Source organism: Quercus robur, chromosome 4, assembly GCF_932294415.1.
Source record: "Quercus robur chromosome 4, dhQueRobu3.1, whole genome shotgun sequence".
Taxonomy (NCBI): domain Eukaryota; kingdom Viridiplantae; phylum Streptophyta; class Magnoliopsida; order Fagales; family Fagaceae; genus Quercus; species Quercus robur.
In genome coordinates, this window is record NC_065537.1 from 54,587,775 (window position 1) to 54,659,863 (window position 72,089).

The following is a 72,089-nucleotide window of genomic DNA, read 5'->3' on the forward strand; positions in this document are numbered from 1 at the left end:
CCATTGCTGTATCGATATTACTTATTATTGCAATACCCTAGCAGTTCACATCTTGCAATGAACTTTGAAATTAATATGTATTATTTTTTTTAATGTAAATAATATGATGTATTATTATTTTTTTACGTAAATGATAAGTATAATTTGAAATGATTAACAAACCTATTCGTAGGATCTCATTTAATGGATTTTATCTTTACTATTTTCTTCGTATTCTTTAAAGATAAATCCTCCTATGAAAATTGTTTTGCATGTATTTTTGGTATTTCTTGTATGGGATCATGTTTTTTACCATTTCTATCATTGAATTTTTTAAAAGAAAATATTAAGTTAATGGCATTTTGTGAGATAGTATATGCTATTTATTAGACTTTTTTGTTGTTATAAATTTTAGAAATATGCACTTGTCAATTATTTCAGCAACCTCAGTGATCTCAAGATTTATAAATATTTTTGTTGCACTGGTCATTGATAGAGAATTTGTCTGCAGAAATTGCATAGAACATTATTAATAGACAAAAGCATATTGAATTGAAATTGGGGGAAAATGAAGACATGATTTCATGAGAATAAGATTTTGTAGAATTATCATCTATACGTGGGGAGGAAGAAGAGAGTTTGTAAGAGGGTAAGAGTTTTTATTTTGATTTACACATTGGAAGGGTCAAACTTGGGTCATAATATGTAGGGTAAGAACTGGGCTTGAGTTTTTCATAAGGTTTGGTCTACTTTTAAAAGGTAGTCTATTTTATAGTGAATAACTTTTGGTCTAATTGGTCTAATTTTCAAGAACAACCCATATTTTATATAATAGTAAAAAGAAGTTACTATGATCTATTGGATAACAATAAAAAAAAAATAATAATAATAAAATGAGGTAAAAAATGCTAAATTTATATAATAGTAAAAATAAGTTACTATGATCTATTGGATAACAGTAAAAAGAATTATCATCTATACGTGGGGAGGAAGAAGAGAGTTTGTTAGAGGGTAAGAGTTTTTGCTTTGATTTACACATTGGAAGGGTCAAACTTGGGTCATAATATGTAGGGTAAGAACTGGGCTTGAGTTTTTCATAAGGTTTGGTCTACTTTTAAAAGGTAGTCTATTTTATAGTGAATAACTTTTGGTCTAATTGGTCTAATTTTTAAGAACAACCCATATTTTATATAATAGTAAAAAGAAGTTACTATGATCTATTGGATAACAATAAAATAATAATAATAAAAAGAGGTAAAAAATGCTAAATTTATATAATAGTAAAAATAAGTTACTATGATCTATTGGGTAACAGTAAAAAAAACTTAATGAAGAAAGGTAAAAAAGCTAAATGTAATATTAGAGTACCACGTGGCAAGACCTCATGCACTCTCACATGAGGTCTCTACTTTTATATATATATTGATGATTTTGGTTATAGTAATTATTACTTGCTGAAATTATGTCTTTCCATGATTTCAGTTTCAATTAGAACTTATAGATTATTTATTCTATTGCAGCTAAGCTATTATGCTATTAGAACTTAGAATTTAGGTTTAAGGTGCCTGAGTTGTGCCCCTTTTTGTTTTTATTTCTATTTTCTTAAAGCAATTCGCTAAGTGCTTGGGATAGATCCCACTTAGGAGAACCCTCACTAAAAAATGGCTAGAAGGTACGAAGTGGAAGTTAATCGAACAGACATGGGTGCATAATAGATTTCCAAGTATATTTTCTTACTGTCGATTAATATTATATGGTAATGCTAGACTTGTGTATAGGGATCAAGAGCAAATTCTAAACTTAAACTAGGTAACGACTCTCATTCTCTACCCTAATCAATAGCATATTTCTTCTCCCATATCTAGGATAGATCCACACCAGGCAATACCCAAGCCTAGCCAGTACTCATGGGGCAAGACCTTAACAACAATACAAGGAACCACGTTGGTTTGGGGGCGCTCAACTATGCACTACACAAGTTTGCTTGATATGGATTTATTCGCCCAAGTGAGGTGTATATTTACCGCCCCTATGCTAATAACAACGTTGTCAATAAAATTTCATTCTAGCTAGAACGGTAAATCTCTACTTCTGTTCAAATTCCAGTCCATTTCATTATATTTCATCTTAAAAGATGATTTTGGCCTGACTTTTGGTCAGAATGTAAACAAAACTTCCCCCTCGATCTCATAATTTTTATTTTTCATCACTTAAACTTACATTAGACATGTTTCTTTTTTTATTTATTTCAATAAGAATGTTTTTTTTTTTTCATTTACTTTATCACATTTGACATGTTATATAATTATAAGAATATGCAACATTTGATTTTGAACTGGTAAATTAACTATGTAATTAAGAATTAGTTAATATATATTTGAAATAAAATTTGTGATGATTCATAATTCTGACACGATACCCAAAATAGACTCCAGTATCAATATATTGGGTTTAAGTGTAAAAACTAGTTCTAACACCCTTATTCAAACTCGCACATAAATCGTGACTTGACAGTTAAATGTAATGAACACCAACCTTGAGTTTATGTAGTCTAATTGGAACAGCCACCATAACTGAATTCATAACTTTGACTGAGTGTTTGTTTGGTTCCGCGTTGCGTTGCTGCGTCTGTGTTTTCACACTTTTTTTTTTTTTTACATTTCACGCGTTTTGCAGAAAAGGGAGACAAACGGCACTGTATTGATACTGTAGCAGTATTGTAACGGTACTGTAGCAATGCTATAGCAATACTGTTTATGGGACCCACAGCCACTTTATTCATTAAAAAATATTAAAAATATGTCCCACGATACTATTTACACATTTAAAAATTATTTTGCTACCGTGTTTTCAGTTTTCAGTTTTCAGTTTCAGCAATAATAAATTCAATCCAAACACACCCTGAAGGTCATACCTGGCTACTTACTCTATTAAAATATAAAATAAAATAAATCTCATGCAGGTACTGACAGCTTCATGTTTTTTTTTTTCCTTTCTTTCCGCGTTTTTCTCTTATTATACGTATTTCAATTTCCATCATTGTAAAGGTACTTTACTTGGTACGTTAAGGTGGTAGTTCATTAGATGTTATTAGGTGGTAGGTGTCACTGTATGCATAATGCATTGCATATTCTGTAATATTGATATAGACCCAAATGATCCAAATGCATGAGGACTGTATACAGTGTCTTAGCTAGGGGGACAAAAACAAAAGTTCCAACATAATTAGTCATGCACTAATGCTATTCCCTTCCACACGGCTCTCCCAGTCTTGGACAGCAGGCCATATTAGAAATTTAGAAGAACGGTTGAAAGAAACCCACATATTACGTCAGAAAAGAAAGGATAGTTAGTCCTTTGATTTATACGTACGGTCAAAGTAGAATTTCTTTTTCAGGAGAGAGAGAGTGTGTGTGTTTAGAAATTTAGAAAAGCGGTTGAAAGAAACCCACATATTACGTCAGAAAAGAAAGGGTAGTTAGTCCTTTGATTTATACATACGGTCAAAGTAGAATTTCTTTTTCAGGAGAGAGAGAGAGTGTGTGGAACATATAGAGAGATTCTTTTACCAACAAAAAAGAATCACTTTTTGTGGATGACTTTCTGGAAAGAGAAGAAAACTCATCCATACATGTATAGAACCACATTTTCATATAGGGTGGAAGAAGTGTACATCCCACGCCATATCTTGTCCTTTGACTGCTCTGTGAAACCAGTTCAGCTCTCTACAGCCAGTGAACCAATGACAATTGCCCCTCCTACACAAAGAATAGTTTTTGCACGCTTTGAATGAGGTCACATGTAAAAAAATAGAAAGTTTTAGGTCATGTGCTTCATAAGTATGGATAGGCACAAGGCAATTTGTTTTCTAGTGAACAAGTATTAGATTCACATTATTAGGTCCAGGTGCAATGGTGCTGGCAAACTATGTCAAAGTGTAAGTCTTGTTGTGCCTTGGAATTGTAATTTCAAGATCAAGACAAAGATACAAGATCAGCTCAAGGAAAGAAGTATATTCCAATTGCAACCTCAATAACTCTCAATAGCAACCTCGATCTATCGAGCTATGGAACTTGATTTTCTTTAAGTTGGCTAAACACTTGGATTTTTAGCCCTACTTGTCAGGGCTTAAAAATGGCATTATAAGTTGACCTAACAAAGGTTTTCAAAGGAAAGAGAGTTGCTGCTATTTAGATATCCAACCAGACACTTGCTGCAACAAAGAAAATCTTTAAGAGATTCTTGGAATTAGACGTAAGTTTTAGTCATGGAAGGGATCTATAGTGGAAGAGTTCAACTAGGTTGAAGCTTTCTGGAGTCACAGTTGTAACCTCATCTACTAGAGGTAGCAAATTAGAATAAGGATTAATTCAACTTGTAAACTTCAATTTCACTAGTGAATTCTTTCGTTAAGGGTAAGCATTACATTCTCGAAGGGTTTTCCCATTAAGGTTTCCCTTCAAAACCATATTGTTGTCTTATTTACTATTCCTTCAGTTACCGCAATATTGGTTTGGTGAAATTTTTGATCGAGATTGAATCTAGATAATATAATAGATTAATTAACTAGATTGGCATTAATTTGGTAAAAATATTGTTAGCTTAAGATAGCTTAATCCCGATTAATTAAATACGGCAAAAATTAAATTGACATGATGATTTGTTGACAAATGGAGAAAACCTTTCGCAAGGCAAAAACCCCACTGGGTGAATTCAAGATCATCACTCTCAAAAATCCACTAATCAATAATCAAGCAATTACAAGTATAGAGAATCTTACCACAACCCTGGCCTATCCCAAAATACCAACCTACAGTTGAACTTTTACTCCAATACCCAATTAGACTTGATCTTGTAGTAGTTTTCTTTCCTTTGATGCACAAATCTCCAATCTGTGACTAACTCGTTTGCACAGATCCTAGTACATGACTAATTATAGGAACTTGAATGATTGTTGTTGATTGCAAAGTTTTTCACTTCATTTACAATGAAAATCAGGAAGCACTTGGTTTCAAAATCCTATGGCGTACAAATGTAGTAGCACCTCACCGAGAAAATTAAACTCTTAATCTCTGTATCCATGTATGATGGTTCTTAAAAATAAGTTTTATATATGTCTAGGGTTGTGAGAAAAGAAACCATAAACAAATAACACAAAATGGGCCAAATTTAATATTTGGAAATCATGAAATCGTAAATCTCGATAGATCGAGCTTGTGTCGAGATATGTGTCGAGCTTCCCATTTAGTCTCAATAGTAGCTATCTGTCGAGCTATGTGTCAAGCTTTAATAAAACGGTTTTTCTTCACTTGTTGCTTAGATCAATCTTCATGTCATTAAAACTAACACTTGATATGTTTGAACAACATATTTCTTGATGTATTAACCCAATTTAAATCTACACAAATTCATGTAAAGTGTGTTTTGTTAAAGGATTGGCCAATTACATATAAAATATAACCCTAACAAATATATCAACCAAGTTGTAAACATTCTAACAAAAACTAGTGGCCTAGCCAAAGGGAAAAACATTGTGATCAAGGGTTCACCACCAACCCCAAGGAAAAATTTACTATTAAATTCGAAGTTCTTACAAAAATAAATGAACCCTAACTTCTAGTTGCTACCTCTAATAGTGATTTACTCACTTGACAACACGTAAGACCAACCCAGTTAAACTCTTATGGATTCCTCCAATAGGAATTTCTCACTTGTGACTTCAAGGACCACCTATAAGATTTCGTAGTAACATGACTATGTTAATGTATTGTGGTTTTAACTTGATCATAAGTCGACAGCATATTGATCTTTATATTCACTGTGGAGTTTGGAGTCTCTAGTATGTTGGTGAATTGAGAGAAGTTTGATATAAAAACTTTTTAGTTAACTCATATGATTCCTTATATACTTTGTAGTCTAGGTTCGAATTCCAAAACATGAGCCAATTTAGGAGGCTTGATTAAAATTCAGAACTCACAAAACTTGATCGATTGAGACTCAATCAAGAATTTTTCCAAGCACAACTTGGTCAATTATCATGAAGACATAAACTCAGGGAAGTCAATATCGTTTCGTACTGGCCGGTATTTTCTATTCCGAAACTCACTTCGGTACAAAAACACCCCCTGTTTCGTCTCGCTGTAAATATGGACCATTTTGGAAGGTACCAGTCATTTCGGCCATTCCGAATGAAAAATGTATTTCTGTTCAAAATGGTTTCTTCTGCAATTTTTTCATTTGAAAAAAAAAAAAAAAAAAAAAAAAAAAAAAAAAAAAACCATGAGCCAAAGATTAATAGAGGCATGGTGGTGGACCTAGTGGCATAGCTTTAGTTGGACTGAGCAGAACTGAAGCTTGATTGGACAGATTGTTATTTTATGGAAGAAATAAAGAGAGAAAAGTTGAATAAGAGTCTATTTGGATACTATGAGGGCGTTTGGATTCCAAGGAATCCTGCGTCCACGTTTTAGTGTTGCGTTTTCCTTTGTTGTTGTTGTTTTTTTTTTTTTTTTTCTTTTGCCCGCATTTGTTGACTTCGGGAGACAAAATATACTGTTATGAATAGTGTTATAATGTTCATGCACTGTACATACACTGTTCACATATTAAAAAATATTAAAAATATATCCCACAATACTATTTACACATTTAAAAATTATTTTGCTACAGTATTTTCAGTTTTCAATTTCAGCAACAATAAGTTCAATCCAAATGGACCCTATTTATTGCTGAAAACTGAAAATACTGTAATAAAATGATTTTTAAATGTGTGAATAGTACTATGGGACCCAATTTTACAGTTTTTTTTTGCTAAATAAAATATTTATGGGTCCCATAAATAGTGCACGGAACACACTAAAAAAACGCTTTTGTTGGAAAACGTGCAAAACACGCTTCCCAAACGGAGGCTAAATGGAGAAGGAGATCAGGAGAAAAAGTAACAAAAAGAAAAAACAATAAAAAATAAGAAATTGTTGAAACTTAAAAGGTGTGGCTGAGGGATAAGGAGTAGAGTTATTGTCCACACCAACTCTCTTCTATTTCCAAGGCAATCACGTGGGTCTTACAACTTTCAATTTTGAAATTTTAGGGCCCGTTTGGTAGAAGAGTTTGAGTAATGTTGTTTGTAGTTTTTTAAAATGTGTGTGGATGAAAAAGTGTGTGGAAATGTGTGTAATGTTGTTTAAAAATTGAAAATGAGTTGTTAAACAACTCTACTGAAAATGAGTTGAAACTTTCTACTTTTTCCGTCTTATATTTATTTTATTTTATTTTTTAAGTCTTAGATAATGTTAGACTGATATGATATGTTGGACTTGGGCCATTTTTATTGGGTATGTTGAAAGTAATAAACATATAGGTTGGATATAAATTTAATAGTTGATTGGGCCATTTTTATCAAACTGAAACGTCTTCCAGTACGGTATTGACTTCTTTGCATAAACTTCTCTTTTCTTGAGCTGATTTTAGAATTTGTCCTAATCTTGAATATACAACTATTTGACACATACAATTATTTGTTTAAAGAGTTTCAATCTGTAGCGTCCATATCTAATGATAATTTTTTATTATCAAATCAAGATATTAATTAATTTTTAGTGTAGGCAAAAACTGAACTCTAGATCTCTTATATAATCATTAGAAATTTTACCAGTTGAACTAACTAAAACCCAAAATGTCTCACAAACTAAGAAAGTATTTTTAATTAAGTACTCTTATTTAGCCTCTTTGAACCGCTTGAAGTTTTATAAAGGTAAAATTTAAAGATTTCTTATTAATTTTTCTGAATTTAGGAAAAAAGAAGAGAGCGGCGTTGGGTCAAGGAGGGCCATCCATGGTCCCAACGTGGGTCCATCCCTTACCATGGACTAAATTGTTGTCGTCAACACTAATAAAGTCCAGAATTTAGTACAGTGACAAGAAATTTCCACATTGATGGATCACCATGGCCTATATAGATAGGGGTTTTCAGTGATGGCTTATTCCTTTAATGCTAACAAATGCTAAGCAAATTCTATCCAAAAGAAAAAAATGCTAAGGAAATTTACACTATACAGCAACAGTTAAGTTGTAAGAGAAATGAGAGGGTCAGGGAGAGGCGATGAGGTAAGAGACGCTCGGAAAGTCCCAGTACGCAAGTTTAGAGTACGAAGAGTTGTTGTACCGAGGGTTTATACCTATAAATCAAAGACACGTAACTTTCAGCCTCATCACCATAACCAAGCAAGGTTAGGGTAAAACATTCTCTCACTTCTTTTGTTAGTTTATAGTTTATACAAACAATCTACGCATTGTGTGTTGTTATATCAAAACACCCCAAGAAAAAGAAGGCTGAATAATAATATAATAATAGGCCAGGGATGATTGCATGGTTTTCTAAGGCAAAAAATACAACTTTTTTATGTGAACATGTAACAATTATTTTCTCCAAACTATCTATGATAGAAATATTGGAACTTTCTTTTGACTTTTCTGTTATATTTATAATTGTGACAATTAGATATGCTTACTGTGGTTTTTGTTCATTTTTAAGTAGTTTTACCTATCATTTTTTATCATGTTCTTTGTTTATATTGTGGGAAAGTGAGCAAGACTTCATATCCTCTGCCCCAAGCCACGTGGTCTTCAATTTCATTATACGATCACTGATTGGCCTCATCCAAGTGGAGTATCAAAGCAAAAGTCTGTCACCATTTCACACACACCCCATTAGCATGAGGACTTTCTTTGCGGCAATCAGCATCTACAGCATGGGACTTGCAACTAAAATGGAACTCCAAACTCGTAGCCCATGCTACTCTAAAATTCTCAGCAATGTCATTCTCATTTCTGGAGTTCTTTCTTCAGCCTCCCTAGCAACAATTTTACTTCCTCACTTACTTACCATATCCGTTATCTTACCTATAATGTTAACATATATACTATACATACCGTATAAACATATGTATAGATGGATTGTGAGAGCAAATTCTCAAGTATGTAAAATCTTTAATAGGTTTCTGGGTTGCTATATGATGCAGCAACAAGATTTGCCCATGTAACTTTCTCTTATTTTGCATGCAAAGATGGCCTTTTGGCGGCGACAGAATTTCCTCTACTATTACCAGAATAAAAGAATCCAATCAAGTTGTAGCAAGGATGTCACCAAGCTAATCCTTTTTGTTTATCTTCTTAAAGATTGTTATATGAAAAGAGCTCTTGTGCTGAAAGACTTTGCTTAAGATTCTATTGATCAATAAGACCTTTTCGTTCATATAAAATCTTGATTGAGCTTCTACCTTTTGTTCCTTTCTCCTCTTCTTGTCTTGTATTCTTGATTGAGCTTCTACGTTTATATATTATATATGATTCCATATAATTTAAAAATTTTCCTTCAAAATACTTCAACTCAGAAAGTACTAAAACTCTACTGCTTTTAAAACAATGAAAAGACTACCCTCAACATTTGACCTAAAAGTTCCAAGAATATCTGTGTGAAGTTGCTTTGAAGTTTCAAATATTTGTAAAACTACGTGTTCTAGGATAAATTTTAGCCCAAGGAGAGTCCACTAGTCTTTTCTAGGTAAGCGGGCTATAAGGTCTTTTGCTGTACCTAATCAGGCCAAGGGGTGAGCCACGAGCCACGCTCCACATTTTTGTTTGGAACCCTTAAATCCATATATATATTCTAATTTCCTATATTTTTCTTTCTAGTTTTTTCTTTTTTCTTTTTTTTCTTTTTGATACCACTTCTTTTTACAAATTATATTAATTTCCCACTTAATTTTCTAAATAAAATCCAAATATGCAGCTATTTTTATGAAATTATAATGTTAGAATCACATTTAAGTTAATAACATCCTAGGCCAGTTGGGTCAAATCTTAACAGTTAAAAAAACACTCAACTTGACTTGCCATTTTAATAGTTGAAACTGCTCAGCTCACTCAGAAATCAATTCATATTCATGCAAGGTAGAGCGGACTGGGTCGAACTGTTTAGACAGTTGAGCGAGTTGTCACATGGGCCTACCACACCACTGCTACATTCCAGCAATAGCACCACCATCATCTTGTCAATGGGTTGCTCCACCATCTCATCCAAGAAAAGCCCTCAACAGCCTCATCACCAGGCCACCTTATATCCCTACAAACAAGGGTGGCTTCACTTGAAGCTCAAGGGTTCAAATGAACCCCCTAAACTAGCCAAAAAAAGAAATTTATATAATATATTTTACTTTTGTTTTTAGGTTTTGATCCCCTAAAATAAAAATTTAAACACTCTGACCCTAGCTTTTTTTTCTAAGCCCAGTTGAAATAAGTTTGAATATAATACTCTTAACAATATTTTGTTTTTTTAAAAAAAAAAAAAAAAAAAAAAAAAAAAAAAAAAAAAGCTCAATAACAAACCAATTTAATAAAAAAATCTGATAATAATAATAATTATTATAATTATTATAATTATTATTATTATTATTATTATTATTATAAAAGTAGAAGTTTATTAATCTTAAAACTTAGAAAAAAGATTAATGAAATAATTCATTGGCTATGTGCATTGAAAAAGAAGTAACTTGTTGGATTGATAATGAAAATATAATGAAACGATTTCAAAATATGAAATATCCTAGAAAGCAATTGTAAAACTTTATGTATTTCAAATTATTATTATTATTATTTTTTTTTGTAATGTCAATATATTCAAGTTCTCTTTTGTTCTAAATTTTGTATAATTTATGTTTCTTATCGTCCTTAAAAAATTCTGGAGTTGCCATTGCCTACAAATCTTCACCAGATCTAACACCTGCAATTGAAGGTCCTACACATGCTTGACGGAACCTGTCCTAGCCACTAGGCTTGAATCTCTCTTGACCCAAACATGCAGTAAACAGTTCCATACTAGGTCAGGTTTTACCGGTTTCTCCAGTGCACAAGTTCTTCTGGCTATTTCAGGAAAAAAAAAAAAAAAAGAAGCTCTTTTGACTATTAGTTTTAGGAGAATAACACCAAATGAAAAGACTTCACAAATTGTTTTCCAATCACCTCCTATCTGCCTGTCATGTACATTATTCCATTCTTGTTTGAGTTTAAGGGTATGAGAAATAATAATTGGCAATGGTTTGCTATCGAAGACATTAGCCTTTTGGATACCTTGATAAAGTACTTGTCGACTCAGAAACATAAATTGTTAAGAAATTAGTCAACAATGTACAACAAGAAGATATCAAAGTCAAGTCAAATCGTGTTTGACATGTGAGGAAGTGAGAGCGTTTGTACGCTGCTTCGCTGTAACTTTGTTCAGTGTAATTTACTAATGCTGAGGTTATTAAGATCTTATATGAAGCGAGTTAAGTCAATGAACGAAACTTCATAGTTAGGTGTTAGTAACGAAAAACAGAGTTGCATGGTATGGTGGTTTTTTAATATCTGTGAATAATCATTAACTTTTAGAATCCAACTGAACTCAACAAAGCCTCATGTAAATATGAAAGGACTCAATCGATAATTATTTATTTATTTATTTAATTTTTATTGATAAATTATGCATTCAATAACTTTTAAACTCATAATCTCACCCTTTATTTTATTCAATTACTATAGGAGATGAAGGTAGTAGTTGGGGTATAGCTCATTGACCAATCAATAATATTAATTTTAGCCATATTAACTATTACTTGCTGAGATCATATCTTTCTCCATGATTTTAATTTCTATTAATTTCGCGGCCTCCAAATAGCTGAGCTATTAATTTCAAATAGCTCATATTAAAGAAAAAAGGATTAAGACCAACCCAGCCGAGCACTACATGCACGATCAGATGCATTGATATTTCAGACCATTATTCAAAGCAACTTTACCAAAATTTCATAGAAATATATCAAGAAATGGTATTGACAATTATCCAACATATATATAATTTTACCCCGAAAAAGAGAAAAAGGAAAAGAAAAATTATCAACCATGTATTTTTATTATTTTACTGAAGTGTACGTACAATTCCAGTTTTGGAATGTACATAAAAGTGCAGTTAACATAATCTCATCTATGATGGTGAATTTTATGTTGATGTTACTGAGCACATGCAAATCCATCATCTCATGATAATGTCACACTCAACAAGTTGCTTCTACATGATAAATTGAATTTGAAAGACACCAAGCTTTCAAGATTTTACAAACTTTTCCAATTTTTTATAAAAAAATTATATAATTAACAGAATATTCCGCAATTTAAAAAAAAAATGATATAATTAACTCTTGATCAACTCTACTTGATTGATCAAGATTTAATGATCCTCAAGTCCTAACTCAATTCTTCTTGACCAATCGATCGAGTTGTAGGAATTTTGAAGCTAGCCTTTCAATTTCGGCTCATGATGACCTGGCTTACTTGGGATTTGTGCAATAAGGCTTCCAAAGGTGTGTTTATATATATATATATATATATATATATATATAGCATGTTTTTAGAGCTGTTATCAAAGGAAGAACACATGCATATTTTGAGAAGTTGCGACCTTGTGCACCTTGGGTTTCTTGTATTGAGCTACTTCCAGTTCATTGTTAGAGTGTTTTTGCAGCAAAGATATCTGCACCAACAACTTTTATAGTCAAGAATGTTGATTGTGAAGTTAGTCACAAATTGGATATTTGTGCACACTAAAAAAGGTCACTAAGAAGAGAAGTCCAACTAGGTTGAAGTTGCGCTTGAATAGCTTAGGAGGTTCTATTGTAGGTACGTATTTCGGGATCAAGTATATTCCTTGTTAGGTAATTCTTGAAGAAGTGTTGACCTATATATCACCTATTGGAAATTCTCCCAACATGGCCATATCACTGTGTCTTGAAACTAACTTTTCTGCTAGATGAAATCTAGCTAGTTTTGGTGATATGGTTGTGCACTATACATTGTAATATAGTCGTCGCTAATACTTTAAATATCGTCGCTAATTATATTGGTGACGAAAAATGTCGTCGCTAACTTTCGTTAAATGAAAATGGTAACAAAAAAGTTTTTTTGTGATGATATTAATGTCATCGCAAATACAATACTATTAACGACAACAAAGTCATCGCTAATAGTGACAATTGTCATCATAAATAATTCGAGAACCCGAGACGAAATGTCGTCACTACTAGCTCATCAGTAGTGACGAATTTTTTTGTCATCACTAGTAGATTATTATTAACGATGACATTTTTGTTGTCGCTAATATGTCATTACTAGTGACGATGCTTCCTGTCGTCACAAATAATGATATATTAGTGACCACAAACATGTCATCATTAAAAATTGCATATTAGCGATGATATTGTTTGTCGTCACTAATGATATGATAAAATATTAGCGACGACAATGTCATCGCTAATAACGTTTTACATTTTTTTGGATTTTTCTATAAAATTTACATTTTGAATTTTACATAGGTACCTGATGGAAAATAATAAACCACAATCCCACACATCACAAGTTTTCAATCACAAATACACATATAAGCATAATAACTGCTCAATCAATAACTACTAATAAGGAAAAACAATACCCAAGTTCAATATCATATAACATAATTTAAGTTCCAATCTATTCTCTCAAATACCAATCAAATAATAACATATTCCTCATGAAGATATGTTGCCAAGCTAAAACTTGTTGCAATAAAATATATCTCCCCTCAACATCATCTATAAAACTGTAACCCAAGGCATGCGACATTTTAACCTGAAACAAAGAGTATAAACCAATGTAAAGGTCACTAAAATAGATGACAAAAATACTTACTAAATAGTTTTAATATTCAAGTAAAATTTTAACATTTATATTTTTCAAAAAAACCATAGATGTGGATATAAGTTAGTAAACTTCTTGCTTTATAGATGCTTATAAGTTAATAAGTAGTGTATTATGCATTAATTATTATAAAAAAGTAGCTAGTGAAGCATGAAATGAAAACAATGGGACAAAATAACAAAACTTCTATCATCACTCATTTTTAACAAGACTAACACAAAATCTAAACCTTTACTTATTTTATTATCTCCATACATATAACTCAAGCATAATTATACAACCATTAACATTTTCATCACTTGCACTTCACTAATGAAGTTGGAAGGCTCACACAAATATTTTGGAAGTTTTAAATTCATGGATAGCTAAATCAAGACGAATTGATGAACACAGAAAGAGAATTGAAAGTCTAGACGAAACATAAATAAGTTTTTCTATGAAAAAAATTGTAAAATTGTCTTTTCCAAATTTTTTTTTTTTTTTTGATAAATTGTCTTTTCCAAACCTACATTTTAAACATGCTTGGTGAATTCAATGAATTATATAATCAGCATGACATGTTTTCATTCAATTTCAATTATCTATGTTGAATTAATTCACAATGAGAACTTAATTAAGTGTTATTTTTTTTAAGACAAAGGTAGAAATAAGCTATAGAGTACAAAATTCCTTAGAAGATAGAAGACAAAGAAATGAGGTGTTTGTGTGTCCATGGTTACCCTGACAAAACAACTTTGCAACTACATAAAGAAACTATATAGCTGAGGACCAGAAAATACAATCCAACTCCAAAAGTTAGGACTAACCATCACTGCAAATCAAATATTCAAATAATAATTTGATAAGTCAATCATTCAAAACAGTATTATAATATCATCCATTTTCAGCCCAGCCCCATGAGCCCTGTTTCAACTTCTTGAGTTTGGATGAGACATGATGTGGATACTTATTTTCTGAAGTGCACGAAGTATCGTGTTTAGTACATGGTAAGACATACATGTAAGACAATTGTAAAATTTTAAGAATTCATACAAAGGGGGAAAATAATCATGAAGTTAAAAATAAAAAAATAAAAAGAAAAGAAAAAAGAAGAAGAGAGAATGTAAATTAATTCACCCCGTTATTATTTGTCTTATGTTTTAATATTTTTCTCCATATGTGACATTTATTACTCAATACTCAAATAAGTAATAACAACACATAAGAAGAAAACATGGAGCTGTGATGATCTAAATTCTAGAATGTAGCCTAGCTAGCCAAGGTAATGATATTATAAAAAAAAAAAAAATCTTTGTGTTGTTCATCTAAAAATAAAACAAACATATTTGTAAGAACATAAAATAGTTTTTATTTTATAACTTAGTTATTTCTTCTCAATTAAAAAAAAAAAAAAAAAACTAATTTTTTCTTCAGCTCCCCCTAAAACAGAAAGACAATAACCTATCTAGGAGAAAATTTCGTTTTACTAGTAACAAAAAGAAAATAGTAATATTAAAAGTCCCAGGATCCAAAAAAAAAATCAATCTATAAAAAAAAAAGGTATAGGACCACATTCTCAGTAAATAAAAATTAAATTTTTTTTATAAAAAAGCATCCATATAAAATCTAGTGCTACTGCTATACGAACAAAAGTACTTTCTTAGAGGGTTTGACAACAATATCCTTACAAACTAAGATTAAATAATCATTTAAACAATAAGCTAAACTAAGATTAAATTAATTAATTAAACAAGTAAGGCCACCATTGCCGAATCTTAATGCCAATGGCGAAGCCAAGAATTTATTTTTGAAGGGGCCAAACAAAAAATAAAATTATATATATATATATATATATATATCAATTATATTCCTATTATATATAATAGTTTCAAATGGTAATGTAAATGTAATTCAATATATAAGTTAAATATTTTATAATTCAATGTGTGCTAAAAATATGTATTTATTAAATTAAACAATCAAGAGAAGACAAATTTGAGAAAAAGAATGAGTCAATAGTTTTAAATTTGCCTATAGACCTAAAATTTCAAAATAAATTAGACAAACAGTCACTCAAATTTCAATAAGGATCTAATAAGAAACAACCAATTTGCACTACAAAAAGGAAAATGTTAGAGTCGCATAAAATGGCACAATTTTGTGTTAAAACTTGTCACGTGGTGAGTTATGATTGGTGAAGGTGTGTCTCTACATGATCCACAGATACTCTTTCACTAGTCACAACTCGTCATGTGGTGAATTGTGGTATAAAATTGTGCAATATTTGATGACCCTAACACAACTCATACAAAAATCTAAATATAGTACTAGTAATAGTATATTTTAATAACAAATAAATATATGAGAAGAAAAGTCAAATCAGTACAAAGATGAGAAGAAAATGTACATGGAAACTCTACACCAATACACTTGCTTTGCTTTTAACCATACACGTGGAGCATTGGAGCCTTGAAGGTAACCTAACACAACTGATACAAAAATCTAAATATAGCATAGTTTTACAAACCGGACCGGACCGGCCGGTCCGACCGGTTCAACCGGGAACCGGCCTTCAATCCGGTCCGGTTATGTTAAAAAACCGAAAATAATGAAAAAACCGTGAAACAGTAAAAACCGGCCGGTTCAACCGGAAAACCGGGAACCGGCACGGTTAAACTGGTTACTGACCGGTTATTTATTTTTTAATTTTTTTTTGTCCTTTCCCAGCCTAAAACGACGTAGTTTTGTTGTTTTAGGCCTAAAACAACAAAACTACGTCGTTTTAGGCTGGGATCCTAACCCTAAAGCTCACTCAGTCACTCTCATTTTGTGTTTGTCATTTGCATTTTTCACTATCTCAAACTCAGACTCTCCAATCTCAATATCTCCGCCTCACCCAAGCTCACAGCCTCTCTTCCTCACCGCTCACAGCCTCTCTGCCTCGCCGCTCAGAGCTCGCCCTCTCCGCCTCACTCTCTCCGCCTCACTGCCTCGCCAGTCGCCGCTCGCCCTCTCCGCCTCACTGCCTCTGTACCTTGCCTCACACTCTGCCTCGCCTTCTCTGCCTCGCCCTCTCTGCCTCACTCTCTCTACCTCTGTAACTCGCCGCTCACACTCTCTAGTCTCTTCCTCTCTGCCTCGCCCTCTCCGCCTCAAACATTTTTCTTCCTCTCTGCCTCACTCAAGCTCACGGGTTTGAAGTACTGGGTTTTTTTTTTTCTTCTTGGGTTTTTTCCTTCTCATCCTTACGGGTTCTCGGTCTCGCCCTCAAAAGTGCTCTGCTTTCTACTTCTCGGCTTCATCAGGTAAGGTAACATTCTTTTCTTTTGATTTTATTACTTGATTTTGATTACTTGATTTTGATTTTGATAATTTTCTTTTCTCGGTTCTGTTTTTTTTTTTTTTTTTCATTTCTCTCGGTCATCTCAGGTTCTCCATTCCTTCACTTCACTGGACTTCACTGGGTAACTTCTATTTCTATCTTTCAATTATTACTTGATTTTTTGATTACTTGATTTTGATTTTGATTTTGATAATTTTCTTTTCTCGGTTCTTTTTTTTTTTTTTTTTTTTTTCATTTCTCTCAGCTTCATCTCAGATTCTCCATTCATGTTCTCGGCTTCATCTTAGGTTCTCCGTTCTGTGACTTCACTGGTAAGTGGTTACTTCTATCTTTCAATTATTAGTTTACAGAGTATGTTGTGGATTTGATTTACAAAGTATTACTATTTGTGAAATATAAATTACAGAGTATTTTACAGAGTGTGTTATGGATTTTGTGTATGATCAATGATGTGGATTTGATTTACAGAGAATTATTGTTTGTGAAATATTGTTTATTGTGTATTTGTATTTTACTGAGTATGTTGTGGATTGTATGTTGTGGATTTGATTTACAGCATATTATTGTTTGTGAAATATTGTTTACAGTCTGAAATTGTTGAGTGAAATGGAATCTGCCTCTGTGCCATCTAATGAATGTGCTTCTACAACCGGGTCTAATGCTAATTCATCATCTGTGAGGGCAAAATGTGATCCTGCATGGGATCATGTAACTGAAGAGTTGAAAGACGGAAGAAGTAGTTATAGATGTATACATTGTGGGAAAACTTATAAAGGAGGGGGCATTAATTGGATGAAAAGACATCTAGCTGGAATTAAAGGTGATGTGGCTGCATGTATGGGTGTACCTTATGATGTTAGGTTCCAAATGGTTGAGAATTTGAAGGAAATTTCAAAATCTAAAGAACAAACCAAAAAGGATCAAGAAGCATCTAATTATTCGCCATTAGAGGATTCACCAGAATTTGAAGATGTCCAAGAAATTACTCCTAGAGGTAGGGGGTTAGGTAGGGGAAATAGAAGTAGTCCTAGTAATTTTCCACCAAGATCCAATCTTGGCAAGAGAAAGGTTGGTGACATTGATAATTACTTCGCTCCTAGGACAACACCGGGAGCTCAACTTTCTATTAAAAGTGTGCTTGCTGGCAAAGAAAAGAAGCGGAGGGTTGATATGGCTGTAGCTAGATGGATGTATGATGCTTGCATTCCAATTAATGCTGTGAATTCTAGTTATTATCAACCTATGCTCAATGCTGTAGCTTCTTATGGTCCTGGATATAGAGGTCCAAATTATCATGCCCTTCGAGTGCCTTTGTTGAGAGAAGCAAAAAGAGAAGTTCAATTGATTGTTGATTCTCATCGTTCATATTGGGCTGATACTGGTTGTACAATAATGGCTGATGGGTGGACTGATACTAGGCATAGAACATTGATTAATTTTCTTGTCTATTGTCCTAAAGGTATTATTTTTATACGTTCTATTGATGCTTCTGACTTGGTTAAGGATGCTATTACTTTAAGTAACTTGTTTGATGAAATTGTTAATTGGGTTGGTCCTACAAATATAGTACATTTGGTCATTGACAATGCTGCAAATTATGTAGCTGCTGGAAGAATTTTGTGTGGAAAATATAGGAACATTAGTTGGTTACCTTGTGCAGCACATTGCCTAAACCTAATTTTTAAAGAGATTGGGAAGATGGATCATGTAGCTAAACTTGCAAAGCGTGCATCCAAGATCACTGTGTTCATCTATAATCATGTGGCTTTGCAAGCTTGGTTAAGGACTAGAAAAAATTGGATGGAAATTGTGCGTCCAGGGCCAACTAGGTTTGCTACTACTTTCATTGCCTTAGGGAGTCTTAAGGAACATAAGCATGACTTACAAGCATTGGTGACTAGCAAATTTTATGTTGAATCAAAATATGCAAAAGATAAGAAAGCAAAGGCAGTGGTGAAAATCATTCTTGATAATCAATTTTGGAATGATTGTCATGTAATTGTGCATATTATGTCACCATTGATTCGTTTATTACGCATTGTTGATTCTGATGAAAAACCTGCTATGGGTTATGTATATGATGGCATGTATAGAGTAATTGATGGAATTAAAAAAAAATTCAAGGACAAGAAGAGACTATGGGAGTCTTATGTTAATATTATTAAGGATCGTTGGGATAATCAATTCTATAGAGATATTCATGCTGCTGCTTATTGGTTGAATCCTGCATTCCAATATGACACTTCCACTCTTAATAAGAGGCTAGAGACACAATCTGCTGTGACAGATGTTATTGAATCAAAAGTTTCAGTTGGTCGGTTGAAGTTGGTGGAGGAATTAAGGCTATTTCGAGAGCGTGAACAAACTTTTGGAAGCCAACTTGCTCAAGAATCAGCCAAGACATCTCAGCCGAGTAAGATAATGTTTACTTTAACTAATAATAAAATAAAAATATGTTTTAAAGATCATAGCTCTTTTTTATATTTTTGGGATAAGTATAGTTGTGTTTATTGATTCATTGTATTATTGTTTTGTGTTTTATATGGAACTTAGATGAGTGGTGGAAGTTGTTTGGATCTTGTGCTCCAACCTTACAAAAGTTTGCAATTCGGATCCTTAGCCAAACAGCTGCCTCTTCGGGATGTGAGCGGAATTGGAGTGCTTTTGAACAAATACATACCAAAAGAAGAAATAGATTGGAGCATCAACGACTTAATGATCTTGTGTTTGTTCATTATAACTACCGATTGAAAGAAAGGTATATATTATATAGTTTCTTTGTTTCAATGTTTTTGTGGGGAAATATGAGTGATTCATTGATTTGGTCAAGTGGGTTCTTTGTGATTGTTAAATATAAATGATTTGGTTACTAAATAAATTATTAATTATGTTCATCTCATGATATAGAGTCAAAAGGAAGAAGTTCAATTTTGATCCTATTGACTATGCAAGTATCGATAAAACTGAATTTTGGGTAGTGGAAGATGAGGAACCTCCATTTCTTGATCATGAGGAGATAGAAAATGCATTATATGAAGAGGGAGCCTATCCAATTGAAGAAGGGTCTTCTAGCCATGTACAAAGAGGTTAGTTTATAACAATTCTTTGCTTAGATGCATATTTTAATTAGACTATTTATTATTTATGAGAAATGATATTGTTCTTTGGTTTTGGAATTTGTATAGATATGGACAATGAAGTGATTGAGGATGACGATGATGACATTAATTTGGAATCATTTGGTGATGAAGATGATGCTCCTCCCGGATTTAGAGATAAAAATCATCCTATTCATGTTGAAGATGAAGAAGAGGATGATGATGATGATGCTAGTGGTGGAGCATTTGGTTCACATGATGATATTGATTTCAATTTTCTTCATAACGAATGAAGCTTGGGTCTTAAAAGTTAAAACTTAGTAGTTTTTTTGAAACTTTATAACTTATTTGCTATTTGGATGTAATGAACTTATTTGTTATTTGTCATTTGTCATTTGGATGTAAATGTAATGACTAATGAACTTATTGTTGTGGTATGTGTATTTTTTTATTAGAAGACAAAACTATAGATGAGTTGAGTTTGTTTGGATGTCCTACATTTTTTGTGTTTGGGGTTGGATGGTAACTTGGGTGGATTTGAAGCAAAGCAGGGAGAATGATAAGCCAAGTCACCATTTTGTATAAATTGTTGAGTCTATTGAATAGAATATGAATGTGTATCTATTGAATAGAATAGAATATGAATGATAAGCCAAGTCACCATTTTGTACAAATTGTTAACTATTTTTCCCTGTAATTGCCTAATTGGAGGAGGATTTTTTGATGGGCTTTCAATGACTTGTTGATAAATGTTGTAAATCAGTAAATGTGTGGTAGTGAACTCTTTGTAATGTGCTAGTCATGAGCCTAATTATGTTTTTAGTATATTAAAAAATTATTAATTATTTATATAATTTAAATAAATATTAATTAAATTATTTATGACGTCACCGGTTCGACCATCGGTCGGACCTCGGTCCGACCATAAAACCGGTAATTAGCTCATTTTCCGGTTCTTTCACCGTACCGGTTTTTAAAACCATGAAATATAGTACTAGTAATAGTATATTTTAATAACAAATAAATATATAAGAAGAAAAGTCAAATCAGTAAAAAGATGAGAAGAGAATGTACCTGGAAACTCTACACCAGTACACTTGCTTTGCTTTTAACCATACACGTGTGAAGCATTGGAGCCTTGGAGATAATACTATATCTATTTGGACGGTTGGATCAAAACTTTAAATGTTACACAGAAAATAGCTTCGTAAATAATGCAAGAAGTAAAGAAGTAAAGGAAAGAAGAACACAGGAACTAATGGTGTTTGCAACTGCTTAATGCAATGAGTTGTTTTTATTGTTCTTGGAACTTGAGAAGGAAACAAAAAATGTTCTTCTCAAGCGAAAAATTGTGGGATCAAAGGTGTCAAGTACAGCTCCAGCCTTTTTTAGATGTTTTTTGTTTTTACTTTCTCATTTTAACTTTATGAAAGAACAAACAAAATATGAATCAGAGAGCAATTGAGAGAAAAAAAATACTTGGCCAGTGGTAGAGGAGAGACGATCAGTGGCAAACTTGCAGTGGGCTAGCAATGGGTCCAAACTCTGTATAGTGTATAGGTTCAACCGTTCAGCAAGAGATAGAGCGTGTTAGTGATAAGTACTAGACTGAGAAAAAAATGGGATCATGGGATTTCAATTCAATTTGTAGACCACCACAATTGCAATATTGGAGCGGGAAACTCTCCCTCCAATACTGAAAAAGAGACTCTTTTTCAAAAAAATGAAAAGGGATTTCTTTTTTTTTCCTTTTTATTTTAATGACCAATTTTTATATAAAAAATCTATATATATATATATATATATATATATATATATATATATAAAGAGGTGCTACGCTCACAATATTTTTACAATATTTTTACAATATTTTAAAACAAATCATAAGTGGTTAGTTGTTATTGGTTCAAATTTGAACCTAACACTAAGATTACTTTTTTACTCTAGTAATAACCAACCACTTAAGATTTGTTATAAAAATATTGTGAAAATATTGTGGACATATCATTTCTCTAAAAAAAATGTTAATTTTCTTTTATCACTTAAAGATAGGTATGTGGTTCGAGTTGAGGAATTTTTTCAATCTGACCCATTATGGTTGGGTTAAAAAAAAATGCAACCTAACTCAATCCATCACAGGGGTTCAACCCAATCCACCTGGATCAAGTTGGACAATTTTTTTATTTTATTTTATTTTTAGCATTAATCACTAGAATGACCAAAACATCTCTAAACCTAAAAATTTACTAAAATAACTCCAAAATCTCTAAAATGATCAAAATATGCCCAAAACCTCTTAAATGAGTACAAATACCATAAAACCTCTAAAATAACAAAAAATATCTTGAAACCTCAAGATGACTAAAATACACCCGAAACCATTTGAATGACCATAATACCCTCAAAACTTATAAAATAACCAAAACACACAGAAACCTCTAAAATGACCAAAAACACCCCTTAACTTGTAGAATGACCAATATACTTCCTAAGCTTCTAAAATGACCAAAATACATATAGAATGTGCAAAAATGCCATGAAAACTACTTACATGACCAAAAATCTCTAAAATGATTATTAATATACTCCCAAAATCACAAAAATGCCCTCAAATCCTCTAGAATGAGAAAAAAGATACACTAGAGCCTCTAAAATGACAAAAATACTTTGAAATTGGTAAAATGACCAAAATAACTCTAAATCCTCTACAATAAAATTTTTGGTCATTTTAGAGGTTAAAGAGTATCTTGGCCATTTTAGAAATTTCAGATATTTTGGTCATTTTAGATATTTTAAGGGTTATTTGGTCATTTTAGAGGTTTCAAAGGGTATTTTGGTCATTCTAGTTATTTTGGGAGTATTTTCGTCATTTTAGAATATACTTGCCTAGTCTTGGGTGCATATGTCCCATGATATCTTACATGCATCAAGAATAATATATGTGTTTAGATATTAATGATTTTGATTTTAAGGCTTCACTTGGGAGGAGGGAATGGAATGGAATGGAAAGGAATGAAAATAATCATTTTAGAATATTCTTCCATTCCCATGTTTGGGAGTTTTAATGGAGGGAATGGAAAGCTCATTCCCTTGTTTGGGAGTTTAAGTAGGAGGGAATGGAATGGGTAAAAGGGAACACTCATTCCTTTCTATTCCCTTAAAATCTCGAATTTTCATTCCCTCTGAAATTGGGAGGAATTGGAGGGAATGAAATTAAATTTAACGATTTTTTTACTAAAACTCCCAAAATACCCCTGTGTATTCAACTCTTTATTTTAAAATAGGGATCTAATAGTAATATTGTCATAAAATGATTCTATTCTATTCCCTTCATGTTACTTCCAAACAAGATTACTTACATTCCATTCATTTCCATTTCTTTATTTTAAAACATCCAATCAAGGTTACTTAATTCCATTTCATTCAATTCTTTTCCATTCGTTTCCCTTACTTAAATACATTTCATTCCATTCCATTCCCTTCCTTTATGAACTCCCAAGCGAAGCCTAAAGGAAACAAAATAGCTTTAGTTTGAAAACCATTTGAAAAACCCATGATTAGCAAGAGTTAATGTGAAGATAAATTGAAAATCTCATGTTTGATCCAGGGGAGCACCTACTAATCTTGCATTTAAAAATGAATTTTTGAAAATTGGTAATTTTTTGTGGAAAATATTATTTTAAAGGAATTACGTTTAACTAACCCTCCTTTCACACCCATGTGTGATCCAGGGGAAAACATACATTTAAAGGAATTACATTGAACTAACCCTCCTTTCACACCCATCTGTGATCCAGGGGAAAAGATACCTTTAAAGGAAGTACATTGGGGAACATAATTTTAATCGAATGGAAGCATTATCAGAATGGAGCTAATGAAATCTTCATGGGGCCACATGGCATGTGACCATCAAGTGCCAATTCATATTCAAATCTTGGTCATTGGATTAAAGAGTATGGCGACGTATTGATGTTAGTGAAATTTAAGACCAATTAAATGGCCAGATTGAGAAAACATAGCTATATAGGTACACAACACATGTCCATCACACGCTATACTTAGATTTGAAATCTATCTATTGGATTTGAAGAGTGTAATGAATGGTTAATTCTGGTAAATTATGGTCACAATAAAATGGTTGGATTTAGAAAAAGGTGCGATCAAAGTTTAGTTAAAGTTGGTCAAACTAGGTCAAACTTAATAAACGGTCCCGAGACCATTGGACTTGGTGAAATTCATACTCAAACCGGGATCGTTTGATCATTGGTATTGAAGAATACAGTGACCTATTAGTGTTGGTGAAATTTGAGACCAATTGGATGGTCAAATTGAGAGAACATAGCCATACAAGTACACAACACATGTTCATCACGCACCATACTTAGATTTGAAATCTAACTGTTAAATTTGAAGAGTGTAATGAATGATTAATTTTAGTAAATTATGGTCACAATCAGACAGTTAGATTTAGAGAGAGGCGCGGTCAAAGTTTAGTTAAAATTAGTCAAACTTGGTCAAACTTAATAGATAGTCCCGAGACCACTAGACTTGGTGAAATACATATTAAACCTTGATCATTGGTATTGAAGAGTATGGTGACGTATTGGTGTTGCTGAAATTTGAGACCAATTGGATTGTTAGATTGAGAAAACATAGCCATACAAGTACACAACACATGTCCATCACGCGCCATACTTAGATTTGAAATCTAATTGTTGGATTTGAAGAGTGCAATGAAAAGTTAATTTTGATAAATTATGGTCATAATCAGACGGTTGGATTTAAAGAAAGATGCGGTCAAAGTTTACTTAAAGTTGGTCAAATGTGATCAAACTTAATAGATAGTCCCGAGACCACTGGACTTGGTGAAATACATATTCAAACCTTGATCATTGGTATTGAAGAATATGGTGACGTAATGGTGTTGGTGAAATTTGAGACCAATTGGATTGTTAAATTGAGAAAACATAGCCATACAGGTACACAACACATGTGCATCACGCGCCATATTTAGATTTGAAATCTAACTGTTGGATTTGAAGAGTGTAATGAAAGGTTAATTTTGGTATATTATGGTCATAATCAACGGTTGGATTTAAAGAAAGATGCGGTCAAAGTTTACTTAAAGTTGGTCAAACATGGTCAAACTTAATAGATAGTCCCAAGGCCACTGGACTTGGTGAAATTCATATCCAAACTTTGATCATTGGTTTTGAAGAGTACAATGACATATTAGTGTTGGTGAAATTTGAGACCAATTGAATGGTCAAATTGAGAGAACATAGCCATACAAGTACACAACACATGTCCATTACGCACCATACTTAGATTTAAAATCTAACCGTTAGATTTGAAGAGTGTATTGAATGGTTAATTTTAGTAAATTATGGTCACAATCAGACGGTTGAATTTAGAGAAATACACGGTCAAAGTTTAGTTAAAGTGGGTCAAACTTAGTCAAACTTAACAGATAGTCCCGAGACCACTAGACTTGGTAAAATACATATTCAAACCTTGATCATTGGTATTGAAGAGTATGGTGACATACTAGTGCTGGTGAAATTTGAGACCAATTGGATTGTCAAATTGAGAAAACATAGCCATACAGGTATACAACACATGTCCATCACGCGCCATACTTAGATTTGTAATCTGATTGTTGCATTTGAAGAGAGTAATGAAAGGTTAATTTTGGTAAATTATGGTCAAAATCAGACGGTTAGATTTAAGGAAAGATGCAGTCAAAGTTTACTAAAAGTTGGTCAAACATGGTCAAACTTAATAGATAGTCCCAAGGCCACTGGACTTGGTGAAATTCACATTCAAACTTTGATCATTGGTATTGAAGAGTACAGTGACATATTAGTTTTGGTAAATTTGAGACCAATTGAATGGTCAAATTAGGAGAACATAGCCATACAAGTACACAACACATGTCCATTACGCACCATACTTAGATTTAAAATCTAACCGTTAGATTTGAAGAGTGTATTGAATGGTTAATTTTAGTAAATTATGGTCACAATCAGACGGTTGAATTTAGAGAAATACACGGTCAAAGTTTAGTTAAAGTGGGTCAAACTTAGTCAAACTTAATAGATAGTCCCGACACCACTAGACTTGGTAAAATACATATTCAAACCTTGATCATTAGTATTGAAGAGTATGGTGACATATTAGTGCTGGTGAAATTTGAGACCAATTGGATTATCAAATTGAGAAAACATAGCCAAACAGGTATACAACACATGTCCATCACGCGCCATATTTAGATTTGAAATCTAATTGTTGGATTTCAAGAGTGTAATGAAAGGTTAATTTTGGTAAATTATGGTCACAATCAGACGGTTAGATTTAAGGAAAGATGCGGTCAAAGTTTACTTAAAGTTGGTCAAACTTAATAGATAGTCCCACGGCCACTGGACTTGGTGAAATTCACATTCAAACTTTGATCATTGGTATTGAAGAGTACAGTGACATATTATTTTTGATAAATTTGAGACCAATTGAATGGTCAAATTAGGAGAACATAGCCATACAAGTACACAACACATGTCCATTACGCACCATACTTAGATTTAAAATCTAACCGTTAGATTTGAAGAGTGTATTGAATGGTTAATTTTAGTAAATTATGGTCACAATCAGACGGTTGAATTTAGAGAAATACACGATCAAAGTTTAGTTAAAGTGGGTCAAACTTATTTAAACTTAATAGATAGTCCCGAGACCACTAGACTTGGTAAAATACATATTCAAACCTTGATCATTGATATTGAAGAGTATGGTGACATATTAGTGCTGGTGAAATTTGAGACCAATTGGATTGTTAAATTGAGAAAACATAGCCATACAGGTATACAACACATGTCCATCACGCGCCATACTTAGATTTGAAATCTAATTGTTGGATTTCAAGAGTGTAATGAAAGGTTAATTTTGGTAAATTATGGTCACAATCAGACGGTTAGATTTAAAGAAAGATGCGGTCAAAGTTTACTTAAAGTTGGTCAAATATGGTCAAACTTAATAGATAGTCCCAAGGCCACTGGACTTGGTGAAATTAACATTCAAACTTTGATCATTCGTATTGAAGAGTACAGTGACATATTAGTTTTGGTAAATTTGAGACCAATTGAATGGTCAAATTAGGAGAACATAGCCATACAAGTACACAACACATGTCCATTACGCACCATACTTAGATTTAAAATCTAACCGTTAGATTTGAAGAGTGTATTGAATGGTTAATTTTAGTAAATTATGGTCACAATCAGATGGTTGAATTTAGAGAAATACACGGTCAAAGTTTAGTTAAAGTGGGTCAAACTTAATAGATAGTCCCAAGACCACTAGACTTGGTAAAATACATATTCAAACCTTGATCAGTGGTATTGAAGAGTATGGTGACATATTAGTGCTGGTGAAATTTGAGACCAATTGGATTGTCAAATTGAGAAAACTTAGCCATACAGGTATACAACACACGTCCATCACGCGCTATACTTAGATTTGAAATCTAATTGTTGGATTTCAAGAGTGTAATGAAAGGTTAATTTTGGTAAATTATGGTCACAATCAGACGGTTAGATTTAAAGAAAGATGCGGTCAAAGTTTACTTAAAGTTGGTCAAACATGGTCAAACTTAATAGATAGTCCCAAGGCCACTGGACTTGGTGAAATTCACATTCAAACTTTGATCATTGGTATTGAAAAGTACAGTGACATATTAGTGTTGGTAAATTTGAGACCAATTGAATGGTCAAATTAGGAGAACATAGCCATACAAGTACACAACACATATCCATTACGCACCATGCTTAGATTTGAAATCTAACCATTAGATTTGAAGAGTGTATTGAATTATTAATTTTAGTAAATCATGGTCACAATCAGACGGTTGGATTTTAAGAAATGCGCGGTCAAAGTTTAGTTAAAATTGGTCAAATCTAGTCAAACTTAATAGATGGTCCCGAGATTACTGGACTTGGTGAAATTCATATTCAAACCTTGATCATTGGTATTGAAGAGTACGGTGACGTGTTGGTGTTGGTGAAATTTGAGACCAATTGGATGGACAAATTGAGAAAACATAGCAATACAAGTACACAACTCATGTCCATCATGCGCCACACATATATTTGAAATATAACCGTTAGATTTGAAGAGTGTAATAAATGGTTAATTTTGGTAAATTATGGTCAAAATCAAACGGTTGGATTTATAGAAAGGCGTAGTCAAAGTTTGCTTAAAGTTGGTCAAACGTTGTCAAACTTAATAGATAGTCCCAAGACCACTGGACTTGGTGAAAATCATATTCAAACCTTCATAACTGGTATTGAAGAGTATGGTGATGTATTGGTGTTGATGAAATTTGAGACCAATTGGATGGTCATATTAAGATAACATAGCCATACAGGTACACAACACATGTCCATCATGCACCACGCTTAGATTTGAAATCGAACCGTTAGATTTGAAGAGTGTAATGAATAATTAATTTTAGTAAATTATGGTCACAGTCAGACGATTGGATTTAGAGAAAGGCACAGTCAAAGTTTAGTTAAAGTTGGTCAAATCAGCTCAAACTTAATAGATGGTCCCGAAACCATTGGCTTGTTGAAATTCATATTCAAACCTTGATCATTGGTATTGAGGAGTACAGTGAAATATTGGTGTTGGTGAAATTTGTGACCAATTGGATGGTCAAATTGAGAGAACATAGCAATATAAGTACACAACACATTTCCATCACGTGCCATACTTAGATTTGAAATCTAACTATTAGATTTGAAGAGTGTAATGAATGGTTAATTTTAGAAAATTATGGTCACAATCACACGGTTGAATTTAGAGAAATGCACGATCAAAGTTTAGTTAAAGTTGGTCAAACTTAGTCAAACTTAATAGATGGTCCCAAAACCATTGGCTTGTTGAAATTCATATTCAAACCTTGATCATTAGTATTGAGGAGTACAGTGAAATATTGGTGTTGGTGAAATTTGAGACCAATTGGATGGTCAAATTGAGAGAACATAGCAATATAAGTACACAACACATTTCCATCACGTGCCATACTTAGATTTGAAATCTAACTATTAGATTTGAAGAGTGTAATGAATGGTTAATTTTAGTAAATTATGGTCACAATGAGACGGTTGAATTTAGAGAAATGCACGGTCAAAATTTAGTTAAAGTTGGTCAAACTTAATAGATAGTCCCGAGACCACTGGACTTGGTGAAATACATATTCAAGCCTTGATCATTGGTATTGAAGAGTATGGTGACATATTGGTGCTGGTGAAATTTGAGACCAATTGGATTGTCAAATTGAAAAAACATAGCCATACAGGTATACAAGACATGTCCATCATGCGCCATACTTAGATTTGAAATCTAATTATTGAATTTGAAGAGTGTAATGAAAGGTTAATTTTGGTAAATTATGGTCACAATCAGACGATTAGATTTAAAGAAAGATGCGGTCAAAGTTTACTTAAAGTTGGTCAAACGTAGTCAAATTTAATAGATAGTCCCAAGGCCACCGGACTTGGTGAAATTGATATTCAAACTTTGATCATTGGAATTGAAGTGTACAGTGACATATTAGTGTCGGTGAAATTTGAAGCCAATTGAATGGTCAAATTGAGAGAACATAGCCATACAAGTACACAACACATGTCCATTACGCACCATACTTAGATTTAAAATCTAACCGTTAGATTTGAAGAGTGTATTGAATGGTTAATTTTAGTAAATTATGGTCACAATCAGACGGTTGAATTTAGAGAAATACACGGTCAAAGTTTAGTTAAAGTGGGTCAAACTTAGTCAAACTTAATAGATAGTCCCGAGACCACTAGACTTGGTAAAATACATATTCAAACCTTGATCATTGGTATTGAAGAGTATGGTGACATATTAGTGCTGGTGAAATTTGAGACCAATTGGATTGTTAAATTGAGAAAACATAGCCATACAGGTATACAACACATGTCCATCACGCGCCATACTTAGATTTGAAATCTAACCCTTAGAATTGAAGAGTGTAATAAATTGTTAATTTTGGTAAATTATGGTCAAAATCAAACGTTTGGATTTATAGAAAGGCGTAGTCAAAGTTTACTTAAAGTTGGTCTAACGTTGTCAAACTTAATAGATAGTCTCAAGACCACTGGACTTGGAGAAAATCATATTCAAACCTTCATAACTGGTATTGAAGAGTATGGTGATGTATTGGTGTTGATGAAATTTGAGACCAATTGGATGGTCAGATTAAGATAACATAGCCATACAGGTACACAACACATGTCCATCACGCACCATGCTTAGATTTGAAATCTAACTGTTAGATTTGAAGAGTGTAATGAATAATTAATTTTAGTAAATTATGGTCACAATCAGATTATTGGATTTAGAGCAAGGCACGGTCAAAATTTAGTTAAAGTTGGTCAAATCTGCTTAAACTTAATAGATGGTCCCGAAACCATTGGCTTGGTAAAATTCATATTCAAACCTTGATCATTGGTATTGAGGAGTACAGTGACATATTAGTGTTGGTGAAATTAGAGACCAATAGGATGGTCAAATTGAGAGAACATAGCAATATAAGTACACAACACATTTCCATCACGTGCCATACTTAGATTTGAAATCTAACTATTAGATTTGAAGAGTGTAATGAACGGTTAATTTTAATAAATTATGGTCACAATCAGACGATTGGATCTAGAGAAAGGCACGGTCAAAGTTTAGTTAAAGTTGGTCAAATCAGCTCAAACTTAATAGATGGTCCCGAAACCATTGGCTTGTTGAAATTCATATTCAAACCTTGATCATTGGTATTGAGGAGTACAGTGACATATTAGTATTGGTGAAATTTGAGACCAATTGGATTGTCAAATTGAGAGAACATAGCAATATAAGTACACAACACATTTCCATCACGTGCCATACTTAGATTTGAAATCTAACTATTAGATTTGAAGAGTGTAATGAATGGTTAATTTTAGTAAATTATGGTCACAATCAGACGGTTGAATTTAAAGAAATGCACGGTCAAAATTTAGTTAAAGTTGGTCAAACTTAGTCAAACTTAATAGATGGTCCCGAGACCACTGGACTTGGTGAAATACATATTCGAACCTTGATCATTGGTATTGAAGAGTATGGTGACATATTGGTGCTGGTGAAATTTGAGACCAATTGGATTGTCTGATTGAGAAAACATAGCCATACAGGTATATAACACATGTCCATCACGCACCATACTTAGATTTGAAATCTAATTGTTGGATTTCAAGAGTGTAATGAATGGTTAGTTTTGGTAAATTATGGTCACAATCAGACGGTTAGATTTAAAGAAAGATGCGGTCAAAGTTTACTTAAAATTGGTCAAACGTGGTTAAACTTAATAGATAGTCTCAAAACCACTAGACTTGGTGAAATTCATATTCAAACTTTGATCATTGGTATTGAAGAGTACAGTGACATATTAGTATTGGTGAAATTTGAGATCAATTGAATGGTCAAATTGAGATAACATAGGCATACAAGTACACAACACATGTCCATTATGCACCATGCTTAGATTTGAAATCTAACTGTTAGATTTGAAGAGGGTAATGAATGGTTAATTTTAGTAAATTATGGTCACAATCAGAGGTTGGATTTAGAGAAAGGCGTGGTCAAAATTTAGTTAAAATTGGTCAAATCTGGTCAAACTTAATAGATGTTCCCGAGACCACTGGACTTGGTGAAATTCATATTCAAACCTTGATCATTGGTATTGAAGAGTACGGTGATGTACTGGTGTTGGTGAACTTTGAGGCCAATTGGATTGTCAAATTGAGAAAACGTAGCCATACAAGTACACAACTCGTGTCCATTATGCGCCATACATAGATTTGAAATCTAACCGTTAGATTTGAAGAGTGTAATGAATAATTAATTTTAGTAAATTATGGTCACAATCAAACGATTGGATTTAGAGAAAGGAACGGTCAAAGTTTAGTTAAAGTTGGTCAAATCAGCTCAAACTTAATTGGTGGTCCTGAAACCATTGGCTTGGTGAAATTCATATTTAAACCTTGATCATCGGTATTGAGGAGTACAGTGACATATTAATGTTGGTGAAATTTGAGACCAATTGGATGATCAAATTGAGAGAACATAGCAATATAAGTACACAACACATTTCCATCACGTGCCATACCTAGATTTGAAATCGGACTATTAGATTTGAAGAGTGTAATGAATGGTTAATTTTAGTAAATTATGGTCATAATCAGACGATTGGATTTAGAGAAAGGCACGGTCAAAGTTTATTTAAAGTTGGTCAAATCAGCTCAAACTTAATAGATGGTCCCAAAACCATTGGCTTGTTGAAATTCATATTCAAACCTTGATCATTGGTATTGAGGAGTACAGTAACATATTAGTGTTGGTGAAATTTGAGACCAATTGGATGGTCAAATTGAGAGAACATAGCAATATAAGTACACAACACATTTCCATCACATGCCATACTTAGATTTGAAATCTAACTATTATATTTGAAGAGTGTAATGAATGGTTAATTTTGGTAAATTATGGTCACAATCAGACGGTTAGATTTAAAGAAAGATGCGGTCAAAGTTTACTTAAAATTGGTTAAGCGTGGTTAAACTTAATAGATAGTCCCAAGACCACTAGACTTGGTGAAATTCATATTCAAACTTTAATCATTGGTATTGAAGAGTACCGTGACATATTAGTATTGGTGTAATTTGAGATGAATTGAATGGTCAAATTGAGATAACATAGCCATACAAGTACACAACACATGTCCATTACGCACCATGCTTAGATTTGAAATCTAACTGTTAGATTTGAAGAGGGTAATAAATGGTTAATTTTAGTAAATTATGGTCACAATCAGAGGTTGGATTTAGAGAAAGGCGTGGTCAAAGTTTAGTTAAAATTGGTCAAATTTGGTCAAATTTAATAGATGGTCCCGAGACCACTGGACTTGGTGAAATTCATATTCAAACCTTGATCATTGGTATTGAAGAGTACGGTGATGTACTGGTGTTGGTGAACTTTGAGGCCAATTGGATTGTCCAATTGAGAAAACGTTGCCATATAAGTACACAACTCATGTCTATCACGCGCTATACATAGATTTGAAATCTAACCGTTAGATTTGAAGAGTGTAATGAATGGTTAATTTTGGTAAATTATGGTCAAAATCAAACGGTTGGATTTATACTTGGTGAAAATCATATTCAAACCTTCATAACTGGTATTGAAGAGTATTGTGACGTATTGGTGTTGATGAAATTTGAGATAACATAGTTATACAAGTACACAACACATGTCCATCATGTGCCATGCTTAGATTTGAAATCTAACCATTAGTTTTGAAGAGTGTAATGAAAGTTTAATTGTGGTAAATTATTGTCACAATCAGACGGTTGGATTTAGAGAAATGCGCAGTCAAAGTTTAGTTAAATTTGGTCAAACCCAATCAAACTTAATAGATGGTTCCAAGACCACTAGACTTGGTGAAACTAGGTTTACTGGGAAAGTTTTTAGTGGATTATTGGGTATTGGAATAGTTGTTAGAAAATGTCAATGAATAAATAATTTTGAAAGATGATGAACATCATGTTAACAATGACTTAGGTAAAGTTGATTCAGCAAAATGATAAAAAAATTTATTATTTTGGCTCATATATCATGTAATATCATTTTTTATTTTAATCAATTTGAATATGTATGTTGTAAATATATTTTCATTTGATTTATTTAGTTACTTTTGGTAAATATTAAATTGATGATTGAATTGGTTATTAGTTGAATATATTATGAATTTATAATGAATATACCTTTCATTTATTTATAATGAATTTATTAATTTGGTAAATATTGACTAATGCCTTTCTTATGACACATGATACAGAAAAAACCAAAATTGATTTATGATACGATTCATATTTTAATAACTATGGGTATTAGTTAATATTTTGAGTTGAATCAGAACTTTCTCGATTTTTGTTATTTTATCGATTTCGAGTTTCAAATGGGTAACATTATGATTTAGGAGTATTTTGAAGCAACAAGCCCTCCCTTGTCTCATTCTTTCTTTTTTCTTTTTAGTGCATTTGAGAGTTTTAAATTACTTTAGAGGTTTCAATGTTATTTTGGTCATTATATAAGTTTAGGGGTATTTTGGTCATTTTGACATGATTAATGGAATTTTAATAATTTCATATATTTTAAAGGAATTTATGTCATTTTAAATAGTTTAAGAGGCATTTGGAGGATTTGATAAAAAAAATCATATTATATCAAAATTATTTTGGTCACGTATTAGTGACGACAATCTTTGTCTTCATTAAAACTCCCTTATAGTGACAACCTAATTCGTTATTAATATATAATCTGCTTTCCTCCAATAATTCCCACCACTTTGTGAGAGTGAAATTTTTTTCCCTCCATTATATTTTGGTAGATATATTTCTGACTACATTTTGTGTCGTTGCTAAAAGGTGACTATCAGAGACGACAAATTATATCGTCGCTAATTGCCTTCTAATAGCTACGACCAATGTGTCGTCGCTGATAAATAAATCGTATATATAATATATCTACTATATATTTTTGGCCACATATCTACAACGAATCACAAGGTCGTCACTAAAGATGATTATTAGCGACGGTAGATGTCGTTGTTAAAATAAACCTTATTTTAGTGACATAAATGTCGTCACTACAAAATTTATTATCGTTGCTGTAAGAACCAAGTGCAAGACTTCTGGACCTTAGGTCACTTGGGCTCACAATTTATTTGTAGTGGGCTTAAGTATTTCCTACAATGGGTCGTTCTCGGCAAAGAGATTCAAAGTAACACTCAGTTGGTACCCTCTCCTTCACTGTTTTCTCTCAATTTTTCTGAACCCCTTCTTCTCCCAACTTTTTTCTATTTATAGCCAAGGTTAGTGGGGAGATCATGATTACAGTCACCGTTAGTGCTACTGAAGGTCCAGTATTATCTGGTTAAAGTGGTTGTTTAGGTGAAAGGGCGGTGCAGCATTTATGATCTTGGAACTTGGTTCCATTTTCACCGATTATGTTCGGCAACTCACGTTCCCGTGCATATCATGACCTTCCCGGATATGACTCATACGCTCTACCGGGAAAGATTAACTGGTCAACTCTGGGAACTCAATACCCAAAACTTGTTTTTACTCTAAGGCAGTTTCAAGAAGGGCATAAGGTAACTGGAACTTTCTGCTGGGCCTGCGCCCAAGGCCGGTATGGGCTTGGGCCTGGGGCCTAGATGGGTCTGGGCCCAAGGCCAGTATGGGCTTTGGAAGCTCGGTGCCGTACAATAACCCCCCCTTGATTCATACTCGGTCGCCGAGAAGAATCAAGGAGCTGCCTGGGCCTTTTGACCTCGGGAATCTTCTAGCGTGGGACTTCTGGCTGTCACTTCTTATTAATATTCATCTCAAAAGACGCGCCGTTTCGCGGCGCCAGGCGCAGTCGTCATTATTGCCTGACGGTTCGTGAACCGAAGCGGCGCTCAAATCGGTTACGCTTGGCATTCGTTGGGTCGCTCGTAGGCTGTGCCCATTTATTGCTTGATTAAGCGTTTCTTCTTCCCCCATTTCTTTTGGCTCTATAAATAGTCCTTCTCCAAACACCATTCCATTTTTCCTTCGCCTCTGATCTTTAGTGCTTACTCTCTGCCGATCACCTTTCTGTGCGCTTGCTTGCTCAGCGTTCTTTTCCTCCTTAGAACCCAAAGTAAGTCTTTCTTCCCCTTCCTGTTCCTTCAGCTTTGTTTCTTTGAATTCACTCTTGTAGTTTTAGGCTTTATAGATGGGTTATTCTTACCTTCTAGAAACCCCGGCTGCTTTGGCCACCTTTAGGAGTAAATTTAGTATTCCCAATGACGTGGACGTGGCTTACTGCCATGAGAGTGATATGGAACTCCACCGAGGGCAGGGTACAGCCTTCTTTCCTTTGATGTCCATTTTAGAAGGTGGGGTTAGGTTCCCCGTAGATCCCCTCTTAATAAGCACACTCACTTACTACGGGCTGTGCCCCGACCAGCTTCCCCCCAATTTTTACCGGGTAGTTAGTTGTGTCAGCAAGTTGAACCATACCTTTGACTTACAATTAGACCACCATGATATTAACCAAATGTACAGCCTCTGTGGGAGCAAATCCACCAATTATTACTTAAAGACAAGGGATGCTCGGGTACGGCTGATATCGTGCCTACCCGATTCGAACAGGAACTCCGCCGGGGAGTTCGTCAGGGTGCGCGGCAATTGGTTTGCCGGGGAGATCCCTTGCCCCCTCACACGGCGTGAAGTGGGTTCGTACCATCCCCTTCTTATAATTGTTTGAGCAAAAAATTTTTTATTGTTAAAGGCTAATGCGTCACCTGTTCTTTTGCAGACGGCAAAGTGTTTGTTCAGGACCTCAGAGCCGTCCACACCAGGGACTTAAACTTCGTCCTCCGTTCCGAGATCTACGTGCATTGGGACGGGCAACTCCGGGCCTCACACCTGATCCTCGGAGTGGAACCGGTCTACTCTACTTGGCAGCCTTTCAAGCAGGCGCTGATAGTTGACAGCCCCCTGCTATCGTACATAGACGTCCGGTACGTGAATTTTTTGCCGCCGAAGCTTACAACCGGGGAAGCGAGGGAATTTGGTCGGCGGTTCACTGCCGCGGACGAACTAGTTCCCCTGCGAGACGATTCCGCTGAACGGGTATCTCAGCGCCTTAGAGAGAGAGCTCACGAAGCCATACAACAAGGGGACCAAGCCCAAGAGCAGCCCCATCCCGAGGATCCACCCGCCGAGCCTCAACAGCAAGTGATAGAAGCGGCTAACTTGCTAGCTGAAGCGATCCAGCCCGGGGCAAGAATGGTGGCAAGGAGAGTCATGACCCTTGACCGGTTCGTGCCTGGTGCCCGGTCGATCAACCAGCCCCCGCCTACTCAGGGTCGGGGTCCAGTTTCTCAGCCTCCTCCCCCCTCGCAGTCCGGACGGGCCCGGAAGAAACAGAAAGTAACCGAGCAACCTTCCACGGGCCCGGGGGATGCCGCAGTCCAGACTCCTCCCCGACCAACAAGGGGAATTGTCATCCGCGAGCCGCCAACCGAAGCTGGCGCGGGGGGCGCGTCCTCCTCCCAAGTGGCTCCAGCGTGGGAGCCAAAGTTCCTTCTGGACGGCAAGCCATTGCCCTCAACCGCCTCTGTTCGGATGTGGGATAAGGGTGAGGGCGGCCGTATTGCCCAAACCTTGGCTGAAGCTCTCCAACTTCCCGAGGACGTGCACGCCTTTGATGATGGGTCCGAGGAGTCTGTGGGGCGCCGGTTAGAGTGGCACGCCATTGCGGTAATTCTTTTGTCTATTTACTCCATATAGATTTCCTTTTGTTTCTTTGCTAACCTTCGTGCTTGCTAGGCCGCTCAACTGGCTCACATTGTGGCTGCCCGGGCATGGAAGCTTGATGAGGAAAATGAGCGCAAGAAGGGGGCGCGGGAGTCAGCAGTAAAAACGGCTAAGGAAAAGCTGAAGATTGCTGAGGCTGCTGAGAAGAAGGCTGCTGTTGCGGAGAAGTTCCGGGCATTGGCCGAAAAAAGGAATGCAGAGCTCCTGGCCAAGCAAAATGAGATGGAACTCAAACTAGCCGAAGCCCTCAGCCTCAACACTTCCAATGCCGAGGAGATAGCCGATCTCCGGGCAGGCTTGGCGGCCGCGGAGCAAAAGTGGTACGACGTAGGCTTTGCCGACGCCGAGAATTCCGCAGAGCCGGTGGTGGCTCGGGCTCGGCATATGGGCTTCGAGGCCGGGTGGTTTGCCGCTCTTCAGGCAATGGGAGTTCCTGAAGATTCGTCGTTGAGAGACCCCGGCCAGATTCCATTTCCGAACCCTGTACCTGCCGTCCAGAACGCCCCGGCTGCTTTTGACGAGGAGGAGACGGCCAGTATGAGGGAGTTGGTTGAGCAAATCGTTTCTCACGTCGAGCCCGAGGAAATGGAAGCCACGAGCATACCTACCGTGCAGGAGCTTCTTGGTGAGGGCCAGCCTTTTCTCCTGACCGTCCAGCAAGAAGTGCCACCACCGACCCAACCTCCCAGCTGATTTTACTTTTAATTATTAGCTTATTTTTATTTTATTTTTATTTGCCTATGTCACCGGGATGTGGTGATTGAACAATTGCTTTAACTTATCGGTATTATTTGCCCATGTCACCGGGATGTGGTGATTGAACAATTGCTTTTACCTGTTGGTATTATTTGCCCATGTCACCAGGATGTGGTGATTGAACAATTGCTTTTACCTGTTTAATTAGCAGTCCGTTTTCTTTTTCCGTTTCAACTTGTTGAATGAAATTATATCTGTTTGTGTTTTGCTTGAATTATACCCGTGCTATGGCCGCTTAATAGAATGGTACCCCCGAAAACCTGTTGTGCGGCGCTGTGGGTAATTTTGAGAGCGCTATTGGACTTAGTTTTTGCAAAAGGGTTAGGTTTTTATCCGATTTTGGTTTAACCGAGAATTGTGTTTTCGTCCTTTGAGTATTTGTTTGCAAAGTTCCCGCTTGACCAGATATTTGATTTTAACCGAGAATCAAATTTCTGTCCTTATAGATTTATTTGTAAGGTTTTCACCTGCTCGGCGATATTGATCGAGCCGAGGGTCAGGTTTCTGTCCTTAGGATTTATTCGTAAGGTTTTCACCTGCTCGGCGATATTGATCGAGCCGAGGGTCAAGTTTCTGTCCTTAGGATTTATTCGTAAGGTTTTCACCTGCTCGGCGATATTGATCGAGCCGAAGGTCAGGTTTCTGTCCTTAGAGTTTATTCGTAAGGTTTTCACCTGCTCGGCGACGTTGATCGAGCCGAGGGTCAGGTTTCTGTCCTTAGGATTTATTCGTAAGGTTTTCACCTGCTCGGCGATATTGATCGAACCGAGGGTCAGGTTTCTGTCCTTAGAGTTTATTCGTAAGGTTTTCACCTGCTCGGCGATGTTGATCGAGCCGAGGGTCAGGTTTCTGTCCTTAGAGATTTATCGGCGATTCTCTCGGTGTGCGGTTACAGAGTCAAAAACAGCATAGACAAAAAAGTTCATCATGCTCTTAATCTTAATAGAATACAAGTTCTGGCTTACATCGACGATTACGCGTAGAATTTCTTCAGGTTGTTAGCGTTCCATGGTCGGGGGAGCGGTCTCTCGTCCAGGTCTTCCAAGTAGTAGGCCCTTGCACCTGCGATGGCTGTGACTCTGTATGGTCCCTCCCAGCTCTGAGCAAGCTTCCCTGCAGCCATGTCCCGCATGTTCCCCACAACCCTTCTTAACACTAATTCCCCGGCACTGAATTCCCTGGCCTTTACATTTCGGTTGTACCTTTGGGCCAGCTTCTGCTGATACTCGGCAAGACGTACGGTCGCGACCTCCCTGCATTCTTCTAGTCAATCCAAATGCTCCATCATCAGGTCGGCGTTCTGTACGGGGTCAAACCCGGCGACCCGTGCACTGCATAAGCTCACCTCGGTTGGTATCACTGCTTCTGCCCCGTATGCCAGAGAAAACGGGGTTTCCCCCGTGGATCTCCTGGGGGTCGTGCGGTAGGCCCATAAAACATTGGGTAGTTCTTCTGCCCATCTTCCTTTCGCTCCATCCAACCTTCGCTTGAGCCCGTTCAAAATAGTCTTGTTTACTGCTTCAGCTTGGCCGTTGCTCTGGGGGTATGCCGGGGTTGAATACTTGTTCTTGATGCCGAGCTCGCTGCAAAAGGTCCAAAAAGCGTTGCTGTCGAACTGTAGCCCGTTGTCTGTCACTAGCGAATCCGGCACCCCAAACCTTGTAACTATGTTTTTCCACACGAATTTTTTCACGTCAGTATCCCGGATATTGGCCAAGGCTTCAGCTTCAGCCCACTTTGTGAAGTAATCCACAGCCACCAGTACAAATCGGCGGTTCCCCGTTGCTCGGGGGAATGGCCCGAGGATGTCAAGCCCCCATTGTGCAAATGGCCACGGGCTGCTGACAGGATTTAGATGTCCTGCCGGCTGATGGATCATTGGGGCGTGCTTTTGACATTGTTCGCAACTCCGAACGTATTTGGCGGCGTCCTTCTGCATCTGTGGCCATCAAAACCCCTGCGTCATTGCCCTGTGTGCTAGAGATCATCCCCCAGCATGTCCGCCGCACACTCCTTCATGCAGCTCGGTTAGAAGCTCCTTGACTCTTTCAGGATGCAGGCACAAGAGGTAAGGGCCCGCGAAGGACCTTCTGTACAACTTTCGGTCCGAAGACAACCAGTACCTAGGAGCCATTCGTCGAATCTTGTTGGCCTCGGCCTCATCCTCTGGAACTTTATCTTCGGAAAGAAAGTCTATGATCGGGTTCATCCAGCATGGTCCGGCCACCGTCACCTGCACAACCTCTACTCCGGCCTGGTCGAGAGCAGTCTTCACACAGATGCTTGGCTCCCTTATAAGTTCTATCGTGATAAGCCTCGGCGTGTCCTCGGTAGCCGATGAGGCTAGCGTGGCAAGAGAGTCAGCATGCTTGTTTTGTGACCGGGCTACCTGGGATATCTTTATCGTTCCAAACTGACCGATAATTTGCTTTGCCGTACTTAGATAAGCTTTCATTCGGGGATCCCGAGCCTCGAAGTCTCCAGTGATCTGATAAACAACCAGCCGAGAGTCCGAGTAGATCTCCATGTCCTTTGCGCCCAGATGCAATACTGCCCTCAATCCGGCTAGTAGGGCTTCATATTCGGCTTCGTTGTTCGAGGCTTTGAACCCCAATCTGAAGGAGTGTTCCAGTCGTATGCCTTCAGGGGTGACTATGACAATACCAGCCCCGGCTTCCATAGCATTTGATGCGCCGTCCACAAATAACCTCCACGGACGAATCTCCGCACTACAGATTACCTTGCCTTCATTCTTGGGTGTAAATTCCGCGATGAAATCAGCGAGAACCTGTCCCTTCACCGAGCTTCTAGGTCGGTATCTTATGTCAAACGATCCCAACCGAGTCCCCCATTTAGCAATCCGTCCTGTGAAGTCGGATCTCTTCAACAGTGATTGCAATGGATACTCGGTGAGGACAAACACTGTGTGTGCCTGAAAGTAGTGTGGTAACTTCCTCGTGGCGTGCACCAGGGCCAAAACCAACTTTTCAAGAGGCAGGTACCTTGTCTCGGCATCGACCAAGGTTTTGCTCACGTAATACACCAGCATTTGCACTCCCCGGTCCCTTAGTAACACAGCACTTACGGCATGATCGGTGACTGCAAGGTACATAAACAGATCCTCCCCGGGCTCCGGGGCCGTCAACCTCGGTGCCTTTGCCAAATATTCCTTTAGTTCTCGAAAAGCTTCATCGCAGCTCTCGTGCCACTGAAACCCCTTCCACTTCTTCAGAAGTTGATAGAATGGCCGGCAGCGATCGGCAAACTTGGAGATGAATCGGTTCAGGGCGGCCAGCATCCCAGTGAGCACTTGCACCTCCTTAGGATTGCTCGGTGGTTTGAGGCGATTGACGGCCTCTATTTGGTCGGGGTTAGCCTCTATTCCCCGAGTGGAGATCAGATAACCCAGGAACTTGCCAGCCCCCACTCCGAAAGTGCACTTTTCGGCATTCAGGCGCAGCTTGTGTCGTCGCAGTATCTCGAATACTCCCCGAAGGTCTTCAGTATGCAGCGACTCTTTCCTGCTTTTTACCACCATGTCGTCGATATAAACTTCAACCATGCATCCAATTTTTTCCCGGAACATCCTTGTCATCATACGCTGGTAGGTGGCCCCGGCATTCTTTAATCCAAACGGCATGACCTCGTAGTGATAGTTTGCGTTTGGGGATATAAATGCTGTCTTTTCTCGGTCCTCGGGAGCCAAGGCAATCTGGTGGTAGCCTTGGAAGGCGTCCAGGAAGCTCATTCTCGGGTGCCCGTACGTGGCATCCACTAGCTGATCAATCTTGGGCATCGGGAATGGATCCTTGGGGCACGCTCTATTCAAATCGGTGAAGTCCACACAAACTCTCCATTTACCGCTCTTCTTCTTCACTACGACAGTGTTTGCTAGCCATCTCGGGAAGAATATTTCTTTTATGACCCCGGCTTCCTTCAGTCGCTGGACCTCCAGGTTTACTGCATCGACGTGTTCCTTTGATGCTCTTCTCGGCTTCTGCTTTTTCGGGGGAAATGATGGGTCCACATTGAGTTTGTGAACAATGAACTCGGGGTCTACGCCGGGCACTTCATACGGGTTCCATGCGAAGACATCTACGTTCTGCAACAGGAACAACAACATCTCTACCCTTTCCCGGTCATTCATGCTTGTACCTATCTGGAAGTATTTGTCACTATCTGGGAGAATTCTTACCTTCAGCACCTCCTCGGCAACGTCCGCCCCAGTTTCCCGGGGTTTCTGTAATTGCTATGCAGTATCTTTCTCGGCGTGCTCAGCTTGACCGAGCTGTTCCTTTTCCCACCGGACCGCGGCTACGAGGCATTGCTTCGCCACCTGTTGATTCCCCCTTACCTCTACAACTCCGTACTCAGTGGGAAATTTTACTTTCACGTGAAGGGTGGACGGAACAGCCCCCATGGCGTGAATCCATGGCCTCCCCAGGATCGCGGTGTAAGGTGCGAATGATCGGACTACTATGAATGTAACTATAACTTCCTTGCCCTCCATGTTCACTGGGAGAGAGATTTGCCCCTCGGGAATCACAACTCTCCCGTCAAGCGAGACCAATGGCGTGTCATACTTCGCCAAATCCTGGGTTTTTAACCCTAGCCCTTCGAAGAGGTCTGGGTACATAACGTCAGCCCCGCTACCCTGATCAATCATCACCCTCTTCACCAAGAATCCGCCTATCCGGGATGTCACCACCAAAGCGTCGTTGTGAGGTTGGATGGTTCCTTCCAAATCATCTTCTCCGAACGAGATGTCTAGCCGTCCAACTTTCTTTTGCTTCTTGGATGATTCTCCCTCCGCGCAAGCCACTGTCATTACCCTTCTTGCCGCTGCTGTTCTTCTCGGTGCGGCATGAATGACGTTGATTACCCCCAGGGGTGGTGGAAGGGGATTCCTTTTCTGTTGGGCGCCCTGCCCGGTCTCCCGGTCAGTGGAATCTGCTACAAACTCTTTCAGGTGCCCTGCTTTCACTAACTGCCCGAGATGATCTTTCAATACCCTACACTGCTCGGTGGTGTGCCCCTTGTCTCTGTGATAGGTGTAGTATAGGCTTTGGTTCCTCCGAGATGGGTCGCCCCCCATTTTGTTTGGCCATCTGAAGAATGGCTCGTTCCTTATCCGTTCCAGTATCTTGTGCACGGGCTCTTTAAACAACACATTAACCCCTTCGATCTGCACCTCTGGTTCCTGCATTCTGAAGTCCCTTTTCGGCTTTGGCGGCAAGATGCTTTGCCGAGATCTCCCCGTAAAAGGAGCTTTCCCCCTACTTTACAGCCGGTCATCCTCCAGGCGTTTGTACTCCTCTATGCGTCTCATCAGTTGCCTCATATCCTCCGGGGGTCTTCTTGTCAGCGACTCCCGCAGTTCAGAATCCTCGGGGAGCCCCATCCTGAAGGTGCTAGCCGCAATTTTCTCGTTTCCCCCACCAATCTCATTGTAGAGTTCCCAGTATCGGCTGGCATAACTCCGAAGGGTTTCCCCGACCCTCATTTTCATGGAAAGCAACGCGTCGACCGGCTGTTGCACTCGGCTGCATGTTACGAACCTGCTGCCGAACTCCTGAATCAGCTCGGCGAAGCTGTGTATAGAACCTTTTCGCAACCCATTGAACCATCTCAGTGCGGTAGAGCCGAGACTAGAGGGGAATACTTTATACATCAATGCATCGTTGTGCGCATGCAAAGACATCATGTGGATGTAATGACTGACATGCTCCACGGGGTCTGTCCTCCCCTCATAGGAATTGAATGGTGGACGCGTGAATCTGCTCGGCATGGGTGCCCGTTCGATCTCATCAGAGAATGGAGACCGGGCTGCCATCCGCAAGGCCCTGCTCATGGCGTCCATCGCGGCGTTGTGGTGACGCCGCTCCTCTGGCGACTCTGACCCTTGGTTATCATATCCATGCGACCGGGAACGGTCCCGTCTACGACACGTCTCCCGGGAGTGTCGATGTGACTCTTGAGAACGTGATCGGTCTCGGTGTTGTTGTGTAACAGATCGGCTGGAACCTTCCTCGCCATGGTTTCTCCTGGGTTGGGGGTTGTGGTTCCTTTCGTGGCGCCGACCCCTTGCTTCCAGCTCCAAGTCTATTACCAATCTGCGTAACCGCTCCAGCTCCCGGTCTCTATCGTCATGTTGCCGATGTGCTGAGACGCTTGAAATCGTCCGGTGTGTCTGGGCCGATCCTTCTCCCAATCCGGACCTTTCCTCTCCTCTTGGATGCTCCCTATCCTCCAGCCGTTTCTGCCTTCTCTCCCTCCACGTCGATCCCCGAGAAGATCCTGCGGAATTGCTCGGAACGTGCCCTCCTGAACGCTCCTCAGACATCTCCCTTGCTTGAGTCTCACTCAAACCACAGCTTCGTAGGAGAGCCCCACGGTGGGCGCCAGTTGTAAGAACCAAGTGCAAGACTTCTGGACCTTAGGTCACTTGGGCTCACAATTTATTTGTAGTGGGCTTAAGTATTTCCTACAATGGGTCGTTCTCGGCAGAGAGACTTAAAGTAACACCCAGTTGGTACCCTCTCCTTCACTGTTTTCTCTCAATTTTTCTGAACCCCTTCTTCTCCCAACTTTCTTCTATTTATAGCCAAGGTTAGTGGGGAGATCATGATTACAGTCACCGTTAGTGCTACTGAAGGTCCAGTATTATCTGGTTAAAGTGGTTGTTTAGGTGAAAGGGCGGTGCAGCATTTATGATCTTGGAACTTGGTTCCATTTTCACCGATTATGTTCGGCAACTCACATTCCCGTGCATATCATGACCTTCCCGGATATGACTCATACGCTCTACCGGGAAAGATTAACTGGTCAACTCTGGGAACTCAATATCCAAAACTTGTTTTTACTCTAAGGCAGTTTCAAGAAGGGCATAAGGTAACTGGAACTTTCTGCTGGGCCTGCGCCCAAGGCCGGTATGGGCTTGGGCCTGGGGCCTAGATGGGTCTGGGCCTAAGGCCAGTATGGGCTTTGGAAGCTCAGTGCCGTACAGTTGCTAAAAGTTTCCCTCCATTTTCCAAAAGTAAATAAAATTCCCTCCATGGCGTTAGCGACGAATTATTAGCGACGATGTTAGTGTTGTTGCTACTATGCGCTTATTAGTGACGACCATATATTATTGTCGCTAATGTGTGCCTAATAGTGACGGATTTTTGGTCATCGCTAAAACATTGGTCACAAAAGACCAAAATTCTTGTAGTGACATCTACGCTACGTTGTATCTGGTAATATAATAAGAATTGGAAGGATTGAATATAGCTTAATTGCAAACTTTTTGTGAAGGCTTGAAATTCAACTTATATTTATGGGATAATTATGTTCCACAAAAGGCACATACTACCTATAGAAGAATGGAATTTAACATTCTCTAAGCTAGATGTCAATGATCTTTATGTCAAATAATACGTTTGCATATTATAACAAAAACATTCAAGTTTCGAATACCCCTTCCCTACTTAATGTATTAAGAATACAAAACTAAAATAAAAAGTAATTAGTTTGATGGTAATTTTTGTGATGATTATAACGTACATATGCTTAATTGCTGTTCTTGTTCAGATGCTGTTGTGATTATATAGCATTCTCAATTATACATGCTCATTGTTTAAAATTGTGGAAAGTGAGAAAGACTTTATCTCCGCTGCCCCAAGCCACGTGGTTTTCATTTTTCTGATACAATCGCTAATTGGCCTCATCTAAGTGGAGTTTCAAAGCAAAAGTATATCTCCATTTGATAGACACCCCATAAGTATACGGACTTTCTTCGGGGCAATCTATATCAATAGCTTGGGACTCGCAAAAGAAGGAACTCCAAGCCCGTAGTCCAAGCTACTCCAAAAATCTCAACCATGTCATTCTCATCTCTGGAGATCTTTCTTTAGCCTCCCTAGCATCAACTTTACCCACACTTGCTTATGCGGTGATCCTTTATCATATGGGCCATCTTTTCTATAATGTTTGCATATATACTAAATAAACAATGTATAAATGGCTTTACCAAGGAATTGTGAGTGCAAACTTTTTCTATGGCCTTCAATTTTCAAAAGAAAAGTAAATTAAGTGTAATTGTTTCTGGTTACACTCATGGTTTGTGTCCAACTGTGGAATTTCTAACAAAAACAAGTGGACCTTGTGCTAACTAAGTTGTAATTTGTGTTGGTTTTATTCTGTGTCAATTTCTTTGTAATTTACACTTAATTCTTTGCATTTGTGGGCTTGTAATTGGGTTGGGTTTATGAGTCCAAGTTATTGCTACCGAAGATGCAACGCACCCACGAGAGATGGAGTTTGGCACCCTCAAGTTTTGGCACGTGTCAAAATTTTGCAGTTGAGACCTGAGACTAAATTAGCGAGACAGACTCATGGGTCTCTGTTATAGATAGATCACCTGTTGTCCCAACCCTTCACACTATAAATACACATCACTCCCCTCGATTTTAAGTGTGAAGCACCCACATGAGAGTAGAGAGAATTGAATCCATTGTTGTGAGAGTCAAACACCATTCATTATCTGTACTCTTCCCTCTCTCCATAGCCAAATATTTGAGAGGAGATTAGATACTAAACACCCATCACTACCTGAGTGTTGTTTGGACCCTTAGAACTATTGGAGTATGCCAATTTCAATCATAGAGTTAGACCCTTTTGATTATATACCACTGTCAGTTTTTTTTAAGGTTTTCTCTCTTTCTATGTTAAAATACTTAGTATTCTCAAAAAAATAAAATTAAAAATAAAAAGAGGATTGAAGGTGCAATTGTTTGGTTGCAAATTTGGTGCCTAAGTTAGAGAAATGGCTCAACATAGCTAGTTGTGAGCAAGAACTTATAGTGTATTCTGTACTGCAACTATCTCATTTTAGAGGATTGTTTTGGCAGCTGGTTGCTAGGAGATTTTTATGCCTGATACTTACGTTTTCCTCTTCAATAACATGTCTAATGTTATCTTGGGTTTGCTTTTCTTTACTTACAGCTTTATTGCCTTTTAATTGCTTATTTAGATTACCCATGCGATGCTTGTTTGTCATGCTTAGTTAATTGACTAATACTTACACAGTTACGCTTGGCTTTAATTGTTAATTTAGCTTAAAATAGAATTAGTTGTAAAATTTGAAGTTTGGGGTCTAGATCATTGCCTAGCTTAATTAGGTAATTTTCTCACCCTAAATTCCTTATATTGCAAAGATCGCCTTTTGGTAAAAACAGATTTCCCCTTCATTGGTGAAACATTGTAAAATATCTATTACCAGAATGCAAGAATCCATTCAAGTTTTAGCAAAGATGTCAAGGGTAATTCCGATTGTTTATCTTCTTAAGGACTCACCTAGAAACAAGGTCCTATCTGAAATTTGGATAACTTTGTTTTGGACATTCTCATCTTGTTTGCTTAAATTGAGTTGCAACTGAGAATTAGGATGACAATAATTAACATATAACACAAATTGTTTGGTCTATACTCTATAGTTTGCTGTGGGCTCACCCCTCATGTAAGAGCCCAAATGCTCTACGACTACCTAATAATTTTCAATCAGTTAAATAGAGACTAATAGAGTTATAAAATGACTAAAGAAAGTTAGAAACTAGCAATACGAAAGCTGAATAAGGAAGTCAATGAAGCCTACTGTCTGTTTCATATGCACATTGCATTACCATGAAATCTCTTGTCCCTCTTGTGAGGTCTTGAATCACCAAGACATTGAAAAATATGTAAAATTTCAAGATGCTCAACATCCTTCATAGTAGGACGGTTCATGGGAAAAAATTTCAATGCAACACATCCCCAACTCTGTAAACAGTATTCTTGGAGGCTTTTGTGGACAAGAGAACACTGGGGTTTGTATTCCATCTTAGCCCAAAAGTGCAGTAGGCGGTTTATTTACTTGGTCAGGTTTTTCCAGTTTCGCCAGGTCACTAGTTCTTTTGCCTATTGTCCTAGGAGAATGACACCAAATGAAAAGACTTTGTAAAATGACACCAAAATAGACTGAATGGCCCATAGTGGACAGAGTGCACTAAAATGTGATGACTAAACCAAACTGGACTAAAATACTCCGCTAATGTAGCTTAATAGAAACTTAAAAACAATAAATAAAAGCTTTCACCTTTTTGATATTATATAGATAACAATATATCAAAGTTTAAGTCCAATCATCTTTAAAACGTAATGAAGTGAGGGTGTGAATCGTACTTTTCGGTAACTTTGTTCAGTGTAACTTACCAATGCTGAGAGGTTATTAAGATCTTATAACAAGTGAGTTTAGTCCACGAATGAAACTTCATAGTTAGGTTTAACTAAGAGGAACATGCTAGTTGTAAGTGAAGACAAACTAAGTTGCATAATTTGATGGCTTTTTCATCTTTGTGAACAATCATTAACTTTTAGAATTCAACTGTAAGTAAAAATTCCTAATGTAAATATGAAAAGTCTCAATCGATCATTTTTTTTATTGATGAGTTACACATGCATCCTATGACTCTTCATCGTCCATTATTATAAGAGAAGAATGTGCCAATTGAGCTATAAGTCTATAACTCATTGGCTAATCATTAATATTAACTTGCCAATTGATCACTTTCTATTAGAACTTATATTATTTATACTATTGCAACTGAGCTATTATTTTGTTGAGCTATGAATAAATTATTTGCGAAATAAATTTACTCTAAAATGTTGTAAAACAAAGGTGCATCTGTTTTGTTGCACATAAAATTGAGTATAGACAAAACAAGAGCAAGGAAAAATGCATTATGTGCACAAAATTTCTAGATATCCCATGCTATGGCTAACAAATCAAGCGTCAACCTCTGCTTTGATCTCTCTTTGTAACTCCTCCTTGTACTCCTTAAATGTTCCAGGGAATGTGCTTGCAATACCATTTTCCACAACCTAAATTTCACTCTTCTCTTCATCCTCACAAACACGCGAGATGAGCCTAGAATCATGACTGGCCAAGATAACTCCACCAGTAAACTCATCGAGTGCATCAGCCAGTGCATCAATGCTTTGCATGTCTAAATGATTTGTGGGCTCATCCAATAGCAATATATGTGGCTTTGACATGGAAATTGAAGAGAAGACAACACATGCTTTCTGCCTTCCAGACAATTTTGCTATTGGAGTATGGTGATGATGGCCGGGGAGTCCAAATTTCCTAAGCTTTGCACGAACAGCCTCTTGTTTGCTAAGCCCCTTTTGATCTGGATGAAGACGAAGAAGGTACTGAACTGGTGTTTCCTCCATTGTTAGTAGGTCCACAAAATGCTGTGAATACCTCCCAATCCTCAACTTCTGACTCCTTCTTACTTCACCATTTGTAGCAACCAAATCACCAGCAAGAAGATTCAGTAGAGTAGTTTTTCCTGCTCCATTGGGCCCAACAATAGCAGCACGTGTTCTCATATCAATACCCACATCAACATTTGAGAGCCCGAAATCCTCTCGGTTCGGGTAACTAAAGCTGACTTCAATTAGCTGCAAGAGTGGTGGTGTGAGCTCAGTTGGTTCAGGGAAGTGGAACTCCACACTTTAATCTTTCCACTTCTTTAGGACCTCTGGCAGAGGCTCATCCTCATCAATCTTGCCCTTTTTCTTGTTCTTTACTACTTCTTTTGTAGCATTATGCTTAGCCTAATCTTTCACTTTCTGCTGCTGATCCTGATTCCCCGATCTCTTGGCTGCTTCATCTTTTCTCACATAATCTTCGTACTTCTTGTTCATCTCTTTGCGACGCTGCTCATATCCAGTTTCAAAATCATCAAAATTCCCACAGTAGAAATGAAGCTTAAGATCATGGAGATAAATGATCTCATTGCAGATACTGTTAAGGAAATCTCGGTCATGTGAGACAACAAGAGTTTTCTTCCACCGACACAAGTACGCCTCCAACCAAAGAACAGCCCTAAGGTCAAGATGGTTTGTGGGTTCATCCAATAACAGAAGAGTAGGTTGCACAAAAAGCGCCATAGCCAATGATATTCTCATCCTCCAACCTCCACTAAATGACCGGGTTGGACGACCCTGCATTTCCTTGGTGAAACCCAACCCAGCAAGAATCTTTGATGCCTGAGCCTCAACTGCATCTGACTCCAAGATCTGCAACTTTTCATACAATTCAACAAGCTTCTCTCCCACATCATCCCCATTGCAATCATCATCTTCATTCTCACCCTTGGCAGTAGAAAATGAATTTTGCAAAAATGCAACCTCTTTTCGAAGGTTGGCCAGCTCTTCATTAGCTGAAACAATTGCTTCAAGAGCAGTTCTATCATCACCAACCACCTCTTGTTCAACCAAAAGCAAATCAATATTCTTAGGTACTGGAATCTTCCTCCAAGCTAGAAGCTTTAATAAAGTAGATTTTCCCATTCCATTGGGTCCAACAAAACCATACCTTTTCCCATGAGATATCTTAACTGAGGTATTCTTTAAGAGTTCTTTTCCCCGAATTGAAACGGAGAAATTATCTATAACTATATCTTTGACATTGGCATTAGCTTCATCATTCCCATCAAGAATTGAAAACTGTCTATTGATAACAACAGTAAAAGCATCATGGTCATCCTTGAGGGCCTCCTGTTTTGCCTGCTCCACTGCATAGGCAGCAAGCGTGTCCATTTTTTTTCTCTTTTTTTTTTTTTCAATTGTTTATCACTTATGGATATTTCAAGTGGCTTAAATTCACTCCTCCTCTGTCGATTGCATTGCTTCTGGACAACAGGTAGTTCTTCTTCAAAGGCATAATTATCATCATCATCATCATCAGATGGAGGGAGATCAATGTCATTGGTGTAAGATGACACTTTTGGTGCAACTTTTGTCTTAGATTTTCTAGAAGAAGCAATTGACGAAGAGGAAGAACCCATTTTAGGTTTATCAGGTTTCTGGTCCATACTTGCGATCGTCACCAAGACTGGAAGCTTCTCTTTCTTACCCTCTTTTGAAATGTCTTTGCCACGCACCATAGTTCTCAAGGTTGCACCAGTGTCCTTGGCTTCTTCTTTTCGATTGCAGCAACTGGTGAGAAGAATTAAAAGGTGCTAAATTTTATTAACTTGAGTAATTTAAGTACAGTACATCATGCATAGTAACATATTCATAGATCCATATTAAGAATTTCAAGGGCAGCTAACATGATTAAGACATAACATAGAATGATGGATATTTGACATCAGTTTCAAAAGAAACAATAGAGATACGGCAACAAAACATAGAATTCACTAATAAATTGGAACATACTTGAAAATTATTACAGCCATAAGTAAAAGGGCTTTCATACCCTCACACCTGTTATTTCAATCCACTTTCATGTGTTAAAATATGGACATTTCTACATCAATAGTAGATGTAAACGAGTACAAAATGATATTTTCCCTTCATAAAATAGGAAATGGCTTGAGTAACACAGCACTGCAAAGAAATGGATTGAAAAGAAAATAATATACAATAACCAGATCGTTGTATTGCAGACAAAAAATAAGTGTGGCACCTGTTATACAGATTTTTAGAATGAAGATATGCAATGAGCTGTATACAATGTGATCTCTTCTCCTATTCTGATTAAGTTATAACTTGTATGAGGCTCTATAGAAAGGAAATGACCTATGATTTGTAGAAGCTCCATCTCACAGGCAGTATGAAGATGGAGCTTCTACAGGCTATGTTCACTATCCTTTGGTCAATTTGGAACCATAGAAATATGGTTCTTCACAAAGGGAAGGTCCCTAATCCTATGGAAGTTGTGCTAATGTCCCAATCTCTTATTTGCAGGTACAGAGAGGCGTTTCAATCTCAACAGGGTCAGAGACAAAGATACAAGCCAAAGCCAAGTATCTCAATACTCACTCAAAGTTGGCAAGTCCTTATCAAGGTGGCCGTTGCCAGGAATAGAAGAACATAAAGATGTGGTTTTGCCTTTGAAGCTAGGAGGATGGATGGTGCTCTTTTGTTTAGAGGTGGTGCTAGCTGTGGAAAACCAACTCAACACCTTGTAGCTCAGGAAGCTCTAGTGGAGGCTCTAATCAAAGTTACTGCTATGGATTTTCACAGAACTGTTGTAGTGACTAACGACAAGATACTAGTGGAGCTGTGCACCAATCAGTGGAAGGCAACCTTCAGAATCTTCACCGACAGGGTCTAATCACAAATTTTTTGTTAGTCCCTAATGTTGTGGTAGGCCAGATTTCGTTTTTAGCTAGGGAAGCCACGAGATTTCCTGTTCATTGTTTCCAGCAGTACATGTCTAGTAATAGCTTATCTATGTAGCTTGGCTAAACTTCGTACTCTCTGACTTCTTGCTTTTATTAAATGTTGACTCAGTTTTATCAAAAAGAAAAAAAGGGCAATTCCTAAAACTAAACATAAGGATCCACGCTCATAACTATTTTCATTGGTAGGTTACGAACACATCAGCTTAATGCTGAACCCCTGCCACGCCCTAATTACCTACACTCCAAATTGTTCTTACATTCCGAAAGACAGTCCATTTGATACAAATTTATGATTATAACTTATATATATGTATTGATGATTTTGGAATAACTGTCCATTTGTCATGATTTTGGCAACAATCATAGGAAGGTGCCAGACATATGGAAATAATTGTCCATCTTCAGGCATCTGCCACACAAACATTTTAACAAAAATTCCCTAAAAATAATAGAAAAACACATCATTTGTCTCATATTAATGATAATCCATAAGAACACATCTTTTGTCTCATTATTGAGTAGAATCCTTCATAGAAATTCAAGCATGCCATCGTTGAGTCATTAACTCTGATTCTCTGAAACTTACTTCTACATGCCAGTACACATAACAACAAGAGAAGTGGCAAACATTCAGACAACACCATCCATATATTACAAGCAATAACAAAATAACATCTTTTTTCCCTTCCGCACAAAAATTTCAAATTTGCACCAAACAATACTAGGATCACAACTTTTTATGAGTAGTGGACTGGAGGTGTCAAAAGTTGTGTAAAAAAGTAGGGGTGTGTATGGGTCGGATTGGGTCGGGTTAAGAGGATTTTTTGACCCAACTCATCATGGTGGGTCAAAAAAATTCAACCTAACCCAACCCATCATATAAGTCCAACCCAACCTATATGGGTTGGGTCGAGTTGAACCCATGGGTTGAACAATTTTTTTTATTACTATTATTATTAACTTGAGCAGAAAAAAATATATCACACTTGCCATCCGAGTTGATAAATAAGATATACATTAATATGTAAACTAATATTCCAACTTAGTTGTAAACAAAATATGTTTAAGTATTCAACTGAGTTGATAAACAAAATATAAATGAACTAGTATCCTAATTCACTTATAAACAAAATATACATGAGTTCATAACTTAGTTATAAACAAAATATATCTAAATTTTTTTTTTAAAATTGATTAATTATATAATATATTTAAACATATATTAAAAGAACTAATAAGATTTTATATTATATATGATAGTAGGAACTGAGAAAGTGTCTGGTTTTAAAGAAAATGTTGACTAGAAAAGCCAATCCAAAAAAAAGAAAAACTAGCTAAATAATTTAAAACTTAGCAAAAATAAGGGAAAAATTAGTTTTGGGATAGGTAGGAAATGCCCAAAATTTGAAAAATATACAAATTTCAAACCTTATCTTATATATAGCACCGCACATTTGACTGCAAAAATGAGGTATGATGTGGTTATGATTTTGGTTAAACTCTAAACCGTACCACACCGTACCGCACTGCACCGCACATGTGACAATAAAAATAAAGTGTGGTGCAGTTATAATTTTAGGTAAACTACACCGTAAAATGCAATGCTAAAACTGACCTAAAACAGTACCGTACCGTATCGCGAACACCCCTGTTAAGGAAGACAGAAATTTACCTTGGTTTAAAAAAATAAGGAGAAAGTTGAAGAGAACGATAGATTGCAGCATGTCGTGTAGGGTGACAGTGAACTTCTTTTTTGCAATTTATATGTTCTTTCTTTTCCTTGTTAGACAAGGAATAATAGTTGGCTCGGGTTTTGTGAGTTTTTCAAAGATTGTATTTTTATTTTTGAAACAATTAGGCTCACATATTTAATTAAGAGGGTTTTATTTATTTATTTTTAAGTAATTTAAATAAGGGTTTGACTCTCATAAAATAAAAAAATAAAAAAAAGTTTTGACAGTTTGATAATAGTTTGATTTTCTTATTTTAGGTATCCAACCCGACCCATTATCTATATATATATATATATATATATATATATATATATATATATATATATAACTGAAATTTTTTATCTTTTATTGATTTTTCTAGAATTTTTTATATCATTATTATTTTTTTTTTTTAAATTATTTTTGTTTAGTTTAAACTTAACAATGAGTGAATCTCTATCTCTTTAACAAGCAGGGACGAAACCAAGATTCGAACTTGAGGGGGGCCAAAGCTTAAAACAATTTTTTTTTTTTTTTTTTTATGAAAATAAAAACTAATGTCTATTTCATATTCAACAAAATACTACATATAAAATAAGTGTTTCTTAAACATTTGATATTATAAAAATGTCGACAAAGTATAACATACAAAGTAAAGTGTTTTTTAAACATTTCAACACATTTATCAAATGGAACTCGAAGCTCTTTTAAGTCTCAAAAGTCATTTATGATTCATTCTGTACCAAATTTTGCAGCAATCTCCTTCTCAATGTACAAAATCATAGAGTCCATTAGAAAATTATCAGAATTTTTCTTTTGAAAAATTTTAATATTGTAGTGGACTTACTCATGATCTACAAATTAAAAAATATGTTTCATTATTTCCATATTTCTTCATAGTTCTATACACCAACTAAAAAAAAGGGACTTCTCAACCAAAAAAAAAAAATCTAAAACCAAAATAATCACAAACAGACAAGCACAAGTTTATATATATTACTAATATTAGCCACATCACACAAAGTGACGCAAACAAAGTTCATAAGTTCATATATATTACTAATATTAGCCACATCACACAAAGTCACAAAGAAAATTTTTTGATAAAACCAAAAGAATCAGACCAAAGACTTTGGTCAATTGGTCTCACAAAAAAGTTACTAATGACATACCAAACACTAGTCTCATAGATTCACAAAACTAGTCACGTCCTTGTCCTAGTGGTCTCCCTTTATTTCTTTATAGTAAAAATAAAAAAATAAAAAAAAAAGTTACAATTTTCAAACACTGAAATGGGTCCACACAAAAGCCACAATTACAAAGTGGTTGAGAGACACAACACACCAGTTAAAAAGCCACAACTCACAAACACAACAGTCAAACACTACAGTTCATAAAAAATAAAAAAATAAAAAAACTCAGAGGGAAGAGGGTAGAGGGCTAACCAGCTAAGGCAAAGCAATATAGCAAAGGATTTGAGGAGGAGCAGTAGCAGTAACAGTCCGGATCTGATCTGAGGAGGAGCAGAACAGCAGCAGTAGTGATGAAGATTGGAGGCATTGATGAGGTTGAGTGCAGGAAGAGTGAGGTTAGGGTAAAAATTTGAGAATTATAATTTAGGTTTTCAGTCTATATTTATTTTTTATTTTGTAGTTTTTAGTTTGTCATTTTTTTTTTTTTGGATGAGAGTTTATGGGTTATTTTTTTAGATTGCATTTGAGTATACCAATATTTTTTTTTTTTTTTTTTTTTTAAATTGGGGGGCTATTAGGATGAAAATTTAAAATTTCAACACACACACACACACACATATATACACTAGGTTTTTTTTTGGGGGGGGGGGGGGGGGAAGGATGACCCCCCTGCCCTATTTTAGATCCGACCTTGCTAACAAGTCTAACTTAAACTCAAACTCATCATTATCATTTTTTAAAAACAAAATTATTTTTATTTAGTTTAAACTTAACAAGAGGGAAACTCTATCTCTATAACAAGCCCAATTTGAACTCAAATGTTGATGATTTATCTCAAAATTTGTGAGGTTAATCATTAACACTATAAAAGTAGTGCAAATCCCAATATATATATATTTTTTAAGCTGAGTAGAGGTATGAGCTCTTCTTATATTATTTTCTTCTCCTCTACTTTGTTAAAAAAAAATTATTTTATGGTTTTTTATGTATTTTTAAAAAAGTAATTTTCGTACATGAACCACGAAATTCTCTTTAGCCGTTTTTTACAAGATAAAAAAGCTTGCAATAATTAAAATTTAAGGTTGCTTCTGCTGCATATGTCTTTGCTTCACCTCACGATATGAAAGTATATTAATTTTATTGGGCAGAAAGCTTATATACGATATATTAAGAGGAGGTATGACTTTCATTATTTCAACGTGGACTCCTACTCAACATTTTTTGGCCACATGCTAATAAGGACTTATTATTTTATGGGCTCATGTACTTTTTTCCTTTTCTTATATTTCTCTTTTGAATAGTCATATATTTTTTGAATTGTTTCAATAACCTATTCTTTAATTATATATCTTTTTTGGTATTTTGGAAGTTTTAACACACACACACACACACACACACACACACACACACACATATATATATATATATTATCTATAATTTATAGGCTCTGAATCTTTTGATTCCTTTTAATAGTTATAACCATAGATTATTCTTTTGAATGTAACTCATCTTTCTCTTATACTTATCCATTGTTTAGTTATATATATTTTGTCTTGTTTCAATAACTTCTAAGCAGTAAATCATCTGATTCTTTAATATTTTTTGGTATTTCAGAAGTTTTAATATCTAAATTTTTGAGTTATTTTTTTGCAGTATCTGAAACTGTCTGACAAATTTTTTGTAAATCATTGCACGTTCAAGCAATGGCTTCATCATCAAATTGTAACACAAATTGAAATTATACAAAAGCAAATTATGCAATGGTGTAATTTCTTAATCAATTTAAGATTTTATAAAATTATTTTAGTCAACCTCACAAATAGATAAGTTCCTATACATAGCACGGGTTATGGACTAATATACTATAAAATTGAAGACTTTGACTTTTTATTAATCTCATAAAAACTTGCCACGTAAGCTTTAGAGTGATCACAATTTTACATGTCATAATATAATTTTTTGAAGTATATAAGTTTTATTTTTATAAAATTCTATTCGATTGAAACTGTAAGGTCGCAAATCCTGCTCCCCTCACGCTACTATTGAGAATTACAGTCAGAAACAAAAACCCAACAAAAACTTGGTTCTCTCTCTTCTCTGTTTGCAATCTCTACCGCCAATTATTGTCTCTACTCTCTCAAGCTTGGGTTCTTTTTTTTTTTTTTTTTTTTTTTTTTGCATTGCTACAATTGTTGTAGAGGATCCTAAAGAAGTATATGTGAAGCCCTAGAAAGCCTTGACATCCAATTATGTGTATTATGCAGTTATGATTATGATGTGATTCAAATCTTAGTGCTAAAGACCAGTAATAGAGCTTACTGATTGTCTATGCATGGTTTGTATCAATTTTATATAATTATTTGCAGTTGTGATATAGGAATTTGAGTTAGAGAACATGCAACCCTTCAATTTGAAAGTTAAGAATTTGCTTTTGATAATCAAGTGTGCTATTCATAAATCACTGTTGTTTCTTTCTTTCTTCTTCTTCTTCTTTTTTTATTTATTTATATTTTTAAGTTAAAGCAATTTTTCTATTAATTTGTGATTGAGATATTCTTCTTCAGTACTCCACCATTGAATATTGAAATTGACCATCTAATTTGATGGAAGCTTTAGGCTGGCACGGTTTACTTTGAAACTTTAAAGCTGAGATGTCAACCTTTACTTCTTTATTATGTTTTGCTTTTTCTACAACTGTCATTTTTTGATTTTTTTTTTTCTTTTAGGTTCATTCTCAAGTGATTTTCCTAAATTAATTTTTAAGTGATTGTGCCTTTAAACAAAGTGAAATATATATATTCCATGCATTACACGGATTAATGACTAGTTAATTTAATTTACATTACTAAAGTATCTCTTTCTCTTCTTTTTTTTTTTTTTTTTTTCCTAAGAATCCTCTATTGTTAATTTTATTTACCAAAAAAAAGTAAGATTTCTAAAATAATAAAGTAAACGTGTGTCTCTCTTTATTTATTTTTTAATTGGGTTTAAAAAACCTACTAGTATTATTTAATTTAGTATATTAGTGTATACTTATTAAATTTTCTTCAATATTATTTGGATTCAAGTGATAGTTCAATGATAATAGTATCTATTACAGTGATTCATATACGTAGTTCAAATGCTACCTCCCCTCCTTCACTATTTGCCTATCTAAAAAAATGAGGAAAAAAATTGTTTTTTGGTCAACAAAAAACAATGGCTTTTTGACAGAAATTTTTTTCCAATCTTAAAACCAAAGTAGTTATGCTTATGTAGATGATTTAATATGTTTAACTATTTTGAGATAGACTCCATAAGTGTAGAACTCATCTTCATGTGAGATGGATGTTATTCCGTTACTCAAAATGACACTTCTTCTCATTCTTTAAGCAAATCCTTTATTGAAAAAATGAACTAAAAAGTATTAAGAAAAAGGTGTTTCAAGATCTATTAAAATGCATGGGCAACAAGCTCTAGAAGATAAGGCCACAAAAGTTGGAGCACACTTCTCACTTCTCAAATTACTTATCTTTGCTAGCTCCCAGCTTGCTTCTCAATTTCCTTGATGACTTCTGTAGAGAAAATGTAAGTGTTAGTCTAATTAATACACTTACATGCCAAACAGGACAGATTGAATCAACCATAAACTAAGATAGAACATGTGCTTATTCTAGCAACAATCTTTTCAGTTAGCAACAAGGGAGTCAATACCATACCGAAGGCTGTATCGATTTGGCCAGCGGTATGATATATTTCGGATATGTATGTGTGTGTGTGTGTGTTATAATAAATATAAAAGTTTATCAAAAAGCATTTCCTTAATTTAGAACTAATTATTCATAGTTTTAAACTTTAGTATCAATTAAAAGAAAATAATAATAATAAAAATAAGTAAAAATAAAAAATAGAAAGCTTAAAAGTTACCGTTGCATACTAAGAAAACAAATAATACTAATAAGTTAATGCAAATAAGTTACCATTTTGCCTTAACAAAAATTAAAAAATTACAAAACTTAAAAAAAAAAAAAAAAAAAAAAAAAAAAAAAAAAAAAAAAAAAACTTTTTTTTGTATCAGCCAGTATTGCTCGAAATTGCCCGATATGGTTGGTATGGCCGGTATTTAAACTGATACGAAACGTTGATATTTCGATATCGGTATACATACCGATACGGTACATACCAGCCGGTACAGTATTGACTACATTGATTAGCAACCTGCAATCTTTAGAAGCAAGCGTACTAAAAATGGAAGCATGCCTAAATACTCAACAAAATATAAATATTAGAAAAGATACAAAATATTGCTTTCATTCCAGCCCAAGAAGTCATATACCACCTTACCCCATATGTGCATTGTTTGAGTGATGTTTGTGTGTGGGTGGGCTCAAATCATAGGTCAAAAACAACTTAAGCCCCGGTCTCCAATGACGACAAAATAATAAAATTTGATCCAAAAGAGTAAAAAAAAAATTAAATTGTTTTCAAAACCCTAGCTTTACATATACAAATGCATACACATAATTAACCATGTGTACAAAGAATTGGTCCATGCGTACCCAAATGATGTCTGGAATAGTATTTTTTAGAAATATTTTTTCAAAAGAATTGATGCAAAATCCATACCCTACACCTCATTTTTCACCTATAAAAAGAGCCTTCCGAACTACACTAAAGCATCAACAATCGTTTAGAGGAAAACACTATAAAGAAAGATTGATCAAGTCCTCAATAGAGTTTTTCAAAAGAAAAGGATTGGGAGCTTAGGAAATACTATAAAGAAAGATCGATCAAGTTCTCAATAGAGTTTTCAAGTGAAAAGGATGGGGGCTTCTTCCTAAGCTCTTTCTCTAGTTTTAAAGGTTTTTCTTTTACAGTCATATTTTCTATGTAATTAGCTAATCTTTTGATAAAACACACTTTACTTGTAATTAGATAGATCTAAGATGGGTTTAATATATCAAGAAGTATGTTGAACAAAAATATTAAGTGGTATCTTTAAAGTCATGAAAATTGATCCAAAAAACAAATGAAGAAAAACTATTTCATTAATTCTCAACAGAAACTCAACGGACCTAGAACTCATATACTATGTGTGAAGCTACTGCGTTTGTAGGCCTTAGGGTTTTGTAACCAAGTATTTTCTGATCTTCATCGTTTATTAAGTGAAAGACTTTGCAGCCAACAACAATCATTTAAGTTATTGGAGTTAGTCACATATTAGGATTCGTGCAAAGGAGTTAGTCATAAATTGGAAATTTGTGCAACAAAGGAAAGAAGGATACTACAAGATCAAGTCCAATTGGGTTTTGGAGTGAAGGTTCAACTATAGGTTGGTATTTTGGAATAGGTCAGGGTAGTAATAAGATTCCTTATACTTATAACCGCTTGATTATTGACTAGTAAATTCTTGGAAACGACGACCTTAAATTCACCCGATGGGGTTTTTACCTTGCAAGAGGTTTTCCCTATTTGTCAACAAATCAATGTCTCAATTTAATTTTCGCTGCATCTAGTTTATTTGGTGATTTATTGGTGCCTCCACAATTTGCATGTAATTTGACCTAGTTAATTAACTTAAGTAATTGAATTAATTAACTGGGGTCAAGCTCTCTTGACCTAACATTTTCTTTAATCAAAACTTTTATGGGGTTGTTGATCTTTAAGTTTAAAACTTTTCTAACTTGTGTTCGTCTCTCTTTGGTTTAATTATTCTACCTAAAGACCAAGGGGAACGATCAAGCTTCAAGAGTTCTTTCTTTATTTCGAGGTTGGTCTTCTTCCTTTATGTTTTCTATGATTCTTTTTAGTTTTTTTTTAATATTCTTCATCTTAATTTCTTTTTTTATTTCCTATCTTTAATTATTAGGTTATAAATATGCCTAAGATAGAGATTAGTTTTAGTTAGTGTTTCTACCTCTAAGTGTGTACACAACTCCTAACTTGCGTACTCAGCTTCACTTCAGTCATGCATATGCGGTAACTTTTCAAAACCCTAGGATTTCTTTTTTTCTTTTTTTTATTCTCCTTTGTTCGGTGAACATGTATATGTGATTGTTTTTCAAAATATGTTATAAACATGTTTAAGTTGAACCCTAGAGGTTGGATACCATCCCTTGTGTATGATTGAACTGTGTCCATTTTTATTTTCTTGAAGCAATTTGCGTGCTTAGAATAGATCCCTTACTAGAATACAACTAGGAGGTACGAAGTGACAATCAATCCATTTGATCAAACGGAATTGGATGCCTAATACCTTTTCAATTACGTACCCTAACTCCAAACTGATAGAATGGTAACATTAGACCTCTGCATAAGGGTCAAGAGAGATTCCAGGCCTATACTTGGTAATGATTGTCATTCTTTATCCTAATCATGAGTTAGTGGGATATTCCCATGCCCATCTTTAGGATGGGTCCACACCATTCAACACCCAAACCTAGTCTATCATAGGGCAAGACAATCCAAGGAACCACGTTGGTTTGGTGGCGCTCACACTAACACTTATGCACTACACAAGTTCATTTGATATATGGATTCATCCATCGAATTGAGTAGTGAAGATTTAATGCCCCTATGCTAACAATAATATTGTCAATTCTGTTTCGTTTCGGCTAGAGTGATAGGAAAATTCCATTCCAGTTTGTTTACTAGTATTTCTTCCATAATTTTTTTTTTTTTTTTTTTTTTAAATTACTAGTATGAATAACATCCTATTCCACCTCAGCATAAATTTTGGTCCATTTCGTTATATTTCGTCCAATAAGAAGATTTTGGCTGAAGCAGTAAGCAAATTCTGTTCCGGCTAGTTAACTGGTATGGATCACATCTTATTCTACCTTGACTTAAATTCCAATCCATTTCATTAAATTACATTCTGTAAGATGATTTTGATTGGATTGTGAACAAAATTTTATTTTTTTCCCCCTAATGTCATTTTCCTTTTTGTTTTCATTACTTAACTCACCTATGACATGTTTCTTTTGTTTCTTTTTTTCTTTTTTCTTTTTTCGTTAACTGTATTTTTTTCATTACTTGATTTACATATGATTTGTTTTTCCTATATTAAAAAAAAAAAAAATTTAGCTTACTATGTACGAACTACCAGTCAAGGTAGAATAGGATGTGATTTATATAATGATAATATTAAGAAGATGTAATATTTAATTTTACATTGATAAATGACATGTTTCTCCAAAAAAAAAAAAAAAAAAGGAAAAGAAAGATAAATGACATGGTGGAGAACACTATGTAATAAAGAATTAGCAAATATATATCTAAAATAAAATTAGCAATAACCTCCAAAGGAATACACCAATATCAAAATATTCTGTTTCATCCAACTAATTAATTGCTTTGACGAACGTTCATACTTGGCTACTTGCTCTGTTAATCTTATCCACAAAATGATCTTTAGCTTCATGCTTTCTTCTTTTTCTTTTGACATAGCGTCTTATTCAGGGTATACAGTACAAGTTTCAATTTCTGTGTTAAACGGGTAGACGCCACGTGCAGATGAAAAGTCTGTCTTGATACAGACCCAATGTTGATCAAAATGCAAGAGAGATATAATGTCTAGGAAAAGCTCGAACATTATTCATTAGTTATGCACTAATTCTTTCCCACGGCTCTTCAAGTCTTGAACAGCTACTTCTCAACAACAACCAAAAAAAAAAAGTCTTGAACAGCTACCCATATGACAATAACGGTTAATTGGACCCAGTACCCACAACTAGAAAGTCTGGAATCTTATTAATTTAATGGATGTTGACTCACGAGAGAGAGAAGGATATATAGTTAAATTCCTACACTCTCCACAAAGAGAGAGAGAGAGAGAGTAGCAAAGATGAAAATCTTGCCCTATAGCTTTTCTTTTTCTGCCTGTGAAGTCAGTTCAGCTTTCCCGCTCTCTAGAGTCCATACTCGAAGAAAAGGATAGTTTTTACACGTTAATTTTGAAATGAGGTCGCAGGAAAAAGAAAGTTTTAGGTCACGTGCTTTATAAATAGGTCTTTTTCTGGATGATGTCGCCAAAATTCCACTAACCATGGATAGGGAGGCAACGAAATATATAATTCTAGTATTAAAAAAAAAAAAAGACTAAATATATAATTGATTTTAAGATAAAAAATAAAATAAAATTTGTATCCATTCAAATATTCAATATTAATTTTTTTTTTAAATCAATTAGTTATCAAAATGGAATTCAAAGTCATTTAAATCCTAAAATAATCTCTGATAGAATTTGCACTAAGTTCGCGGTAAGTTTCATTTCAATGTATAAAGTTATATAGTCCTTTAGAAGTCCGTATTATTTTATAGTGCAAAACCTAATATTTTGACAATATTTTTTACTAAATATTAATCATATTGTAGTTACATTAGAAGCATGAAGAGTAGGTAAAATCGATTTTTAGACAAAATGATAGTTTGTTGATCTTTTAATTCTTATTAACCATTTGGTACCATTTACAAAGAAAATAATGATGAATGTAAAAACTAAAAACGTGTGTGCTTCAAATTTACTATCATCCTATTAAAATATTGAAAAATAATAAAAAAGAAAGATGTATGTTTGGACACATATATAAGTGTAAGAAATTAACTTAGAGTCTAAATAAAAGAGTAATTTTGCTTAAAACCCCGTAGTCTCCTGTTAAAGTCTCAATCATTCGAGTCTCACAAATCCTAAATTTTAATTAGGCCTATTAATTAAGCTCATGACTTGGAAGTTGAGCTATTCTTTCAAAAGTATATCGGTCATGCTAACGAGTACCCTTAGAGCACTTGTTAATAATCAATTTTAGAAAAATTTTGATACCACTTTTTTGGAAAATGAAAAAAACTGTCAAAATATTAATTACTTTTTTTTCATTTCCCATAAAAACTTTCTTTAAATGGATTATTAACCAGTGCCCTAAGGGCACTCGTTAGCATTTTTCAAAGTAAATAAGGGATCATAGGAGTTGACTGAATAAAAAAAAGAGATCCCCAATTGCATATTTAGATTTTTATACCTAACCTCTTTGAATTCACCAGCATACAAGAGCCTCTAAAGTGAATATGATGATTGGTATTGCTGACTAGTAATCAAGTTGAAATCATAGTACATCAACACATTCAAGCTGCTATGAAACCCTCGAGGTGGTTGTTGAAGTTGCGAGTGGGAAGCTCGTGTTGGCAAAATTCATTTTAAAAGAGCCCAACTAGGTTGGAGCTATATGTATAGAAGTCACAAGCTCTAACAAGTTTAAGAATGGAGCATGTGGACGTCAAAAAAGAAAAAAAGAAAAAAAAAAGAATGGAGCATGTGTGCAAGAGAGGAAGATTAGCTACACCTCTCTCTCTCTCTCTCTCTCTCTCTCTCTCTCTCTCTCTCTCTCTCTCTCTCTCTCTCTCTCTCTCTCCATATTTAGCAATATGTGATGATTACTATATTTATTATTGGGTCTAACAAATGCTCACTAAAAATAAACTCTGATTAATCTATGATTTATTTAACACATAAAATAATGATTTTGCTAGCCTACAACATAAAAATAAATAAATAAATAAAAGGCTTCATAATATAATAATAGCAATTATTGCATATAACTCAACTATGTTTAAGGCATGGTTTTAAAAACCGAAACCGTCAAAGAAGTGGCTTATAGAGTGATTTTCAGTTTTATGGTCCGACTAGGGTCTAACTAATGGCCAAACCAATGACATCATAAATAAATAATTAATAATTTTTAAATTTATAAAAAAATTATAAGGTCTTTTTTATATAACTAGTACACTACTAGTGGTAAACATTTTAAGTTAAAAAATATATAACATTTTTTTAAACGATTTATGTAAGGAAATTTATGAATTTATGTTGTATTGGGTTATTTATAAGTATATATAAATTTATGACATCAAATGCTAATGTTTTTTTTTTTTTCAAAAAACAAATGCCATTGACTAAATACAACTTGTATTGGATGCCAACAAAGTGGCACAATAAAGACAACACATATTCAATGGAAAAGAAATTTCAAAGGTCAAGAAAAGTCAAACTTAGCACTCCATTAATGTCAATACTTAGCACTCAAACTTAGCACTACATTGTGTAAGATGATTTTGATTGGATTGTGAACAAAACTTTATTTTTTCCCCCTAATGTCATTTCCTTTTTTGTTTTCATTACTTAACTCAACTATGACATGTTTTTTTTCTTTTTTTCTTTTTTCATTAACTGTATTTTTTTCATTACTTGACTTACATATAATTTTTTTTTTCTATATTAAAAAAAAATTTATTTACCTTACTATATATGACATGCTGCATAATGATAATATCAAGAAGATGTAATATTTAATTTTAAATTGAGAAATGACATGGTAGAGAACACTATGAAATGAAGAATTAACAAATATATATTTAAAATAAAACTAGCAGTAATCTCCAAAAGAATATACCAATATCAAAATATATATTCTGTTTCATCCAACTAATTAATAGCTTTGACGAACGTTCATACTTGGCTACTTGCTCTGTCAATCTCATCCAGAAAATGATCCTTAGCTTCATGCTTTCTTCTTTTTCTTTTGACATAGCGTCTTATTCAGGGTATATATACAGTAAAAGTTTCAATTTCTGCGTTAAACTGGTAGTTCGTTAAAAATTATTAGTGGTAGACGCCACGTACTAATGCAAATGGTCCGTTTGAATTAAACTTATTTGGTTGAAATTGAAAATTGAAAATATTGTAATAAAATAATTTTTAAATGTGTGAATAGTAATATGAAACCTATTTTTAATGAAAAAATTGTTAAAAAGTGATATTTGTAGGTTGATATTTGTTAAAATAATTTTCCTACTGCCGCTGACAAAAAATTTAATAAAAAAAAAAAAAGACAAAACAAAACAAAACGCATCACAAAACGCAGACTTGAGGTTCATTACTATCCAAACGTTCACAAAGTCTGTCTGGATATAGACCCAATATTGATCGAAATGCAAGAGAGATACAATGTCTAGGAAAAGCTCGAACATTATTCATTAGCTATGCACTAATTCTTTCACACGGTCCTTCAAGTCTTGAACAGCTATTTCTCAACAACAACAACATCCCAAAAAAAGAAAAAAGTCTTGAACAGCTACCCATATGACAAGAACGGTTAATTGGACCCAGTACCCACAACTAGAAAGTCTGGAATCTTACTATTTAATGGATGTTGACTCACGAGAGAGAGAAGCATATATAGTTAAATTCCTACACTCTCCACAAAGAGAGAGAGAGAGAGAGAGTAGCAAAGATGAAAATCTTGCCCTATAGCTTTTCTTTTTCTGCCTGTGAAGTCAGTTCAGCTTTCCCGCTCTCTAGAGTCCATACTCGAAGAAAAGGATAGTTTTTACACGTTAATTTTGAAATGAGGTCGCAGGAAAAAGAAAGTTTTAGGTCACGTGCTTTATAAATAGGTCTTTTTCTGGATGATGTCGCCAAAATTCCACTAACCATGGATAGGGAGGCAACGAAATATATAATTCTAGTATTAAAAAAAAAAAAAGACTAAATATATAATTGATTTTAAGATAAAAAATAAAATAAAATTTGTATCCATTCAAATATTCAATATTAATTTTTTTTTTTTAAATCAATTAGTTATCAAAATGGAATTCAAAGTCATTTAAATCCTAAAATAATCTCTGATAGAATTTGCACTAAGTTCGCGGTAAGTTTCATTTCAATGTATAAAGTTATATAGTCCTTTAGAAGTCCGTATTATTTTATAGTGCAAAACCTAATATTTTGACAATATTTTTTACTAAATATTAATCATATTGTAGTTACATTAGAAGCATGAAGAGTAGGTAAAATCGATTTTTAGACAAAATGATAGTTTGTTGATCTTTTAATTCTTATTAACCATTTGGTACCATTTACAAAGAAAATAATGATGAATGTAAAAACTAAAAACGTGTGTGCTTCAAATTTACTATCATCCTATTAAAATTTTGAAAAATAATAAAAAAGAAAGATGTATGTTTGGACACATATATAAGTGTAAGAAATTAACTTAGAGTCTAAATAAAAGAGTAATTTTGCTTAAAACCCCGTAGTCTCCTGTTAAAGTCTCAATCATTCGAGTCTCACAAATCCTAAATTTTAATTAGGCCTATTAATTAAGCTCATGACTTGGAAGTTGAGCTATTCTTTCAAAAGTATATCGGTCATGCTAACGAGTACCCTTAGAGCACTTGTTAATAATCAATTTTAGAAAAATTTTGATACCACTTTTTTGGAAAATGAAAAAAACTGTCAAAATATTAATTACTTTTTTTTCATTTCCCATAAAAACTTTCTTTAAATGGATTATTAACCAGTGCCCTAAGGGCACTCGTTAGCATTTTTCAAAGTAAATAAGGGATCATAGGAGTTGACTGAATAAAAAAAAGAGATCCCCAATTGCATATTTAGATTTTTATACCTAACCTCTTTGAATTCACCAGCATACAAGAGCCTCTAAAGTGAATATGATGATTGGTATTGCTGACTAGTAATCAAGTTGAAATCATAGTACATCAACACATTCAAGCTGCTATGAAACCCTCGAGGTGGTTGTTGAAGTTGCGAGTGGGAAGCTCGTGTTGGCAAAATTCATTTTAAAAGAGCCCAACTAGGTTGGAGCTATATGTATAGAAGTCACAAGCTCTAACAAGTTTAAGAATGGAGCATGTGGACGTCAAAAAAAAAAAAAGAAAAAAAAAAGAATGGAGCATGTGTGCAAGAGAGGAAGATTAGCTACACCTCTCTCTCTCTCTCTCTCTCTCTCTCTCTCTCTCTCTCTCTCTCTCTCTCTCTCTCTCTCTCTCTCTCCATATTTAGCAATATGTGATGATTACTATATTTATTATTGGGTCTAACAAATGCTCACTAAAAATAAACTCTGATTAATCTATGATTTATTTAACACATAAAATAATGATTTTGCTAGCCTACAACATAAAAATAAATAAATAAATAAAAGGCTTCATAATATAATAATAGCAATTATTGCATATAACTCAACTATGTTTAAGGCATGGTTTTAAAAACCGAAACCGTCAAAGAAGTGGCTTATAGAGTGATTTTCAGTTTTATGGTCCGACTAGGGTCTAACTAATGGCCAAACCAATGACATCATAAATAAATAATTAATAATTTTTAAATTTATAAAAAAATTATAAGGTCTTTTTTATATAACTAGTACACTACTAGTGGTAAACATTTTAAGTTAAAAAATATATAACATTTTTTTAAACGATTTATGTAAGGAAATTTATGAATTTATGTTGTATTGGGTTATTTATAAGTATATATAAATTTATGACATCAAATGCTAATGTTTTTTTTTTTTTCAAAAAACAAATGCCATTGACTAAATACAACTTGTATTGGATGCCAACAAAGTGGCACAATAAAGACAACACATATTCAATGGAAAAGAAATTTCAAAGGTCAAGAAAAGTCAAACTTAGCACTCCATTAATGTCAATACTTAGCACTCAAACTTAGCACTACATTGTGTAAGATGATTTTGATTGGATTGTGAACAAAACTTTATTTTTTCCCCCTAATGTCATTTCCTTTTTTGTTTTCATTACTTAACTCAACTATGACATGTTTTTTTTCTTTTTTTCTTTTTTCATTAACTGTATTTTTTTCATTACTTGACTTACATATAATTTTTTTTTTCTATATTAAAAAAAAATTTATTTACCTTACTATATATGACATGCTGCATAATGATAATATCAAGAAGATGTAATATTTAATTTTAAATTGAGAAATGACATGGTAGAGAACACTATGAAATGAAGAATTAACAAATATATATTTAAAATAAAACTAGCAGTAATCTCCAAAAGAATATACCAATATCAAAATATATATTCTGTTTCATCCAACTAATTAATAGCTTTGACGAACGTTCATACTTGGCTACTTGCTCTGTCAATCTCATCCAGAAAATGATCCTTAGCTTCATGCTTTCTTCTTTTTCTTTTGACATAGCGTCTTATTCAGGGTATATATACAGTAAAAGTTTCAATTTCTGCGTTAAACTGGTAGTTCGTTAAAAATTATTAGTGGTAGACGCCACGTACTAATGCAAATGGTCCGTTTGAATTAAACTTATTTGGTTGAAATTGAAAATTGAAAATATTGTAATAAAATAATTTTTAAATGTGTGAATAGTAATATGAAACCTATTTTTAATGAAAAAATTGTTAAAAAGTGATATTTGTAGGTTGATATTTGTTAAAATAATTTTCCTACTGCCGCTGACAAAAAATTTAATAAAAAAAAAAAAAGACAAAACAAAACAAAACGCATCACAAAACGCAGACTTGAGGTTCATTACTATCCAAACGTTCACAAAGTCTGTCTGGATATAGACCCAATATTGATCGAAATGCAAGAGAGATACAATGTCTAGGAAAAGCTCGAACATTATTCATTAGCTATGCACTAATTCTTTCACACGGTTCTTCAAGTCTTGAACAGCTATTTCTCAACAACAACAACATCCCAAAAAAAGAAAAAAGTCTTGAACAGCTACCCATATGACAAGAACGGTTAATTGGACCCAGTACCCACAACTAGAAAGTCTGGAATCTTACTATTTAATGGATGTTGACTCACGAGAGAGAGAAGCATATATAGTTAAATTCCTACACTCTCCACAAAGAGAGAGAGAGAGAGAGAGTAGCAAAGATGAAAATCTTGCCCTATAGCTTTTCTTTTTCTGCCTGTGAAGTCAGTTCAGCTTTCCCGCTCTCTAGAGTCCATACTCGAAGAAAAGGATAGTTTTTACACGTTAATTTTGAAATGAGGTCGCAGGAAAAAGAAAGTTTTAGGTCACGTGCTTTATAAATAGGTCTTTTTCTGGATGATGTCGCCAAAATTCCACTAACCATGGATAGGGAGGCAACGAAATATATAATTCTAGTATTAAAAAAAAAAAAAGACTAAATATATAATTGATTTTAAGATAAAAAATAAAATAAAATTTGTATCCATTCAAATATTCAATATTAATTTTTTTTTTTTAAATCAATTAGTTATCAAAATGGAATTCAAAGTCATTTAAATCCTAAAATAATCTCTGATAGAATTTGCACTAAGTTCGCGGTAAGTTTCATTTCAATGTATAAAGTTATATAGTCCTTTAGAAGTCCGTATTATTTTATAGTGCAAAACCTAATATTTTGACAATATTTTTTACTAAATATTAATCATATTGTAGTTACATTAGAAGCATGAAGAGTAGGTAAAATCGATTTTTAGACAAAATGATAGTTTGTTGATCTTTTAATTCTTATTAACCATTTGGTACCATTTACAAAGAAAATAATGATGAATGTAAAAACTAAAAACGTGTGTGCTTCAAATTTACTATCATCCTATTAAAATATTGAAAAATATTAAAAAAGAAAGATGTATGTTTGGACACATATATAAGTGTAAAAAATTAACTTAGAGTATAAATAAAAGAGTAATTTTGCTTAAAACCCCGTAGTCTCCTGTTAAAGTCTCAATCATTCGAGTCTCACAAATCCTAAATTTTAATTAGGCCTATTAATTAGGCTCATGACTTGGAAGTTGAGCTATTCTTTCAAAAGTATATCAGTCATGCTAACGAGTACCCTTAGAGCACTTGTTAATAATCAATTTTAGAAAAATTTTGATACCACTTTTATGGAAAATGAAAAAAGCTGTCAAAATATTAATTACTTTTTTTTCATTTCCCATAAAAACTTTCTTTAAATTGATTATTAACCAGTGCCCTAAGGGCACTCGTTAGCATATTTCAAAGTATATAAGGGATCATAGGAGTTGACTGAATAAAGAAAAGAGATCCCCAATTGCCTATTTAGATTTTTATACCTAACCTCTTTGAATTCACCAACATACAAGAGCCTCTAAAGTGAATATGATGATTGGTATTGCTGACTAGTAATCAAGTTGAAATCATAGTACATCAACACATTAAAGCTGCTATGAAACCCTCGAGGTGGTTGTTGAAGTTGCGAGTGGGAAGCTCGTGTTGGCAAAATTCATTTTAAAAGAGCCCAACTAGGTTGGAGCTATATGTATAGAAGTCACAAGCTCTAACAAGTTTAAGAATGGAGCATGTGGACGTCAAAAAAAAAAAAAAAAAAGAAAAAAGAATGGAGCATGTGTGCAAGAGAGGAAGATTAGCTACACCTCTCTCTCTCTCTCTCTCTCCATATTTAGCAATATGTGATGATTACTATATTTATTATTGGGTCTAACAAATGCTCACTAAAAATAAACTCTGATTAATCTATGATTTATTTAACACATAAAATAATGATTATGCTAGCCTACAACATAAAAATAAATAAATAAATAAAAGGCTTCATAATATAATAATAGCAATTATTGCATATAACTCAACTATGTTTAAGGCATGGTTTTAAAAACCGAAACCGTCAAAGAAGTGGCTTATAGAGTGATTTTCAGTTTTATGGTCCGACTAGGGTCTAACTAATGGCCAAACCAATGACATCATAAATAAATAATTAATAATTTTTAAATTTATAAAAAAATTATAAGGTCTTTTTTATATAACTAGT

The 72,089-nt window shown here is 35.0% G+C and overlaps 1 pseudogene; it reads right to left on the reverse strand.

The window, feature by feature from the left end:
* Positions 1-49,178: 49,178 nt before the first annotated feature.
* LOC126722191 (ABC transporter F family member 4-like) lies at positions 49,179-51,643 on the reverse strand (annotated as a pseudogene).
* Between the last annotated feature and the right edge of the window lie 20,446 nt (positions 51,644-72,089).